Source organism: Silene latifolia, chromosome X (genome assembly GCF_048544455.1).
Source record: "Silene latifolia isolate original U9 population chromosome X, ASM4854445v1, whole genome shotgun sequence".
In the NCBI taxonomy this organism is placed as follows: Eukaryota; Viridiplantae; Streptophyta; class Magnoliopsida; order Caryophyllales; family Caryophyllaceae; genus Silene; species Silene latifolia.
The window spans coordinates 301,756,095-301,828,183 of record NC_133537.1 but is presented as its reverse complement, the minus strand read 5'-3'; the positions used below and the strand labels follow the sequence as shown (position 1 = coordinate 301,828,183).

Genomic DNA, 72,089 nt, shown 5'->3' with positions numbered 1-72,089 from the left:
ATGTTTAAGAGATTGAGAGTAGTAGTCTCGGAGGTTAGAAACCATGGAGCGGAAATGAGGGGCACCTCAAGAGGCATCTGTTGAAGCTCCTTATCACACGTCATATGGACATTGACAAAACCTTGAGCCTGAAACAGAATAATAGTATCACAAATAACAGTCTATGAAATAATGGTTTAAGTACGAGTAGTAGACATATATATTAAGAATACTTACAAGAAATTGTGAGGCTCTAAATAGTGCTTAATAAGTAGCTTGTGCTTGTTGGGAGAAAGGCTAATGAATAGACGAGTGTGATCCCGGTACCAAACCATGTAAGGGTCATAGTAGGTCATTTTATTGTTGTCCTCCACACCACTAAACCTATATATCCTCCTCCTAGCCCACATGTTCACGTAAGGTGCATGTTTTTCCAACCAATTCCTTGTATGGGCACCCCTTTTGTCAACTTTGTGCAACTTAGGTTCAGTGTCAGAAGGTTTGGCGATATCTTGTTTTCACCCAAATTGACGAGCTACCCTATTAGGAAAATGCCACTCAACAATGTCGAAACAAATCATAGGTACCATCACAACCCAATCATCTGAGTCATCATGACATGCCTCAGGTAAAAAAGAAAGAATTTGGTGGGTGTAAGGTTGCCATATAAATTGATCTTGTCACATGGTATCCAAAGCATCCCTATACCCAAGTAGTGTGGTTGTGCCTTGAGATCTTTTATGATTCACATTTACCCACCTACAACCTAATGAGTCAATTCTTAGTAGATGTTGAGTACCTAATGGATTCGGTCCTTGATGAGTGGGTCGGTCTATGGGGCCCGTGACTATAGGTCGACCAACCCTAATCCGCTCCCATGCCCACAATTGCAATAGAATAAGGGGACCTTCAATGTCTCTTGACTTGAGGTGGCTTGCTCTACATAAATTACGATATAAAGTAGCAAGAACGACACTACCCCAAGAATAGTTGTCTATGGTGGTCAAATCCCTTAACAAAGGCAAATAAACAAGTTGTATGTCATTACCACTCTTGTCCGGAAACATGATAGTTGCCATTAAGATAAGCAAATACTCTCTCACATATTGATGTAGCACTTGTTCATTTGCATCTTCCGGAAGACTACTAAACTTATCTAACAACCAACCAATCCTTAAGGAAGCCCCTTTAATGTCATCATCAACTGGTGTTTTACCTAAGAGTTTAATTACCAAGGCTCGCCAATTATAAGCGGTTGTTCCATTAATAATATTCCCTCTAATCCTTAAGCCCAACAACACTTGGACATCTTGCAAGGTCACAGTAGCCTCGCCAATAGTCAAGTGAAAGGTATGGGTCTCCGACCTCCATCTCTCAACCAAAGCGGTTATTAAATATACATTAAGTTTGAAACCTACTATCCTATGAATAAAGAAAAACTGCGACTCCCTAATGAAATCTACTACACGATTACTTACCAAATACCCCTTGTGCGATACTATATGTGACCTACATCGGAGGGAACCCGAGTCCTCCCCTTCCCATATTGCCTTACTTCTGTGAAACTCTTGTTGTGTAAGAAGTTTCGGGTTCACCGGTCCTGGTTGTAGACGATCTTCCATTAGTCCTGCGCATATGAAAGAGTTAGTACATTAACATAGATTATAGAAATAAGTAAAAAAAAAATAAAAAAGACAATTAACATAGATAATAGAAAGAGTAGTAGAATACCCTTGAGAATTGACAACTCTCATGGTGCAAGTTTTTTTATATTGGCCTACACCACGACACAAGCTACATGACACCTTGGTCTTACACTTCTCATCCATTTCATTGGCAAATATTTTACAACTTGGACTACCTTTTGCCCGCCTTTTAAGCTCATCACACATTATTGTAGGCCCATTTTAGCGCCTCCAATAAGCCTCATCTTTCAAAGGTTGAAATTTAGAAGCATATGAAGCCAAGTGTTCTCCGTAGTGTAGTTGATGTCTACGAATTGGCTTGCATTTAAGCATTTTTTTTTTTACAAACGGCATACGCACGTGAACATGGATACTTGTATTTTTGAAACTTGTTAAAAGTACATGTTCTCTTGGATAAATCAACGGTGTGCAAATGGTTGTCATTTGATAAATTTCTTGAACCTCTACGTGTTGTTACTTGGTACACCCCTCAAACATGGTTAAAAGATATAACCTTATGGTATGCTCCTTTTTTACAATTTTCCTCCAACAACTTTGTAATATTCCTACTATAATGAAGTCCCTTTATTAACCGTTTCCTTGTCGACCCACGTCGCTCAACAAAATACGCATTGACTCTATAGAAGACAGATTTCACAAGTACGGTAATTGGTAGAAAACGTGCTCCTTTAAGCACATTATTAAATGCCTCCGCCAAGTTAGTAGTCAATATTCCATACCTATGTCTACCATCATGACAAATTGACCACTTATCTACTCCTATTTCAGCAACATATTCCTTTGCCTCTCTATTCATCTCACCTAGGCGATTAAATCCTATGTCAAACTTCTTCCTTTGAAATTGCATTGTCGTTGACCCAAACATTTCTTTGACTTGTTTATTCCTAAATCTTGTATTAACATTTGAAGCCAAATGGTGAATGAAAATCCTATGAAAAGCATGAAGTTCTTCCCACCCACTACCAATTTTACTCATTGCTTTCATTATCCCGCCGTGTCTATCGGATATGACATACAACCCACTTCTTTTGGCGACTAAAACTCTTATGCAAGCCATAAACCAAGGCAAACTATCGGTATTTTCGCCTTCAACAATAGCAAAAGCAACGGTAAAAATTTGGTTATTGGCATCAATTGGCATAGCTGTCAAAATGGTTCCCTTGAACTTCCCATATAAGTGAGTGTCAATGGTTAAAATTGGACGACAATGTTCAAAGCCTTCTATAGATGGTTTAAATGCCCAAAAAACACGCTTGAATATTTGTCTATTTGGATTTGTTGTTGGTGTGGTTTGCCACTGGACAATTGTGCAAGGATTTGATTCTTTTAAACCTTCCCTGAAACGAGGTAACATCTCATACGATTTATCCAAATCTCCAAATATTTCCCCAATTGCTCTTTGTTTTGCATTCCAAGCTTTGGTGTATGAAATTGTGTAACCAAACTTATCTAAAATGTGAGTAACAATAGATTTCACCTTATATCCTCAATCTCTCTCAACAAGGTTACGAATCTCGTGACTTATGAAACCTCGTTTCAAATTAAAGTGGTCTCGTGGAACCATGTCACCAACACAAGACTCATCATGAGGCCCATTGTATGTGACAATGATAAAAGCTTGAGAATTAAAATCTTTTTTGTGTCGCCCTTAACCGCCAATTGCATGGTGTAGGAAATCGCCAACATTTGAATGTTACGGTATGAGGCTTGGATTCGGCAACTTTGAAAAATTGATTTGCTTTAACACTATATAATGTCACCTCATCGCTAATTGAAGCTTTGTTTGGAAACAATTGTCCAACCGCAAACTCTTTTCCTTGTTCATGTCGAACAATATTCTCCCAAGTTTTCCAACTATTCAATTCCACCTCATCTAATGGATCAAGCTTATTAAACTCAACAATGGGAGCACTAGCAAATACAAGATCATCATCACCATCTTCTTCATTTGCCATTAAATACTCATCAAGTGCCGCCAAATCCTCATCAATCTCATCACCTTCCGAGTTACCCTCAAACTCCCCAACATTTATGTTATTAGTTTCAAGAGATACAAATTGACCAACATCATCTAGCCTAATAGGAATACTTGGTGTAGGATTGACAATATGAATAGTGGAAGTGGAAACTTCAACAAATATGTCCATTGATGGAGCATTTGAATGACGAATACTTGCCCATAATGCTTTAAAGGCTCCCTCATTATTAAGGGGTACAACTTTGAAACATCCGAAACTTGGAAATTTCATCTTCACCCTCAATTGAGTACTCAAATTTTGAATGCCAATTCCCTTATATATCTCTTCAACTAATTCCAAATACGTCATTTTTGAACTAGCTAAAATAAAACATTGATTCCCTCCTCTATAAGAAACACATCCATTTTGCTCCAACACTTCTCCATCCCAATAACACATAAGAGGAAAATCACAAATTTCCATTCTATACAAGAAAATTGAACACATTTAGTATAAATCAATAATTCTAAACTAACTACAACCTAATTTTCCCCAATAAACATATTTAGTACCCATCACCACAAATTCACTAATTTAGGGTTTCAAAATTTGGTGATTTTGGTACAAATACATAAATTAGTATATGAGAGTTACATATAAGCACAAAATCAACCTAATTAACAACAATAAACGCGAAATAAGCTAGATCTAACAACATAACATCCACTAAACTAATAAAAAGAAATTAAATTACCTTGCTAATTAGGGAGGAGTGAGGTGAGACGTCGGAGATACGCCAGAGAGCCGCCAAAAAATAGGGAGGGGTGGGGTGAGTTGAGAGAGGAGAGGTTAAGTGTGGTGATGAGGTGTGTCAGAATTAAAGTTGTTTGTGAGGTGAGATGATAATTTTTAATTGAAAGTGAAATAATGGGGGTGCCGGGGGTGTTTGTAAAAAAAATTGATTTTCAGTAAACACGTCATACGTAGTGGCGTGTCTTATGCTGGAAACACGCCATTCGTATTGGCGGGTTTAGGTGTTAGATTTTTTTTCTGGTTTTTCCAAGTTGTTTTGAAAAAGTTGTTGTATAGACACGTCATTTCTAATGGCGTGTTTCCCTCACAAGACACACTATTCCTCCTGGCGTGTTTCAGTCCAGTAGCTACTTCAAATTGCACTCTCTTAGTCACTATAAACACGCCATTGTAATGGCGTGTTTGGTCTTATTTTTAGGATTTCAGAACCCGAGTCTACGTGGACTCCATTTTGACAATTAGTTTAAAAATCGACCCAAAACGACAAATACTTTATTTTTGAGCATTGTTTTAAAAACGGATCCGTAACTAATATGACAGACTAAAGTCGTATGCCTCAAATTAACAAATTATGTCACTTAAATCCAAATACTAAACAGTAGTAAAGCGGAAATAACTCAAATAAGCGTCGAACCCAAGGGAATCAGATTAACAATTTATGCAAATTATAATGTAGGAAAAGTCGATCTTTAATGTAATTAAAGATCGTAGTAACAAAGGAGGGGAGGTTTGAATTGATTGTCTAAAGAACTAAAACGAATAACTAATGCAAATTAAGTAATAAAGCTAATGACTTGGAGGTGTATCAAATGATTTAAAAGGTCTCGGAGCCAAGCATATACATCCACACTCAATAATAACAATTGATCACTGTCAGACGGTCTCAATTACTAAACTTTATTACTCTATCGTGAATGACAAATTCCAATTCTCCTTACGAAAAGTTAATTAAAACGAATCTCGTTCTTAATCAACCCTAACAGCTAAACAATCTTAACAATCCAGTTCAAGATTTAATTTAACAGCAACAATAAAATATAGAGAACTCGATAGAGAATAAATAATGCATACAATCCAGTTGCACTTTAGATATTTATGTGCATCGCTTCTAATTACTAATATCAACGTATCTCATTCAATATTAATTCCTAGTCATTATTAGCGTAAAGTTAATTAATAAATCATATTCAATTAACAATACTAACGTTAGAATGAAGAAATCGACTACTAGTTGTACACCTAGCAATTATCAATCAACGCCCATAAAATTACTAACCAAACAATTCACAATAATCAAGATAAGAAATTAAAACATTCAAACTCACAATCGTATTAAGAGCGCTTCAAATGCTTGAATCCAAGATAAGGAATTCGTTACACATAGTCTTAAAAATAAAAGTACTAATAATAGGGTTTCTCTAAAGCTGCGTAAGTTCTCCTTTTCTAAAACTCCGCTAATCACTTATATAGTAATAAGGTAAATAACTAAAGTCGGAAATAAAGTACTACTACTAATACTAATAATACTAATAATACTAATAATACTAATAATACTAATAATACTAATAATAATAATAATAATAATAATAATAATAATAATAATAATAATAATAATAATAATAATAATAATAATAATAATAATAATAATAATAATAATAATAATAATAATAATAATAATAATAATAATAATAATAATAATAATAATAATAATAATAATAATAATAATAATAATAATAATAATAATAATAATAATAATAATAATAATAATAATAATAATAATAATAATAATAATAATAATAATAATAATAACAATAAGAATAAGAATAAAATTCATGGGAACAAACCGAGTCAAATAAAGAAACAAAAAAAAAAACGAGTCTTTAATAAACTGAATTACGCAAGGCTAGACGCTAAAACAAGCAGGGTCGCGCTTCAGTCGCACCTGTGTTGAATGCAGGTCGCGAAAGCTGCTGCCGCGTCTTAGTCTTTGTCCCATGCGCGCACGATTAGTGCACCTTAAGCGCACACGTCTCAGGTATCTTCATAGACATCCGGGCCCATCTTTCCTCGGACTTGGACTCCGTTTAAACTTGTTAAACCGGCCCAATAGCTAACCAAAGCTCACTAACAAATAACCTGCAATTAAGCTACATAACACTACTTCAAACCGTCAAAACCATACTAATTCGCTCCAAATAACTACGACTAAATGAGTCGTATCAAATTCCCCATGCTTGAACGTTTACTCGTCCTCGATGTAAAACCAAAGGAAATAATGAAATGTATACCAACACAAGCTCAAACCCAGCACATGGTAGAAAATGACTCACAAAATAATGCTCTCTTCCCTCTTCAACCTCCAAACACCTTCTAGTGTACATCACAACCACCACCTAGTAACACAACAACAAGCAACAGCAACACACAACTAGCAACACAGCAACACACAACATGTATACTGCAACACATAATTGTTTTTCCGCATCTTCAAAATAAAATAAAGCAACATAGGAGGCATGGTGAAAAGAGGTCACCATAATACACCGATACAAAACAATGCTACGCCCCTTATCGCTCCAACCTAAATACATTCATATGGCATTAGAATGTGACATGCCCACAACCAGCAAAACATGTTTTACTACTAAAATCTCCAAGCCAAGAGAATCAAGCTAACCTCCTCTACCTTAGCACAGCAACACAAAGCCAACAATCGCATAAAGAAAGTGCAAACAACAACAACAAAGCACAACGATTCTTCTCACCTTAGCCACTAGTCCTACCCGACCGACCTTCTTTAGCACCCTTCTTATGACACCACACCAAAAAAAGGACAAAACAAATTAGTGTGAAATGGATTTTTTTTTCTATTCCTCTCATTTTGCCTAGAGCGCCCGCCCTTGCGGGTTTTCACTCTAGCTATTTTTCTCACACTACTCTCGTGGCACGCATCTCAATTCTTCATTTTACCCGGAGCGACCTTTCGGGTTTTCACTCCGTCCTCGGCAACTTTTGCCATTTTTGCCTAGGCGCCCGCCCTTGCGGGTTTTCACCTAGCCGGGTATTTCTCTTTTTGTTTTTGTTTTTGTTTTTTTTCATTTTTCATTTTTTTTCTTTTTAAAAGTTTTTTTTAAGTTTTTTTTTCTTTTTTTTAGACAAAATTACAAGTGACGGAATAAAATATGTACAAGAGTGCATATTCCCCTCCCATGCTTGAACTAAACATTGTCCCCAATGTTGTACGGGAACACAAAAGAAAAGGGAAGTGGCATACCACTAGCTAGGAAGGAGGAGACCCGAAGCGACGGGTCTACCGGGCTCTAGCACGAGCCCCTCTGTCAAGAAGTCTCGTAGCCAACTCCGCATAAAAGGTAGCCTCAGGGGGTGTGTAAGAACTCGGGCACATAGCTGTCAACATGTCACTCATGACACGATGAAGTGCCAAACACTCCTTGGTCGCATCATGAACACTCTCTATCTCATCCCGTAATTCCTCTAAATCAAGCTCTACATGGTCTCTTTAGGCAGCATCACCAAACGCCTCTCTACCGCTACTACCTTCACCATCATCAGCCTCCTCTTCGTCATCATGCTCAGGTTCCTCCGAACCATCAGCCTCCGCCATCACTAAATCCTTACTAGAAACTCCATTACTCTTCTTTGAGGCAGCTAGAGCTAGCAGCTCCGGAGGGTCCATGGGAATGAATAGATCGCTGTGACGCGGTCCCACTGGAATCGGCACTCCCTCCGGCCTAGGTAGTCTCAAGTATGGTGTCTTTACAACAGTGCCCAACTGCAAAGCATAGGCCAGCTCCTCACAGTCAAGACGAGCTATCGTCTTCATATGGCAACACATGGAGGCAATATTCAGAGAAGAGACCCCGCGGACCTGATCTCTGGGGTCTAACTCATACCCTAAATTAATTGCAATCAATGTCACCATGCCTCCCATAGCAATCTTACCAGTCGTCACTCCACGAATCTCAATACACATTTGAACAAATTCACTCACCTAATCTGGCCGACCCACTCCTTCCGGCCCCATACCCCACAACATTTGAATCTCACTCCGTGTGATATTTGTAGACTCCCCTTGGCACAAAAATGTCATGACAAGGACACGGTGAATAAAGCGGAATGCCGGGTGAGGGATCCGAGAGCTTTTCTGAGTGCGACGAGTGCGATGCTGATGAGTAAGAGCATACCAAAAGTCATTCGTTGCTGCCCAAGAAGAACCAGCCCAACTCTCCGTATCAGCTCTCGGGGCTACACCAAATATTTCCCTCAAAGTAGGATAGGACAAGACGGTTTCTTTGTTCATTAACTGAAATTTAATGCTAGGAGGGTCACTCTCAGGCACCTGTTCAACGATGGATAAGAACTCCAGCGTTAATCTCCTATATGTCTTAGCCTTTTTATACAAAAACTCACTCAACCCAGCCCTTCTCAACAACACCTCAACCACCTCAAGGACTCCCAACTGACTGAAAGCTTCTCGGTCAAAAAATTTGGTCACCCGAATGGTTCTATTGGGAAGTATATGGGCTCTCCAGTATTTCTTTTGAGCCTCAGCCAGAGTACATCCCATATAATCCACAGCTAGACGGTTGGCACTAGCACGTGAGGTGCTAGTGCTGGCCTTTGGGGTAGTTTTTGTAGCTTTTCGAGGCGGGTTTTTTCGTTTTATGGTCATTTTACGACACTTTCAGCAACCTGCAACAACAACAACACAGCAACCCAAAAGCTTAACAATCTTAACAATCCAGTTCAAGATTTAATTCAACAGCAACAATAAAATATAGAGAACTCGATAGAGAATAAATAATGCATACAATCCAGTTGCACTTAAGATATTTATGTGTGTTCCGGGTTTAATTCCAGAGCAGGTGTTTGTTACCACTCGTAGCTAATAGAATGATGTCCTTGCTTGAATCCTCCTTGCGGTCTCCTGAAACGATGAACAAACTGAGGGCTCGGCTTTGGCCGAGCGTACTCACTCCGACGCTCAAGTCAGTGAACTTAGAGAGAGGTTGTTGTAACCTGGCTAAGAGTGTATTGTAGAGAGATAAGGAAGATATTACCAGATGAATAGTGGTTATTAGGTCAATTTGTGGATCATTTCCTCAATGAAGGTTGAGGAGTATTTATAGGCATTCACCTTTTGTCACGTAGTGGCCTAGTGGCCAAGTGGCTATCAGGTGAAAAGACCGTTGTACCCTCGGCCGATGGACCTGTGGCAGGCTCGCCGAGGGTCTTGGATATGAGTACGCGGATCTGTGTCCCGGCTGGCTAGTTGTCTGGCCGAGACCCAGGTGACAGTAGATGGGCTTCACCGGCTAGACTGTCTAAGTCGTTGACTTTCTTTGTGAATACCCTTGACCTTGCTCAATGTGTTGACTTGGTCAGCGGTGCAGAATATGCCCCATCAATTTGCCCCCAGCGTAGTCTATGCCGTGGTATGGGCTTCGATGTATGTGAACGTATATTCTGCGTAAGTATTTTTGCAAAATTTCTGGTATCGGCTTCTTCTGAAGCATCGGCGTGGTTCTTGTTAGGCCGTACCATATATCCCCCCTCCACATGGATGCGTAAAGGGTATCCGATGTGGGAAATAATATGACGCCGGCCGAGACCAGTGAGAGTCTTGGTCACTTTTGATTGCCCCGGCCGTGCTTCCCGGCTTGGTCGATCATGTGGCCGGCGGAGAGCAGGTGCCTAGGAATTTGTTGAGGGAGATGAACAGGCGAAGAGATGTGAATGGGCGTGTTGAATACGCTTGGTAACTGTAGCATTGATTGACATTCAACTGTTGCGTCGATTGACATTCCGCGGTTGCATGTCTGACACGTGTCCGCTTGCTGATTGGTTGACGCTTCATGGGCTGTGCCCTGATTGGTCCTTCTTCATGGGCTTTTCCCTATAAATAGGGTAGTTACTCCGTGATTTTGGCCATTATTTTCATTTCCTCAAATTTCGAAAATTTTCCCCCAAAATCTTCCTCTTTAAACTTTCAAGGGCTTTCTTTTCTTCCAATCTTCGGTCTTCGATCCGGCGAGTGTATTTCTTCAAGGTAATCAAACAAATTTTCTTTTATTTCGTTTGTAGTTTGTTGTGAACATGTCTTCTCGATCTTTGACCTAGTAAACCCGCGTCATGGGGCCCTAGGTCTCCTTCTCCTGAAGTTGATCCTCAAATTCTTGAGGAATGGGAGGACTCTGATTCCTATGGCGATTTTGGTGATGATTTCGGTGATGAAGAGGAAAGGTCTCGTCCCTAACGAAGGAGGCGATATGTTATGGATCACGCGACGCCCGTAAGGTCCGTTTCCGACCGTGCTTGGGCTCATAAGCTCGCCAGATTGTTCAAAGCGAGGAATTTTTCGAGGGCCATTTTTTCTTCGGTAGGGGATACAAAATTGTTATCCCCGAGGAGGGTCAAAGCCGTCTGTTGCCCTCCACCGGGCCACACCGGCGTGTATATGCGGCATTTGGAGTATGGGCTCCGGTTTCCGTTGAATGAGCACGTTATGGCCATTATTAGAGCTATGAACGTTGCCGTTGCACAACTGCACCCGTTGGCTATGAGGACCATAATCGGCTTTGTCTGGCTCTGTCTCTTCAAGGGAGAGGCCCCAACGGTGAATTTATTCCACGGCTTCACCATCTCAAACCATTTTCTCGCGCGTAGGATGGTACAGTGTGGAGATGGAGCCGGGTTATGTCTCTGTCAACAAACTTTCTTCTTGCAAGGATCGGCAAGGCCAAAGTGGGTGTACGTTAAGGTGCTTGATGACTATCCGCGCCCTTTTTCCAAAGACCGAGTTAACTTGCGGTGTGAGACTCGGGCGAGCACGATAGATGGGTTTCCGGAAGAAGCTCAAAATGGATGCTAGCATGTCTATCTCCGGGACGATGAGAGGCTGGCAATGAGGCTCTTTGAGGTGGACAAGAGTGGGGTGCCGAAAAGATGGATTCCTCCGACGCAGATCATCCTTCAGGATGAGCCGCTCTGCCATGTCGGCCTCATACCGGCCCTAGCACAGGGTGAGTGGGGTCGGTGTGAGGCCCATCGCCGCTCTTAATGCTCTTGCTCCTCGAATTCCGGTTTATTTCCTCTACTTAACTCTTTCTTTGTTTCTTTCGCAGACCACTTTGGAAAGGGCTTGTCTGAGGATCTTCTCCAGAGAATGGGGCTGCACAAAGATGGGACCGTTGCCAACTTGCATCCCAAGGCTCAAACCCACGACCGTAGGAGGTCGCCGGTGATCTTATGGAGCAGTGGGCGAGGGGCTTGAGCGTGGAGGAGGCTCGGGCGAAGGTTATCGGCGGCGTTGTTCGTCGGACGCGAAAACAACGGTGTCTTCGGCGGCGAGGGCGTCGACGTTGGCTCCAACTCCCACCCCCCCTTCTAAAAAGGTGGAGGTTGTTGATATTCCTTCTGAGGGGGATTCCGATGCGGAGGAATCTCCCCTTATCCGAAAGAGGAAGGAGGCAGCCTCTACCGTTGGCAAGGAAGTGCCTCCTCCGGCCAAGAAGGCGAAGCACGGTACCTATTCAGTCCGTGGCCTAAATTTAGCCGAGTCATTGGGTGCTCCTGATGACAGCTTCCCGACATGTCGATATACGTTGATACCGACGTCTTTATTAAATTTTTGTAGGCCACCCGCACGCCTTCTGCTCTCGTTGGGCGGCGGGTGGAGGGGACCTCCGCGCAGTTGGTGATCAAGGCGTCACCGTCAACCCTTCATCCCGAAAGGCTTCCTCCTCCCGGCCCGCAGTTGTTGGGGTCAAATTGTTACCACCGTCCCTTCATCCCAGAGGCTTCGTCTCCCACTTATAGAGGAAGGCACGAAGCTAATTAGGGAGCTTGCAAGGTGGAACGTGGTTACCGCTGCTCGTCTCACGGAGCAGGAGAAGGCCGTGGCTCGAGCTGTTCATGAGCGTAATGCCGCTAAGCAGGTGGCTGCGTCGGCAAAGCTGGGTCTCCTCAATGAGCGGAAGCTTAGGGGAGATCTTTGAGAAGGCGCTCTTGGGCGAGAAAAACTCGGGGAGGACGCCGAAAAAGAGGTCCTTCTTTGAGAGAGCCAAGGCCGAGGTCTGCAGCCGAGGTGCGAAGTCCGCTGGAGAAGTGTAACCATGTTCAAGGGCGTGCCGACCTCTATCTCAAGCAGAGGAACGAATCCGAGGGCCTGTTTAAGGCCCAGGGCGGAGGTGGTTCGGGGCAAAGAGGCCATCATCAAGCAGAAGGAGGCTGACATTGAGATGCTCCAAACTGTCATGCTCCCTAACCTGTGCGCTGAATTTCGGGACTTGGCCGAAGGAGCTGCTAGGGAAGTGATCGAGGAGCTTTTCCCTCTTGATGGTTCCTTTCCGTGGGGTAGATATGACAAGCTGCTTGATGACAAGCTCGAGGCTAAGGAGAACGCCATGGTGGAGAAGGCCAAGGAGGCTGTGAAGGCAAAGATTGATAAAGAGGCGGCCGCGGAGAAAGCGCTCTTCTTTGAGGGCTAAGGTGGCCAAGGAGGAAGTCGAGAAAATGAGGGCGGCCGATGACGCCGAGGCCAAAGCCGAGGTCGCTAGGAAAGCTCTTTGGGTTGCCTATTGAAGAAGATGCGGCTATAGCTACGACGGTGCAAAGACCAGGCATAGGTTGCTTGATGAGGGCAAGCTTACGGTAGATCCGTTGACTCCTCACATACCATCATGTCTTTGCTTGATGAGAACAAGTTTACAAAGAGATCTGCTTTTCACTGTCGGGGCCGATTATTAAGCCCTTCCTCCCCGCCATCCTTTGGTGCTTCAAATGATAATTGTAGTTTTTTGCTTTTCTCCTTGTATTTTGTATCCTTTGGTAGGTTGTGTTATCTTCATTCTTTTCGCCTGCAAACTGTTATTATAAATAAGAGTTCGTTTCTTTTGCCTTCGGTATGGCCGAGGTCTTTGCCTTATTTCTTTTGAGCGTCTCAACGGTATTTAGTGTTTCCACTTTGCCTCTGGCTTGGCCGAGGTCTTTTCTTGTTTTTGTCCGAGTTGTCCTCTTACGTTATTAATTGAGCGTCTCTTTTTGTTTGAGCCTTGGTTTGGCCGAGGCAGTTTAGACTGTGTATCTCAACTGTTTTTTTTTTAACGCTTTTAAGGCATTTTGATTTGTTTATCAACTGCGCTGGCCGCGACTGTCGCGGTGTCTTCTTTTTGATGGAGACTGCCGCTCTTGTCGGTACGACAGTAAGAGTCGGCATCCGGATAGCGTGTTACGCGGCGTCTACCACGTTAAGTGTCTGCCGAAGCGTCTACTATTTGGGGTGACTGCCACAGCACTACATTTCTTCATGGGGGCCACCGCTCTTGTCTATGACAGTGTGAGCTGGCGTCTGGATAGCGTGTTACGCGGCGTCTACCACTTTAAGTGACTGCCGAAGCGCCTACTATTTGGGGTGACTGCCACAGCGCTACATTTCTTCTTTAACGACTGCCGCTCTTGTCGAATCGACAGTATGAGACGGCGTCGGCTTCAATAACGACTGCCGCTCTTGTCGAATCGACAGTATGAGACGGCGTCGCTTTAACGCCGCTCTTGTCGAATCGACGGTATGAGACGCGTCGGCCTTAATAACGATCTACGCTCTTGTCGAATCGACAGATGAGACGGCGTCGCTTTAACGATCGATCTACGCTCTTGTCGAATCGGGTATGAGACGGCGTCGGCTTTTAACGATCGCCGCTCTTGTTTAATCGGGACAGATGAGACGGCGTCGGCTTCATTAACGACGCCGCTCTTGTCGAATCGACAGATGAGACGCGCGGCTTAATAACGATCGCCGCTCTTGTCGAATCGACGGTATGAGACGGCGTCGCTTTTTTAACGATCGCTCTTGTCGAATCGACAGATGAGACAGCGTCGCTTTTAACGATCGCCGCTCTTGTCAAATCGACAGTATGAGACGGCGTCGCTTTTTACTCGTACCAGTGATTTGTGGGGAAAATGGACATCTTCATGGGGGACTTGGTCGATTTTACATTCGATATTAACATGCGTCGGGATGCCCACAGCTGTTTTGGGCACCTCCGGCGCTATACAAGGTCTGTCAGTTTCCTAATGCCTTATCTAGAGGCGCTGTTCCCCCGTCAGCCGTCGGTTGCATCCATAAGGTCGCCCTTCGGTTGTGAGGATGAGCTTTTCCCCTTCTCTGACTGCTTCGCCACTTTGAGGGATTGCATGTTGCATCCTCTGGCAGATATCTGGATGTTGACCACCTCGTCCTTCTCGTCTTTGGAGACGAGCTTATGCGCTTCCCCCCGGTCCGAGACATACATTAGTGTCAGGGCTCGGATGGACATCACTGCGTCGGCATCGCTCAGAGTAACTCGGCCTATTAGGACGTTGTAGGCGGATGAGCCGTTGATGACGACGAACTCGGCTAGGACATTCTTGGCCGCATTCCCCTCGCCGAACATCACCGGTAGTTTGATTGAACCCGGGGTACCGGGCCGGCCCGGAGAAGGCGTATAGTGGATGGGCGCAGGGCTCAAGTCCTTGATTCTCGGTAGCCGAGGTCGCGGAAGCACTCCCTGAACATGATGTTCGTGTAGGCGCCTGTGTCTATCAGACATCTCTTCACTAGGTGGTTGGATATTTCCAAGTTGACTACGAGTGGGTCGCTGTGAGGGGCGATGACTCCCTCGTAGTCCTTCCCTCCAATAGTCATATTGGGAACGCCGGAGGCGGCGGTCGGCCGCGTTGGGCACAAAGTTGATAGCCCGATACGGCTCGTTCAGGTGCCGTTTGTGCCCATGAGCGGACCCACCGTTCTCGTTACCTCCGATTACTACATTGATAACTCCTATCCGTTGAAAAACGGATGTCTTATCTGAGCCGCTGGCGTCAGTCTTCTGGCCTTTGGCCACATACTTGTCGAGCTCCCCTTCCGGATTAGCTCTTCAATGGCATTCTTCGAGATGCTGGCGGTTGTCGATGAGGTGGCCGGCGCAACCGTGGTACTCGCGATCTTGGTTTGAGTCACCGTCTCCTTTTGGCTTGGGAGGCCGTTCCCACTTCGGCCCTCGTTTCGCTCGGGCGAAGACCTTGGCGGCCGATGCGACCCCGAGGGGTTTTGTCATGGTAATGCCTTTGGTAAAACATTCCCGAACTCCCCGGCGCCCGTCGGGCCCTGTTTCTTGGCGGATCTATCAGACCGTGACCTGTTATTGTCACGGCGTTTATCATCGGATCGTGACCCGTTATTGTCACGGCGTTTATCATCGGATCGTGACCTGTTATTGTCACGGCGCCTCTCATCCGGACTATCATCCCGGCGGCTTTTCCTCTCGAGGGCTCGGCCTCGGCGGGCCTACCCGGTCTTGTGGTAATCTTCCACCTTGATGGCCTGGTCGGCCATCTTCCTCGCAGCGTCTAGGCCCAGGCCCCCGTGCTTGATGAGCTCGTCTTTTAAGTTTCCCTTTGGGAGGCCCTTCATCGGTCAAGAAGCCGCCGCCGGGATTGATTTCCCGAATCTGCTGGACCTTGCCGTCGAACCTCTTCATATAGCTTCGTAGAGATTCGTCCTCCTCCTGTTTGATAGTTAGGAGGTCCGACGTCTCCACGACCGTCCTTTTGTTGCAAGAGTCTTGGGCTAAGAAGGCGTCCTTTAGGTCGGCGAAAAAGATATCCGAACCGTCGGGAAGCCCCTTGTACCGCTTTTGAGCCATCCCATGCGAGTCGTTGGGAAGACTCGGCACCGCACCTCATCAGTGCTCCCATACCGACATGTAAGACTCGAAAGCCTCGGCGTGGTCGGTCGGGTCGTTGTCTCCTTTATATGTGAAGGCCGGCAACTTCACTTGGTTGGCACGGCGGTGTCTAGGACATAATCACTGAGGGGCTGTTTGACCACGTGTCGGATGACACGCGGCGACCGACTTCTCGCGTTCCTAGTCCGGCTTCTCTCCTCGTAGCGGGAAGGACTTCTTCTCCGGCTCGGGCTTCTTCTCCGGCTCTCCGAGCCGGGCTTCGCTAGTTCCCCGGTGTGCCTCGTCGGTGTTGCGGCGGCGATGTCCTCTCCCGAGTGCGCGAAGGACTTACGTTTACCACGACCACTTTGGGTTCCTCCGTCTTGGTAGGGTCCGCTTCTCCCGTGCTCCGTTCAAGTTTCTTGGAGTCACGTTCGGGCCCCGGCCTCTGGACGGCTTCCGCCGCTCGTGTCGGCGTGCCTATGTGAGCCGGTGTACTCCCAATTAGGTCCGGGAGTGTCTTCGATTTTGCTACGTCAACCACCTGTCCCATGATGGTGACCTGGTTGGCGGACGGCGTTGTGTCCGGTATTATCGGCATTCCGAATTCCGGTTGGACTACTCCGCCGGTGGAGGGTTGCACTACTCCAGAATGGTGAAATGTATCATCTTGGTGTAGCTCGGTTTCGTCGGTCACGACTACTTGTTGTTTCGACATCTTAGCTTTTTGGGTGGGTTTTTTGTGTTTTTGTTTTTGTTGTTTGGGAATGAATGTGACTAGCTTCTAGTTTGCCTTCCCCACAGACGGCGCCAATTGTTCCGGGTTTAATTCCGGAAGCGGTGTGTTTGTTACCACTCGTAGCTAGTAGAATGATGTCCTTGCTTGAATCCTCCTCGCGGTCTCCCGAAACGATGAACAAACGAGGGCTCGGCTTTGGCGAGCGTACTCACTCCGACGCTCAAGTCGGAACTTAGAGAGAGGTTGTTGTAACCTGGCTAAGAGTGTATTGTAGAGAGATAAGGAAGATATTACCAGATGAATAGTGGTTATTAGGTCAATTTGTGGATCCTTTCCTCAATGAAGGTTGAGGAGTATTTATAGGCATTCACCTTTTGTCACGTAGTGGCCTAGTGGCCAAGTGGCTATCAGGTGAAAAGACCGTTGTACCCTCGGCCGATGGACCTGTGGCAGGCTCGCCGAGGGTCTTGGATATGAGTACGCGGATCTGTGTCCCGCCAGGTTGTCCGGCCGAGACCAGTGACAGTAGATGGGCTTCACCGCTAGACCGTCTAAGTCGTTGACTTTGCTGTGAATACCCTTGACCTTGCTCAATGTGTTGACTTGGTCAGCGGTGCAGAATATGCCCCCATCAATGTGAATCGCTTCTAAGTACTATTATCAACGTATCCTGTTCAATATTAATTCCTACTCGTTACTAGCGTATAGTTAATTAATAAATCCTATTCAATTAACAATACTAACGTTAGAATGAAGAAGTCGACTAATAGTTGTACACGTAGCAATTATCAATCAACACCCATAAAATTAATAACCAAACAATTCACAATAATCAAGATAAGAAATTAAAACATTCAAACTCACAATCGTATTAAGAGCGCTTCAATTGCTTGAATCCAAGATAAGGAATTAGTTACACATAGTCTTGAAAATAACAGTAATAATAATAGGGTTTCTCTAAAGCTGCGTAAGTTCTCCTTTTATAAAACTCCGCTAATCACTTATATAGTAATAAGGTAAATAACTAAAGTAGAAAATAATAATAATAATAATAATAATAATAATAATAATAATAATAATAATAATAATAATAATAATAATAGTAATAATAATAGTAATAATAATAGTAATAATAATAGTAATAATAATAGTAATAATAATAGTAATAATAATAGTAATAATAATAGTAATAATAATAGTAATAGTAATAATAATAGTAATAATAGTAATAATAGTAATAATAGTAATAATAGTAATAATAGTAATAATAGTAATAATAATAATAATAATAATAATAATAATAATAATAATAATAATAATAATAATAATAATAAATAATAATAATAATAATAATAATAATAATAATAATAATAATAATAATAATAATAATAATAATAATAATAATAATAATAATAATAATAATAATAATAATCGATTTAGGTTGCCACTGCTCAACGTTCACTGCCGCCCTATTCTTCACCACCGGGACTGCCGCCTCTCGCCGGCCTTTCTTGACGTCGGCCTTAGGTATCACGGTGTGCCTTTAGGGTTGCGGTTTTGCGTCAGATTGGAGGCGTTTTTCTTCTAGGGCATCAGTGCGTTTTTCTTCTAGGGCATCGGTTTTCCTGTGCTTTTCCGCCGTTGACTGCTGCCAACCACCCCACAACGACCATTTAGACCTCACGTCGCCGTTCAGAGGAAGGTGTTGTGGTTGTTTCAGCGGTGGTTTTCCTGGGTTGCGGGGGATTTTATCATACAGCGGTCTTTTCAGGCGGCGTCTTTAGAGGTTCACTGTCGCCTATCTGCGATCGGTGTACACCTGCGCCACCATCCTCTGGCCTTTAGACCTCAAGTCGCCGGTCAGTGTTGTGGTGGATGACGGTCGGGCCAGCTGTTGCCCTCCGGTGAGTCCTCTGCCTGTTTTGTTTTGCTTTTCTTGTTCTTTTTTCTTCTTCTCGCTTTAGGGTTCCGGTTGCTGTTGTTTTGCGGCTGGTCGTAGCCTTGTTGTTTCTTGGTGCGATGACCAACCCTTTGCTGCCGGCCTGCCCTTGTTGGGGCTGGGTGTTGTGGTGGGTTATACGGTTTGCTTGTGCCGGGTGCATAGGGTTGCGGTTTGTGGTTGATTGGTGTCGGTGGTCAACATGACCTGGAGTGCCTCTTGTTGCTCGCGCGGTTGCCTGTGTGGTGGTTTTCGTGCGGGTGTTGGTTTGGTGGCTATATTGGTTTTTGTACAGGTAGGGTGTGGGGTTTCGCTGCTTCCTTCATGCCCGAGCTTGTGCGGTACCATTGTCCTTTTTCGAGTCTTCATGCTTGTCGGGATGGTTTTGGTAAGGGCCTTACTAAGGCAGCTTGGCAGAAACATTTTCAAGACCGACATTGCCTTCATGGTGCGCTGGAACTTACGCGTCAAACTCTTACTGATAGTTTGACTGTTTATTCCAATACCGAGAGTGTTTTAAGACGGATGGGGCTCTGGTTGTGTGGGGTGTGTTTTATGACCCGTACCACTCGTTCTAGATGTCGACATAGTCGGGGTGATATTGTGCTGTCTCCGGAGCGTGTTGATGGCCTCTACAGTTTTCATATTTATGGTATTCCAAGACCTTTGGCTCCCTCTACTTCGGTTTCTTCTGATGATGGTGTTGAGCTTGTTCAGTGGTCTATATCTTCCCTTGATCGTTTATTGTCTTTGGGCCTCCGCACCGTAAAATTTATTCCTCCTAAGTGCCGTCTTGGGTTTGCTCGGGCTTTGAAAGGAGCTCTGGATGATGTGGTTGATTCCCTTAGTGATCTCTCCCGCTGGGTTCGGTTACCTGTTTTACCGCTGTGTCTGCTTAAGACTTTCGCTCCTCGGAGTAATGTTGAGTGTAGGACGGCTATTCGACGCCAGCGTCAGGAGGAGAGTATTGCTAGGGCTATCCTTGCTTGGGGGGTACCTGGGAGGGTTTGCAGCTGTTGCAGGAGTGTTTTGATGAGGGTCCTTCTTTGTTTACTGTGGAGGAGGACCTGGATTTGGGTGAGCATAACCTCCGTCAATGCCGGCGGAATATTTCGGATGGTCACTATACTGCTGCTGTTCGGGTGCTTTCTTCCTCTGGGGTCACCCCCTACTCCGATGCCACTCTTGTGGCCTTGAGTGAGAAGCATCCTGTCGCCCCACCTCCTTCTTTGCCTCCTTTATCTGGGGATCATCATCCTCTGGTTGCCTCTGAGTCAGTGGTTTTGGATATGATTCGGAGCTTCCCTCGTGGTATGTCTTGTGGGAGGGATGGTTTTCGTGCCCAGCACCTTATGGATTGTTTGAGTGGCGCCGTTGTGACTATTTCTGATGAGTTGATCACTTCTATTACTAGGGTGGTTAATCTTTTTCTTGAGGGTCGGTGCCCTCTTGCTTTGGGAGAGTACATTGCCAGCGCCCCTCTCACGCCGCTTGTTAAACCAGGTGGTGGGGTCCGTCCTATTGCTGTTGGCACTGTCTGGAGACGGCTTGTCTCTAAGGTGGGTGCTTTTATGGTGGGTCCTTCTTTGTCGTCTTATTTCTTTGGTTTACTGATTTGGGGTGGGTGTGTCCGGTGGAGGAGAGGCTATCTTACATGCCTTGAACCGGCTCATTGAGGCTCGAGGTGCTGAGGTGGGACTTTCCATGTTACTGGTTGATTTCCAGAATGCTTTCAACCTTGTTGATAGTACGACCATGTTTCAGGAAGTCCGCCGACGTTGCCCGGTTCTCTCCCGTTGGGTGGAGTTTTGTTATTCCAGCCCTGCCCGTCTTTTTTATGGGGAGCATTGCTTGTGGTCTTGTCAGGGAGTCCAGCAGGGTGATCCTTTGGGTCCGTTGCTTTTCGCTTTGGTTTTGCATCCCTTAGTATGCAAAATCCGGGACACTTTTGACCTCTCTATGCAGGCATGGTACTTGGATGATGGCACCATTGTGGAGGATACTTTGGAGGTGGGGAAGGTCTTGGATTTGATTATGGCGGATGGCCCCCGTTTTGGACTACACCTTAATGTCTCCAAGACGGAGGTCTTTTGGCTTTGCCTGAGGATCCTCGAGTCGGCTCCCTAGGGTTCCCCCCCCCCTCCATTGCTCGGCCCGCGAGGGGTGTTACAGTTTTGGGTGGACCTGTCAGTACTTGCCCTGGTCTAGCAATGAGGTTGTGGCGAGGAGAGTAACTAAGACCATTGAGCTAATGGACTTGGTTGCGAGGATTGAGGACCCGCAATGCGAGTTGCTTCTACTTCGAGCTTGTACTGGTATTTCTAAGCTCTATTTCTCCCTTCGTACTTGCTCCCCTAGTGTTTTTGGTTCCGTCCATCTTCCTTTTGATGCTGCTCTTCGTTCCAGCTTGGAACGTATCGTCACCGCGTTTGGCCCGGGTTTTGGGGATTGGCAATATAACAACCCGACTCACCACTGTCGTAACACAACCCAATAAGATGGGTGTGCACTTTTGGGCCAGTTATTTGTCCTCACTTAAGCCCAAAAGCACAAGGCCTTGTTACTAAGTGGTGGGTGGAATCCCTTATAAACATATCGCAACCTCCTCAATTCCCCGATGTGGGACAACTTTACTCTCAATAACTTGGGGTGTTACAATCTCCCCTACTTAAATAACACAACGTCCTCGTTGTGCCTCCAACTTGACCGCAGCCAAGCCCAAAATCCTCCCCCGCTAGGTGTGTGACCCGGGTACTCCCGACCACGGGCTCACCACACGGTCGCAGGGTCGCTCTAATACCATTTATAACAACCCGACCCACCACTGTTGTAACACAACCCAATAAGATGGGTGTGCACTTTTGGGCCAGTTATTTGTCCTCACTTAAGCCCAAAAGCACAAGGCCTTGTTACTAAGTGGTGGGTGGAATCCCTTATAAACATATCGCAACCTCCTCAATTCCCCGATGTGGGACAACTTTACTCTCAATAACTTGAGGTGTTACAGGCAGTGGCGCCTTGCTACTTTCCCTTTTCATCTTGGTGGTCTTGGTGTCTATGCGGCGGGGGATGTTTTACATTATGCTTTTATTGCGTCCCGTTTGCAGTCTGCTGATTTGCAGGCTAAGCTCCTCGGACCCTCTGGTATTGTAGCTGCTGGCCCTGCTTTTGATGATGCCGCGCGAGGTTTTACTGCGACTACAGGCTCTGGTATCTTAGGTAACCCTAATGAAATTGTTGCCCCAAACTTATGAAGAAATTGGCAGACATTTATTTCGCGACGGTTCTTTCTTTCCTCGTGTCTGTTTTCTCTTTGACACCTCGCCACTTGCTTTGTGGCGATCTCGGCGGGTTCCCACTCCTCCGATTGGTTGCGTGCGGTTCCTATCTCGGGGTTGGGTCAGACTATGAACGGGAGGACGTACCGTAGTGTGCTTGGGTATCGTCCTGGTGTTCCGTTATTCACGGTCTCTCGCCTGTCCGACTTGCTCTCGGGATTTTCTTGATGATGTTTTTTGGGGACCACGCTGTTTCTTGACTTTTGGTATCGTGGGCGTTAAACATCGGCATAACCTCGTCCGTGACACTCTTTTCGACATCTGCTATAGATCCGGTATTTCTGCGGGAAAGGAGGTTGATGTTGGTTTGGTTGACGGGCATGGGGTTCTCTTCGTCTTGGGATTTGCCGCTTTATTCTTGGGACAGGAGGCGTGATGTGTGCGTTGACTTGACCGGGTCTTCTCCTTTGACTCGACTGGGATGACGAATTTTGTGCCTGGCGGGTTGTTCTTGATGTCTTTCGGGAAGTGTGCTAAGTATGGGGATTTGTGTGCGGCAGCGGGTTATGGTTTCCTTCCATTCTCTTTCTCATCACTTGGGGAGTTGGGTTCGGATGCTGTTGCCTTGCTCAAACAGATCCAGAAATTCTCGGCATTTCAGGATGCGGGGGCTCGGGTGGCCGCTTACATTTTTACTAGACTTAGCTTTGCTGTTGCTAAGGGTGTGAGAGCCCAGCTTGTTTCTCGGCTCCCCACCAATTTCATGTAAACTTTTGTTTTTCATTTAATGAAAGTCACACAGCATCCTTTTATAATAATAATAATAATAATAATAATAATAATAATAATAATAATAATAATAATAATAATAATAATAATAATAATAATAATAATAATAATAATAATAATAATAATAATTGTTCCGGGCGTAATTCCAGAGCAGATGTTCGTTACCACTCGTAGCTAGTAGAGTGATGTCCTTGCTAGAATCCTCCTTGCGGTCTCCTGAAACGATGAACAAACTGAGGGCTCGGCTTTGGCCGAGCGTACTCACTCCGACGCTCAAGTCAGTGAACTTAGAGAGAAGTTGTTGTAACTTGGCTAAGAGTATATTGTAGAGAGATAAGGAAGATATTACCAGATGAATAGTGGTTATTAGGTTAATTTGTGGATCGCTGTGAGGAGCGACGACTCCTTCGTAGTCCTTCTTCCCGATGGTCATATCGGGGATGTCGGAAGCGGGGGTTGCTAAGTTGGGCACAAAGTTGATGGCCTGATATAGTTCATTCAGGTGCCGTTTGTACCCACGAGCGGACTCGCCGTTCTCATTACATTGCCCGATGACGACATTGATTACTCCTTTCCGTTCTAAGACGGGTTTCTTATTTGATCCGTCGGCATCTGTTCTTCGGCCTCCGGCAATATATTTGCCTAGGCTCCCCTTCCGGATCAGTTCCTCAATGGCATTTTTCAGATGTCGGCAATCGTTTGTTAAGTGGCCGGTGTAGCCGTGGTACTCGCAGATTGGCTTGTGTCACCGTCGCCCCTCGGCTTAGGGGCCTTTCCCACTTCGACCTTCGTTTTGCTCGGGCGAAGACTTCGCGCGGATACAACCAGGGGGTGTGATCATCGTCGCTTTCGGTAGTAAGGTGCCGAACTCCCCGCGCCCGCCGAGTTCTCGTTTCTGGCGGACTTATCGGACCGTGACCTATTGTCGCCACGGCGCCTTTCATCCGGCCGTCCTCCGGCGCTCTTCTTTCGAGGGCTCGATCTCGCTGGGGCCTACCTGTCTTGTGGTAGTCTTCTACTTTGATGGCCGATCGGTCATCTTCCGGCGGCGTCCGTGCCCAAACCTCCGTGCTTGATGAGCTCGTCTTTTAAGTTTCCCTTTGGGAGGCCCTTCATCGCTCGAAGCCGCCGATTCGGGGTTGATTTCCCGAATCTGCTGACCTTGCCGTCGAACCTCTTCATATAGCTTCGAGAGACTCGCCTCCTCCTGCTTGATAGTTAGGAGGTCCGACGTCTCCACGACCGTCCTTTTGTTACAAGAGTACTGGGCTAAGAAGGCGTCCTTTAGGTCGGCAAAACAGTATACCGAACCGTTGGGAAGCCCCTTGTACCAGTTTTGAGCCATCCCACCTAATAACCACTATTCATCTGGTAATATCTTCCTTATCTCTCTACAATATACTCTTAGCCAAGTTACAACAACTTCTCTCTAAGTTCACTGACTTGAGCGTCGGAGTGAGTACGCTCGGCCAAAGCCGAGCCCTCAGTTTGTTCATCGTTTCAGGAGACCGCAAGGAGGATTCTAGCAAGGACATCACTCTACTAGCTACGAGTGGTAACGAACATCTGCTCTGGAATTACGCCCGGAACAATAATAATAATAATAATAATAATAATAATAATAATAATAAAATTCATTGGAACAAACCGAGTCAAATAAAGAAACAAAAAAAAAAAACGAGTCTTTAATAAATTGAATTACGCAAGGCTGGACGCTGAAACAAGCAGGCTCGCGCCTCGGTCGCGCTTCAGTCGCACCTGTGTTGAATGCAGGTCGTGAAAACTGCTGCCGCGTCTTAGTCTTTGTCCCATGCGCGCACGATTAGTGCACCTTAAGCGCACACGTCTCAGGTATCTTCATAGGTATCCGGGCCCATCTTTCCTCAGACTTGGACTCTGTTTTAAACTTGTAAAACCGGCCCAATAGCTAACCAAAGCTCACTAACAAATAACCTGCAATTAAGCTCCATAACACTACTTCAAACCGTCAAAACCATACTAATTCGCTCCAAATAACTACGACTAAATGAGTCGTATCATAATACTATGCTTAATACAAGCTCACCCGTACAAATACAATATCCAGAAATTAATACTAGCGCATACACATTACTTAGGGAGTACAAAATTCAAATCTTCCGTGAATTGAATATAAAAATAGTTTGGCGCACTCAAAATATCAGAAAATCCAAAGTTAGAAAGAGAAAAAAAGAGTAGAAGCTAGAGAGAGAAAGCACAAGTTGCTCTAACATGGCGGGAGAAGACGATCAACAGATTCAACACTACTCGATTCTCGAGAGGTTGAATTCGTGCTCTATATTTACATCTTTTAACGTTTAGTTTGACACAATCGTTGATCTTAATTGATGAAAATGAACATTAAAGCTTAATTTGACGGAATCGTTGCTCTAAATTTGATTAAAAACAACATATTTGAAGTTACGTTTCTGCTACTGTTACTTGAAAGTCCTAATTAGGATACATAAGTGAGAAATTAATGCTGATGTACTGCCGTACTGTCACTGATGATTTATGAAGTTACATTTCTGCTACTGTTGCTTGAAAATGATGATTTATGTTAGTTGATGATCATATATGTATATCGGATGATTAAGAGAGGGAGTTAATGTTGATTATTAAGACCTAATTGACTTTTGGTTGAATTATTGAAATTCAGATGGATTTCGCTCTCTTTCTCCATGTTACTAGTGTAAAGAATATGATACTTGATAATTACAATGCTAATTACAATTACAATTTATAGTGCTAAATGCTAGTATGAACATATAATATAGTTACTCTAATTACAAATATACATAGCATGATTTTAGGAGTGAATATTGTGATTGATTGAGTGTATAATATCTTCTAATTGAAGATATTATTTGGTAGGAGTATTGTTAGTCTTGATACGCTCCCGCAAGATGGACGGTCGTAGTGTTAGTCCGATCTTGGAAGTGAGTAGTGCAAACCGTGGCTTGGGGAGAGGTTTGGTAAGTGAGTCTGCGAGTTGGTCGTCTCCGTTGATATGTTGCACACGTATAGTACCGAGATTGACTTGTTCGCGAACGAAGTGAAAGGCAAGCGCGAGGTGTTTCATTCTCGAGTGAAAGATAGGATTGGCTGAGTAGTTGGTGGCGCTTAGGTTGTCACAAAAAATCACGGGAGAGTTGTTGGGACAAATGTTGAGCTCGGACAGTAGAGATTTTAACCAGAGAACTTCAGCAGTGGTGTCGGCTATAGCTCGAAATTCGGCTTCGGTTGAGGAACGAGATAGGGCGCGCTGTTTCTTTGAGGACCAGGCTATTGGGTTTTGACCAATGAACACAAGGTAACCAGTAGTCGATACATAGTCATCTTGGTCACCAGCTAAGTCGGCGTCACAATAAGCATGAAGATTGAGAGGAGTGTCTTTTAGCAGCTGAATGCCGAGGTGTAGAGTTCCAGCAAGATAACGGAGTAGCTTTTTGAGGGCAATCCAGTGAGCAGCCGTGGGATGAGTCAGAAATTGGGCTAACTTGTTGACGGAGAATGCAATGTCGGGGCGTGTCAGGGATAAGTATTGCAGGCTCCCGACTATGGCGCGGTAGGTCGTGGCATCTTCGATAAGGTGATCAGTGAGACGGAGCAATGGCGGGTGATGAAGCATAGGCGTGGTGGATGGACGACATTCAAGCATGTTGTGACGGGTCAGTAAGTCGGACAAATACTTCGTTTGATTGAGGTGGAGTCCTTTTGATGTGGGCGTGACTTCCATGCCTAGGAAGTAAGAGAGTGGGCCAAGATCTTTAAGCGAGAATCGAGCGGCGATGTCGGAAATGAACCTGCTTATGGCGTTTGGTGATGAACCTGTTACAATTATGTCATCAACATAGACTAGAGCATAAAGTTGAGTGTTAGTGTTATTAAAAATAAAAAGAGAGGAATCAGATATGGAATTTCGAAACCCATAGGAAATAAAATACGTCTTTAGTTCCGTATACCAAGCACGGGGCGCTTGCTTTAGACCATAGATCGCTTTTCGTAGTTTGCAAACATAATTGGGTGTGGCAGGGTCGGAGAAACCGGGTGGTTGAGTCATGTAAACCGTGTCAGTGAGAGTTCCTTGCAAAAAGGCATTATTAATGTCTAATTGACGAAGGGGCCAACCATTGGTAATAGCGAGAGATAGCATAAGACGAATGGTAGTGGGTTTAATTACGGGGCTAAAGGTTTCCAAATAGTCAATTCCGGGTCTTTGGTGGAAGCCTTTGGCAACTAGACGTGCTTTGTGTTGCTTTAGGCTACCGTCGGGATTGTATTTGATGCGAAATACCCATTTACATCCAATTACGTTATGGGTAGAGTCGGGTGGTATCAATGTCCATGTATTGTTACGAGAAAGGGCGTCATACTCGGATTGCATCGCTGCTCTCCAAAGAGGGTCAACGAGTGCTTGTTTTATAGTTGTTGGGGTGACATAGGTGGTGGGTACAGTGGCAAGTTTCGCATATTTCGGATTGGGCTTTCGGATATTATTTGAGAGTCGGGTGTTATGGGGAGGGGGTGGTGGTGGTGGAGGGGGTATTGTTGCTGGGGAGGGAGGGGCGGGAATCGATGGGGCAGGGGAGGACGGGTTGGTAGGGGTCGGGGAAGAGGGAGTGGAGGCAGTGGGGTGGGTCGTGGTGGGTGTAGGTGTGGTAGAGTGTTCGAATGAGGGGGATGGAGGGGGTACGGGTTCACTGGTGGATGGGGCATGATCAGTGGATGGTGGCGGTGTGGGCATGGTGAAGGTGCACCAGTCAGACGGGGTAAGGGAGGTAGTTGAAACAGGGGTGTCGATGAGAGTTGCATATGGGAAGGTGTCATCAACAAAGCGAACATGACGGGACGTATAGATACGGGATGTAATGGGGTCTAAGCAGAGATAAGCACTTTGCGTTGGTGAGTATCCGATAAAAACGCATTGAAGGGAGCGATTTTGTAGCTTGTGGGTAATGTATGGTCGGAGCCATGGGAAACATAGACAGCCGAAGTTGTGTAGCTTGTGTATGTTCGGTTCTTGTTTGAAAAGTGTGAAGTAAGGGGATTGATTGTTGAGGGTCGGGGTCGGGAGACGATTAATTAAATAGGAGGCTGTCGAAAAAGCATGAGGCCATAGATGGAAGGGTAATTTGGCGTGAGTGAGTAATGAGAGTCCGGTTTCGACGATATGTCGATGTCGTCTTTCTGCAAATCCATTGTGTTCGGGGGTATGTGGTGGAGAGGTGAGATGATTTATACCATTGAGATGAAGATGAGAGGTGAGTTTTTGAAATTCACCACCATTGTCGGAGTAGAATTGTTTGATTGGTTTATTAAAGAACTTTTCGACGATGGCGCGAAATTTTATAAACGTGGGGGCTGTGTCGGATTTGCGTTTGAGCGGGTAGAGCCATATATAGTGCGTGTAGTGATCGACGAATATTACATAATATTTATAAGATTCATGAGATGTAATTGGGGAGGTCCATAAGTCTGAAAAAATTAGGTCGAGAGGTGCTTGAGAGGAAAGAGTTGATTGGCCAAATGCAAGTTTATGGCTTTTATTCAATAGGTAGGAAATACAATTATCAGATAAAGGAATGCGTAAATTAAATTTCGAATTGAAAACACGGATGATTTTATTGGACGGATGGCCAAGTCGGTGGTGCCATGAAGCTTGACCCGGAGAGACGGTGAGGAGAGCTTTGGGCGGATGAGGAGTCCAAGTGTATGAGCCGTCAATGAGTGGTCCTTGGATGAGAACCGCTCCCGTTGGAAGTGCCTTTATACAAAAAGAAGTGGGTGAGAATATAGCTATAGCATTATTGTCACTACAAAACTGTGAAACGGATAGAAGTTTTCGAGAAATAGACGGAACAACTAAAACATTATTAAATTTAAGTAAAGAAGAGGAGGATGAGAGTGTGAATGAACCAGTATGTGTGATGTTCAAGGAGGAACCGTCACCAATAACAAGGTCATCGGGTCCATCATAAGCATGGTGAAGGGACAAGGTATTGAGGTCATCGGTTATGTGGTGCGAGGCACCACTGTCCACGGTCCAAGATTGAGGAGTTTGAGCGGATGGGTGATTGGCAGTGTGAGCGTGAGGAGGGGGACCTCGTGGTTGGCGTGTAGGGAAAACGATGTTGGGATATTGGGTTTGGAGGTCACGGCAATCGGAAGCGACATGCCCAACACGATCACAGAAATGGCAGCGGCCTTTGTAGGGCTTGGAATAGGTAGGTTGGTTCGTATTTGGGGTCGTTGATTTGGGTGGATAGGTGTTGTTGCGGGACTGATAGGGTGGGCGGTTATTGTTATTGTAGCGGGTATTAGCGGCATGAGCAGATGGAGTGAATGTCGGGGTAGGAGGGTTAGGTGTGTGTTTCAGGCGTAGTTCTTGTTGAATGAGTTTTTCGTGTAAAGCTTCAAACAATATGGAGGTATCCCGTGCACGAACAGCTTCGATGACGGAACCATATTTCTCATATTTGAGACCACTGAGTATTTTGGCAGTGAGGTCATCGACATCCATGGGATGTTCGAGTTGAGCGAGATCGTCGGCACACGCTTTGATGGATGTCATGTATTCGGGGATAGACATGTCATCAGTGTGTGTGATGTTATCGAGTCGATCTTTGATTTGAAGACGGTGACCACGGGAGGAGTTGGCAAATGTGCGGATTAGGGTTGTCCATGCCTCGTGTGAGGTCATGTCGTTGACAATGAGGGCTGCAATGGGGGAGGATAGGGTACCGGTTAGCGATCCGAGGATGAGTTGATCTTGCCTATACCATGTGGAATAGGCCGGATTTGGAGTGATGACGGGTTTGGTGTCGGGTGGGGTCGGGTCTTTGGTGATGGTTTTGGGTGGCGGAGGATGACTGCCGTCAAGGAAGGAGAAAAGGGCGAGGCCGTTCATGATGGCTCGCACTTGGAATCTCCATTGACGGAAACTGATTGTATCCTTGAGTTGGATACAATTGGCAAAGTTGACAAGGGTGAGGGGATGTGCGAGTTCATCGGAATTGGCGAGTTGAAGTTGGTTCGACATGGTGATGGGGTCGTTTGCAAAGGACGAAAAGCGAGTGTTTGATCGAGTATCGGGAACTGAAAATTTGACGGAGATTGATTTGTGTGATCGTGAGGATCGAGTGGCTTAAGATACCATGTAAAGAATATGATACTTGATAATTACAATGCTAATTACAATTACAATTTATAGTGCTAAATGCTAGTATGAACATATAATATAGTTACTCTAATTACAAATATACATAGCATGATTTTAGGAGTGAATATTGTGATTGATTGAGTGTATAATATCTTCTAATTGAAGATATTATTTGGTAGGAGTATTGTTAGTCTTGATAACTAGTACGCTGCTGAAGAATACGGAGTACTCCGTATTATTCTAGTTATTTAACTAGTTTTAGTTGAAGATTTGTATAATTGATGATGTGTTCATCAGTTTAGTTTTGCTAATTGACTAGTTTAAATCTAGTTGATGAAGGTAATTAATTAATTGCTAGTTTAGTTGATGAAGTACACGTTGTTTGGAGTTTGTTTGGTGATGATTATCAATTTATCATGCATTTGCGTGCTAATTGACATTATGTGAAATAAGTTGATTGACTAATCTAGCTCTTTCGTAGACGTTTGAATGTTTGAAATCGAGGTGTCAATCTTTCTCCGTTTTCAATTAAGCTCTAAGATGTTGCTTGGAGTTTACTAGTTGATCAGAAATGTATTTATTTCTGCTGATGCATTAGCACTATACTATGTGATGCATCATGCATCAGCTAAATGTGTTTGACAATAATTAGCACAAAAATCGTAAGTTGGATAACATACTTTATGAGGTGTTGCTCAATCTTTCTCGGTGTTTGAGGTAGTTGATAATGTGTTTAGCTTACTTAGTTTAGTTAATCAACTAGTTTTGTATATTAAGCAACTATTCACAAATATCCATTTTCGTGTTTCGCCAGAAATAAGCTCTCTGCAGAATACAAATGCTTGAAAAAAAGTGAACATAATTGGACCTTTCCTCTTATCTGATAATTTGCACTACCACACTAGAGTCCAATTGAATGGGCAATATACTGAAATACCTTGATTTTTACTATGACCAAGCCAAGCCTTAATGCCATTAGCTCCGCTCTAGCGAGTAGCGACAGAAAAACCTTGTGAATCCCCAAGGACACCCTGTGCTTGCCTGCGCTGGGGCTCTGGATTCCTGATTTACATTAGGGACATAACCACCTTGAAGGTGGAAGTGTCCATATTATTGTAATTTCATTTGTGCTTTGCATATGCTCGTCACAGGATCTACAATCTTTCTCTATGGCTTCTTTCAGCTATGATATTCTCTTGGGAGTTAAACAGCGTAACTAACCATGTAACGATCCAGTAGTTTATCTGTTAAAATAATTTCTCTCCTAATTTAATTGATGCTATGCATTATGCATTTTTGATATCTAGGAGACATTTTAATGGACTAGTTTGGTTCTATAAGATTTATTTCCATATCAGAGCTAATGGACCACGTTGATGTTTCTGTTCAATCAGTAATGACAGGAAGGCTGAGGAGAAATATTACGCAACACTACTGAACAACGCAATCATGTTGCCTCGAAAGTTGCTTCTGGAGGAGATGAATAGTAGCATGGATGGTTATGAAGTGACTGTGTCTCACTACACCTCCTCTGAGGTCTTTGATGATATGAAGAGTGATCATACTGTGGATGTGAACTTGGAGGGCCTGATAAATGAAGCTCGCAGTCTGAAACCGAGATTGAAGAAGAAATCTGATCGTGGATTCCGTGTCCCTAAGAAACCTCTGGTTCAACGTCTAATCCCTTATATCTACAACAGCACTAAAGTCTACAGGATTGCTGCAACCAGGAAGTGGAAAGTCTCTGCAGCTAAAATTTGCCGAAGGCTATACGTCATTGCAATAGGGCTCAAGTACATGATCAAATCAAGCTCCCCAATTCTCCGTAAGCGTGCTGCACAACTGACCAAAATTGTAGTCGACGATGAAGAGGACTACATGCTTGCCGTGGAAGCCAAGAATGCAGGTTTTACAGGAACCCTCGTACTCACCAACCAGCTGAGCGTGTCTCAATCAGAAGAGATAGAAGAAGATGCGATTGCTAAAGGCTTCAAGATCCATGTTATGTACACACTCGCAGAAAAGAGGAAGGCGAAAGAAGATGCTGCTCCTGGGTCCCAAGAGAAGAAAGCAAAAATCTGATTCACCGCTACATCATTCGCTCAAGTTGAAATTCTTCTTTGTCATATGATGGATGACCACTCTCCCATACTACAGTAGACCACTAGACGACAGTAATCGTATGTGCAGGTAAATAATAGGCTAATAGACAATGTTTTGGGTAATTGCTTAATACGGATACTGCAAACTACATACATAGTGTGCTTGTGTACATATATGTCATGTCATCCCAGACGTGTCTCCATTTTGGCATGCGTACGTACATCAAAAAATTTGTAGGCTCGGACTTGGTGTTTGTTAGCTAAAGCTGTTTGTAATTGAATGTTGCGTTTTAGCATGTCAGGTTCATCTCGGGATTTATGCTCATGGCCTATCTGCTATGAATGTATTGACATGTGTGACAACGTATGTGTTACATTGTCACTAGCTATTATGAGCAACAGGTTTTGCTTCCGTGGTGCTAACTCGTTTGTATATCCTAATACCTGCAATTATTCTCGAATCCTCGTCTTATACTCCGTATGATAGTAATCAAGTAAATTGCGTTACTCTTACTATGTTAGAAATATCAGAAACGAGTGCATCTTCAGGTGTAATATTTACATTGTCTTTGATATATGGCTGCTGCTATTTCATATTAATTACTACTGCTACAGTGCTACTATTCGGTGGTCCTGCTGCTATTAATTCCTACTCGTGGAAAGGCTCGTCTTGGCTGGTGCTTATGAGCATGCTAGTGTACTAGTCTTGGTCGTCTTGTATTGCTAGTGCATTAAGTTGGGAGGATGACAATATAACTCAAAATCAACTTCAACGAAGTGGATTGTTATGGTAATTGGTAAGTAGCACACCCAAGTGTGATGTCTGGTTTTTATTTGCTCTTGATTTCTGGGTTTTCAGGCCAATTTACGCTACCAGAAAGCACACCCAAGTGTTTGTCGCGCACTCTCAAAGTGGTTGAGATCAATGATTATTGTGGGTATATTGAAAGATGCTGCGGTGTTGAAGGTCATGAAGATTTATACAGTTCAGGATCACTCAGAATCTGAAATGGACGGATTAGTGCAGCTGTTATGGTTTGCAGGGCTTCAAGATTAGGTTTTTAGATGGAATGGAATATGTATGTATATAGCCCTACGATTCCCGTTATTGTTCAAGGGTCCTGAGTCACCAACTCACCATAGATTCATACTTTTGTTTATCCAATGTCTCGGTTACAGTTGCATCGGAAATTGCATTTTCTTAAATAGTTCTTTTGACATAGTCGCACGGCAATTAGGCCTGCCCTACTTTACGGCTCCGAGTGTTGGGCCGTGAAACATTGTCACATTCAAAAGATGAGTGTGGCGGAGATGCGCATGTTGAGGTGGATGTGCGGACATACAAGGAAAGATCGGTTAAGGAATGAGGTGATTAGGGAAAAGGTTAAAGTGGCGCCAATAGAGGACAAGATGATGGAAAACCGACTAAGATGGTTTGGCCATGTGAGAAGGAGACCTATGGACGCACCTTGTGGAGTTAGGAGGGGAGACTTGGAGAATGAAAAAAAGTCCCTAGAGGCAGAGGAAGACCGAGACAGACATGGTTGAGAGTGATAGAGCATGATATGAGAGTTCTGGGGCTTGAGGAGAGTATGGTGACGGAGAGGGCACAATGGAGGGAAAGGATACATGTGGATTTTTAGTATTTGATGTTTTTTTGACAGATTTAGTGCTTTTATTTATTTATTTAATTTAAAGAAATTAATTTATTTATTTATTTTTCTCCCCTTTATTACACACTTTTTCAACAACCACTTTCTTATAGATTTTATCTGGTTCATTCCGGATCCTTAACTCTATTTCGGTTTTTAAAAATCATTTTAATCTTTTCTCTCGATTTAAATTTTAAGTTTTTATAAAAGAAAGACGGAATCCGATTTTAAAACCCCTAAGTTCACCTTGACTTTCCATTACATTTTCGTTCTCCCTTTTGTTTTTTATCTTCCCTTTTTTATTCGCATTTTGAGGCGTGCGTGCACCCATGGACGGTTCGAAAGGATGATTCATGTCAGCCGACCCCAAATCATTTTGGGATTAAGGCTCTGATGTTGTTGTTGTTGTAGTTCTTTTGACATAGTCGGTTACGGTAGCTTAATGTAGCAAAGAGGAAGTTAAATAAAAATAGGAGCAAATGCTAAACAAAATCATAAAAAACACAGAAATTTCATTCAATTAAAATTCCAAACAATTCCTGTTCGAGTGTTTTTACAAACCACAAGAAGTGGTCATATTTTAATAAAATCTATACGATTAGTACAAAGAATGTATAGGATCTACAAAAAAAGTACAATCCATTCTGGACTGTATGTGAATCAATAACTTTATCATTACTACTCTATAATACAGTTATTAAAAAAACTCGCAAAAGGGAAAAAAATATATATGCGGTTATGCCGTGTGGTTTAAGTAATTTCCGACTTGATCAGACGGATATTGTACATTGTTCCTGCTATATTTTCTTTGCCTGAAATTTAAACAAAAACTTCTATGAACACAATATATAGTTGTAAGGACTCCGTTTAACTTCAACAATCAGAAGAGTCGAATTCTCTTACAGTCTTACTCAAGAACTTTTATCCAATCCCAAAAAATGAAACAAGAAAAGGAGAAATAATGTAGAAAAAGTTACCTGTTGTTTTAAATACTTTTTATGTAGTTTCATTGCATTAACACAAGCTTTCTTGGCATCTAAATCTCCAGCTATATCATTCAAAATCTGAAGAATATATTTCGAGTTAAAGATACATAAGAATAATATATTGCAAATTGAAGTTTTTTTTTTTTTTGTGTTGTGTGTGTAAAGGGAGCTACAACAATTGTTTCAAGTTTCTAATAACCCGTCTTGAGTACCACCAAACCATAGTATCAAATTTCAGTTGCGGTCGGGGCCTTATTTTGTAAATGCGGCGAATAGTCTTAAAATACAGTCGAGGAATCTTCAAAAACTATGCAAATAGGATTTCAAACTTTCAATATTGAGGGCTTAATTGATGCCAAGAGCTAAACTAGATGACATATCTTATATCTAACACGCCAGTGTAGGGTTAGGATAAAGTTAGCAAGACTGCATAATATATCATTCTTGCCACTCAGGCAGTCCCATGTCATCGTTAGAGTTGTACTACGCCACTACGGTTAACCAACAAATGCAGGGTTAGGGTTAGGGTGAGCCCAGTTGACCCAGCTCATTGGCCATTTCTACTTCGTGCAGTAAATGCATCACACAGGTAAACTATCCTATATGGGATAAAAAGAAACTGTCCAGAAAGAGAAGACGAACCTTGACTACATCGTCCAGGCCACGAGCTTCTTTCAGGAGTTTGGGGCTCTTTTCTTTCAAAACACTGACGACAAGGAAAACGGAAATAGGAAGAGGAGCATCTTCTTTTACTCCACTTTTCATATTTTCCCTTTCAAACTTCCCATAATGGCGCATTGATTTCGTACGTCCTTTAGATCCATCGGGATTATCACTAGCAGAATCGGAATCTTCATACACAAAGTAAAGGTCTGGATCATATTCTAAAGCCCACATCATCTGCAATCCGGAACAGAGAATGATCAGTTGTATACTTGTATCTTCATTCAAAACAATGCAAACCAAATGAAAAGTGAAAAAACAATTAAGGCATACATGTTAAAACTCGTTTTCTATTTAATTCACAGAAATCATAAATTTCTTCAGTAGACTTGTATTCAAGAGAAGAGCAAGTGTAACAGACTAAAAGTGTGTTTTGCTGTACTGTTTCATCCGTAGATGATCTTTCTTCATACTAGTACATGTTTGCGTCAGGCGGATATCTAGTTAATCTGGCTTATGCCATGGGTTCTTTTCATGAATGAACAGTTCATCCCTTTGCATACATAGCTTTTGTGAACAGAGAAGACCCCTTATACTTGTTTTTATTTTTTTCCTCGTAAGAATATCTCCATAATTTTTCTCACACACTGAGGAATATCAAAGACTATAGGTGCATTGCAAAATGTGAGAACAAGCATTATCCCTTTTCAAAATGGCAAGACTAATTAGCCACCATACGATAAGATCAAACAAACAAGAATGCAAACATCTAATTTCTAGATCAAAAGCAACAATTTCATACCTCCCACAGGTACAGGGAATCGCCAAACGAGAATTCTCGGCGAAACAGTACCATGAGCATTCGAATGGCAAATAGATAATCACCTCCTCCAAGTGTCTCTGTTATCCAACATCAAAAGGCAAATTCATATACTCATAAATGAAAGCAACTGCATCAACACTCAACAACAACAACAACAACAAAAGAGATTTGATCCTAGAATGACGTGGGACTGGCTGACATGAATCACCCATTCACACACTATTTATGTAAAGATACCAATTTGTTTGTTTCGTCTTTCCTTTTCTTCCGTTCACACAGTGTATTTGTGATGACCTTAATTTTTCCATGTGTTCTCGCTGCGTTTTTCATTTCATCTTTTTTCATAGTTTTAGCTCAAATCGATGGTTCAATGGGTGAATGATGTTAGCAAGGCCAAATCATTTCTGGACTATGGAGTTGTTTATCAGTTAATTTATTTAACAAGCAGAAACATATTAAATGCAAGATACACAGCTCAACAGAGGATAAAGTAAAATACAAGCGGAAGAAAGGAGTAAATTTGAACAAGCTGAATGCAACTTAAAAAGTAAATCATATTCAGTGAAAATTACTCCGCACATCTGAAGAAAGGAACCATCCTCGCTCAGAGAAAAGAACCAATGTTGATCATACCTAGATGCTGATGAAGTTTGGGATCAACTATTTGAGTAATCGCTGCTAGATTACTAAGTTGTGCCTCTACTCCAACAGATCTGCCAGTAGATCTGAAATTTCCTCGCTTTAAAAATTCAAATGAAAAATATTTAGTAAAACATTGTACCAAAGCATCAATATACTTTAGATGAAAAGACAGCTCCCCAACTGAGCTTCCTCCCCTCTTCTACCAAGCGGTTAGGGGAAGATAAACCAGAAGTGCTTAAATAAGACCGCACCCACAAGGGTGAGGCTGTTCTAATCAGATACACGTGGACCATACCAAGCAGTGTGAAATATTAAAAAAATAAAAATAAAAATAATGTACCAATCGGCGCATAAGACGTTCAAAGCACCAAAAGGCGTCTGCTTCATTTTCCAGGAGAATTATCATGGGGGAGCATAGATCACTCATTCCTGCACGTTTTGAAAAAAGAACTTCAGACCTAACGTATCTTAAGTTACAGGTGACAACCACACAATAAGATGCTAGAGTAAGTTTAGTTCAACTAGGCTACAAGCAAACACAAATCATCATATGAGACAGGCTTATGATAAGATTATCATGACGGCTGACCCATATAATAGGGTAGTTATTCCATGATTTTGACTTTTAGTGGGTTACTGAGTAAACGATTAGTGCTTTCCTTCATCACATTATATTAATACGAAGCTGTCAATTGGCAAGCAAATGCGAGAAAAACCAATGACTGACCTTGGCAATAACCGACATCTTCATCTATCCAGGCATAAACAGATAAAATATCCCAAAGTTTAGCAAGATTTTCTTGCTTCTCGAAGAACACGAGTGCCCTGTCAGTACGTTTCACATCGAGACCTGTTATAAATATTGCCAGGCATCATGAAAATAAGATTGGTAAGGAAGTATCAAGCATAAACTTCAATTATAGATTAGAACAAATTTGTCTTGATGCCAACCTATTTGATGTAAATGAAGCTTCCACTGAATTTCTTTCTGGGACATAGGACCAGTATCCTTCTGCAGATTCTCTAATGTCGAAGCATCTAAAGCTCCATCCGTACCAGGTTCATTTCCCATATTTGCTTCGAGTAGTACCAATGGATCTAGAATTGGTTCTCCTTTCTCATTGATTATAGGAGCTGTAATAAACCTACCACTGCCAATCAAGGGAAACATCAAACGGCAAGTGTCCTTCCAATTAGCATACTGTACCCTGCAATTCCGAACATATGACTGATATTAGCAACTGTATAGACGAATTTGTACTATGGGTAGAAAGAGTGAAAGACTAAAAGACTGAAATACTGCTAGTAATATCTACGCATAACATGAGTGATGAGTCATAATAACATGTACTTAGACATTTACTTTGACTGTCTGTTGCGTGTCCCCTCTCGGGCCTTCCAACACTTAATGTTACTCCATTACGTAGATGATAAATCCCAAATCCATTGTATAAAGTAACCGGGATTTCCATAAAAACTAAAAAAAAACATAACCTTTTAATAATCTAAAGAATGTCAGATCCCTGACTATAAAAAAGGAATTCTACACTGATCAGATGCACACAAAAACAACTCGGGCCATATAACCGTAAGTCCGTAATTGCATCCCATCTTTCGTACTACCAAAGCCTCCAAATTTAAAGCTGAACAATTCAACCATAGAACACAGACATGCTCACTAGTTTAGTAGTTTCCACGAAAACAAAACACAAGGTATGAGCAACATAATAGTATAGTAGAGGATTCTCCAAACTCCAATGCCCCAACCACATGGAAAAATACCAGTAATCCTGATGAACACAAGGTTATGTCGATAATGCCACATGGTGCAATGAAATGACCCACACGAAATATAGAAGCGTGACAGGTTTGTGAGTGTTGACAACTCACTTGTGAACCAAATTAGCCAACTTCATTCAGGCCCAGCAGTTTTCTTGAAGACTAAATAGATTCAAATCCCTATGACCTTGGAATCCTAAAGTTAAGATTTCAGACGACTGATTCGACAACAGTGGCAGGTAACATCAAATAACTTTGCATGATAATTAGAATATATGAACTGATGAAAGAGAAAAAAAACATAGATTTTTTTTTTTTATTTAATGAATAACACGAGGAAGTTCACAATCTTCACATGAACATCTCAGTCTCCAGTGTCTAGATCATGCAATAGAGCTACAGCGATTAGCTTCTTTGTTAAACAATCAGGCATTACTCAAATCTGAAGTTAAGTAAATATAAGGATATGATCTAGAGACTACCTTCTTTGCTCCCGTATTTGTGATCGCTCTTCATACGTGCTGTTTGGATCAAAACATCCTAACAAAAATTCCCACACCTCTCCCCTAATTGATGGATGTATCCCCTGATTAACGAATATACATTAACAATGGAAACACTTTCAAAGGTGAAGAAAGAAGACATTTAGACAATGATGAATCTGACACAGAGACATAGTAGATAGCTTGCATCTACTATTGGATGCAAACTACCTTATATTTTCACATATTAAAAAATAAAAACGCTGATTGATTTTTAATGTTAATAGAATTTAGCGTTCAACTTGAACTACATCAAACACTTCCTCGGATAAATAAAGCTGAAAAAAGTTTCCTGTGAAACTTACCCCTCGATGAATCCTGCTCAGTGTTTTGGTAAAATCGACTTGGCCTTCTGGAGAAAATGAAGCTTGCCATTTTCTTACACTTAAGGTTTTACCTGCCTGCAAATGATGATAAAAAGAAATAATTAATACTCCGTATATAGTATCATGAAACAGCAAGAAAAAAACATTTTGTAATGTTACGTCATTGTGCTTCTTTAATTAATCAATCGCCAATGCTGCAGAGTGCAGACATAGTTCTTCCCAGTTCAAATATCCAACAAAGAGTTATTCACATCGGTTATAATGACAGACCGCAAAGCAATGAAAAAAGATGGATACAATATAAGATAGTCAACAAATATCTGCCATCAAAACCATTCCTGCAATACAATGTCCAACTAACAAATAAAGAGCAGCTGAAAAAATACACCCCTTCATAAAGGGAAAAAAGAAATTTGAAGAAGAGCATCCTACATCTTCGCAGCATAATCAGCTGTTCTAATAATACTTTCTAATTAAGGACTGCCTAATTCTAGAGAGTAATAATATAAAATGCACATAAAACAAGAATATTGGTTACAATAGTCACTCAATGGGCATCCCGCTAAGGCGCTAATGTCAGCTAGCTGGTAAAGTTATTGTGTGGCGGTAATCATAATCTAGGTTTTATACTTGTCAACATACAGTCTTGTGGCTCCTATTACATCGATAAGAAAAATCTTGACCACCTAGGCATCGCCATATCTTTGACAAAACAAAATTTGGAGCCGAAAAACAATTTGTGAGCTAAACATTCAACCTAATGAAAACAGAAGCTTTTCATACCCAAACATTCTACACCATTTCCACAATTAAAATCTCAGCAACCATTGTGATAACAAGTATCATGATCATGCCAATACAAAATCATGACCTATTCTAATGTGCATTCACAGGATATGGGTACCAGCGGCGGTGTGCACCCGTTGTTTGTGGAAAACGAAAATTAAGAACGGGGTGTTAATATTTGAAGGTTTAAACTGCAACCCGAGAATTTAAATCCCAGGTTCGCCACTGATGGGTACACACTATTACCTGAATCAATGGATCATTATATTCTAGCAACATATAAGCACATTACCAACTACCATGCATGATACTCAAATGAAATAATGGTCATTTCCAAAATTTAAAAACATAATGGACCAAATCAAATAAAGTTGGGATTAAATTAAAAAAAAAAAAAAAAAAAAAAAAAAAAAAAAAAAAAAAGTCACAAACCTTGATCCTGAACTTGGACTTAGGAGCATCAGTGATCTCAGGTCTAACTTCATAATATGAATCTGCAGGTTGTCCAGGGTCTAACCACATCATCTTGAAAAACTTCTTAAATTACAAAGTTTGCTCCTTTACATCAAAATTTAATCAAAATCTTCTTTTTATTAGCACAAAATTGCATTTAACAAAATATCCATCAAGCTAAAATCCCTCCAAAAAAAAGAAATATCACATAAATTGACTCAAAATTCTTGAAAAAAATTAGATAAATGGGAAAAATAAGAGGAACCCTGATCACAATGTAAGTTAAAGGACAAGTCCAGGAGACAAATTCAATGACCCAACAACATTATTAATTTTTCAATTTGGGAAAATGAAATGCTATTTTTATCATTTTTTTTATATATTTTTATTTTAGGGGTGTTTTTTGATAATCTGTAATGGTGTTCTTCTGGTTAAAGGGACATTATTTTGTCAAAGAAATGGAGGGATGCCCTGAAGTGAAGTGCTTCTCCATTGTATATCTGCCTGTCAATTATCATTAAGCTTTTAATAATCTTATTGATATTACAAAATTAGCATTGAATGTTTCATAACCATGATAAACTTATGGCTAATTGTTTTTGTTGGTGGGAGATTGTTTACTAATTTTGCTTTGAATCCATTGGATGTTGGATAATGAGTAATTGAAGTAGTATAAATGTATAATATTAGCATCAGATCCTTGATAAACCATTTTTACAGGGATTGAGACTTTGAGAGTAGAAATGCCAAAGCCAAACCCATTATAAAAAGGTGGGGTTAGTTTGGATTCGCGTTAACTTGGATTCGGGTTAGTTTGTTTTTTTTATGCTTAGGGTTAGGCTAAATTAAACGGAGTGTTTGTCGATTTCATGGTTTTTAGCATAATTGATAAGCTCGGTAGCCCGATTAAAGGTCGTTTTTAAAACCAGTTAATTAGGCTTTAGATTTGACCTTATGAATTACGAAATATAAATTACCTAACTTGAGGTAAATCAATAGCTTATATAAAATATAAATCGGAATTGTCCAACCTAAGTTTTGTACTAATCTCGCTTTAAGGTGCACATTATCTAATAATGACAATTTAGAAACCGTACTAATTGGAATCAGTCTATCAGCTTGACATTCAATTTTGTAACTCTAACTTAACATCAGATTAGACATTACAAAAACTTAACATTTGTTTAGTTATCAAATTGTTGGAACCAATTTTGATGTGTTTGTCCTGAACTTGTAATGGCTCTTGATGCTTTCGTATGTGGTTGGAGTATATTTGCTACTTCTTTTATGTCAACTTAGTGTGATTGTTAATTACTTAATATTCTTGCTCCCGAATTATTATTTCGAGTCAATATGTGGTACTTTTGCGAACATCACACTTCATATATCCCTAAATTATAACTACATAGCAATTTAAAGTATACGATCGCATTCACTCTAACACAAATATATATGCAAGAAGATATGCACCTTAATAGATATCCATTGGAGTATTTGACCATTCTAACTAAAATATTCTGAAGATATATAAATTTGTTTATAAGCTTGTTTTGCTAAATGTCCAATAACAAATCAAATTTTAAGAATCAAGTCCAATAACTCTGAATTACTCACATCAATAAATGAGGATGAAATAATCAAAGACTTTTCATTAAATTTGGAATGAATCGGACGGTTATCTCATCCCAAGGAGTGACAAAAGGAGGAAGAGCGTTTCTATGTCTATTTTATATTTTGCTTTATATATCCTTCTCTGGTCCATTGAATTCTATATGTTTGCTTTTTGGGCACTATTCATAAGTGAGGAAAATCTTCACTACAACTTCTAATATGTAACATCGCAAATTCTTGTTTATAACGGTTGTAAACACAACAATATTGAAACGGACTCGGATATTGGTTATTTAAATATGATTAGCAACTAATATGGGTTGGATAGAATTAGTCATGTGATTTAATTAATAACAGTTTCCACGTAATCAGCCACTAAATAATACACTTACCCTAATTAAAATATTTTCAATTAGTCTCCCAGGTTAAACAAATACACAGACACATCGGTTTTACCAATGTTACTCATATCAATTAGTGTTCATCTCCTACCTCTGCCAATCAATAAGCACATGTCCAACGATTCTTGATCCACAATGAGCAATTAGCGAAGGGGCGTAGGCAAAGAAAGAAAAACGGGATACAAAGAAGAAAGTTAAAGCGTTCCTCTAAAACAAAAACAAATGAGGTCGAGCTCCCATATACTCCCATTCCTAGGCTCTTAAGCAAAACATGCTCTTTTATCTTCTAGTTGAAAGACTGCGGATTTGTCGTTGAACTTTATCTTTTAAGGCTACTAGTCATTATGGTCACAAAATTAATTTTCTGAATTACATGTTACAGATAGTTGGTTACAAAGTCAATTTTCTTAGTCATAAATGGTTTCATGATATGCTGCTTTATAGTAAACTTGTTACCAGCTACAAATTGTGGACATATGGCTACAAAACTATTTGACTAAGAAAATAAACAAGGCGTAACATTGTCTTTAAAGAAATAATTGTTCACTATCTATCTAATGTAGAAGTCTGATAATTTTGTGACCAAATAAACATGATATTCTTTATTTTGTGACCAACTCTGATTATGTTGTGACCGAATCTAGTAAACTTGTTACTAGCTCCAAATTGTATATATTTGGCCATACAATTATTTGACTAAGAAAACAAAGAAGGCCTAATATTGTCTACAAAGGAGTAGTTGGTCACTATCACTATCTATCTAAGGTAGAAGTTTGATAACTTTGTGACCAAATAACATGCACAAATTCTCATTGAAGACGGGCACTATCCGTCACAAGCTTGTGACGGATGGTATCCCCCTCACAATATGCAAGTGGCACTATCCATTGGGTGCTCCATTTTCCCCTCACTTGCCCTTCCACTTGCCTATTGTGAGAAGGGCACTATCCGTCACAAGCTTGTGACAGATAGTGTCCGTCACAAGCAAGACGCTTTGAATAACATGATATCTCTTATTTTGTGACCAACTTTGATGATGTTGTGACCACATCTAGTAAACTTATTACTAGCTCCAAATTTTATATATTTGGCCACAAAAATGTTTAAGAAAATAAAGAAGGCATGTACTTGTTCAATTCACAATCCGAACTAGAAAATGACCAAAAAGGATGCGTTCAATACTTAGTCGTTCACTAGAAAGCAATAACGGTTTTAAATCAATTACCAAATCCAAATAAAAATAAAAATATTTGAAAGTTTGCTAAAAATAAAAACCTCTCTCTCTAAAAAAACCCTCTCTAAAAACCTAGCCTCCATTATTATTCGGGGGCTTCCATCGATCATCCATCGATGGTAAGCCCCTCAAAAGCTTTCTTAAACAACTAATTTTATACAGATCTATCTTATTTTCAATAATAGTCTCCCTTTTGGTGAGATCTGTTGTTCCGTCCCTTCTTTCGGGGTTTTTCCATTTTTTCGTGGGATTGTTATCAATAAAATAAGTTTTAATCGACGGGGAGATTATCAGATTTGTTTCGTGGATGAATACATCAAGACGGCTACACTGTTTCCCTCCATCAAGAAGGATGCAAAGACATCGATTATTCATAGATTCAAGAAATTTATGATTTTGGAGCGGCAGCGCCATTACCAGTATTTAGATAGTTATTTTGAATGTATTTTTTACGCTAGCAATCTTGATTTTCCTTTGTCTATTTGTTATCTTCATTGTAACCTACGCTTGGTTGATTATTAATGAGATGACAATTTCAAAAAAAAATCCAAATAAAAATAGCATTGTACTTGAGGTGCGCAAAACCTCCTTCCCACGGTTACAAGGTAACATAAATGTGGCGTATACATCATCTCTCGTTAAAACAAAGTACCGCTCCTTATCAATCAAGAACATCGTGGAGTCTGGGTCATAACGCGCCATCAACCAATCCCCCCCAAACCAATCTCTTCAACACTTTTCTTCTGTTTTTCCGTCATCTTCTTGATCAGCTTAAATAAGCCACCCGGGAACCCGTATGCATCATCAATCTTTTTAGAAGTCCTGTCAAACATAAAAAATAAAAAAATAAAGATGAAACTTGACTACTAACTAGTTATACATGGTCAAAATATTTGACCTACCTATTCAAATAAAAAAATTAATGAGTACTTACAAAATATAACAAAATTACGAACAATATTTTTAGCGACAAATATCACGACAATGGTATTAACTAACAAAATACAATTAGGTCTCGTTTGGTTTCCCGTTGGAATACAACTCCACCGGAATATCGAATTCATGAGAATTAATCTCCCACATGAAATTCATGTGAATTAGCTAAATCCGTTTGGTTGCCGATGTAGGAGTTCATTGACACCGAAGTTTGAAATTACCTAGGGGGACCTAGGTAATTCAACTCCTTCATTATGAAGGAGTTGGAAACTCCTTGGAAAATTAAATTCATACATTATGGCAAAAAGTAGGCAACCAAACAAGTCCCAATTTTGTAATTCATGGAATTTTGCAACTTCCATGATTTACAAGGGCCAACCAAACGAGACCTTAGTCACCTGTATAACAGACGTATCTGTTATACCTATAAAACGGATCAAGTAATTACCATATAGGATGAAATGGTAGGATATAATTTAAAAAGATAAAATTATTTAAAAAAGGAAAGTTAAACAACTTAACCGTCTAATGGGTGTAATTATATTGCTGCCTATATTCATGCCTTATTTCTTTCTAAAAATCTTGTAGAAGATTTTTCTTCCATTCCCATATTTTGTCTTTCACGCTTCTCCACAACCCTCTTCTACCTCCGTTTTCGTTCAGATTCTACCTACCGTCTTCTTCCTCATTTTTTGTTTAGTTTCAACTTAATTGTAGGTACTTTTTAATTATTATAATTTCGGATCTAAATTTAGCATAGTACCGTTTTTTGCAATTAATTTGTTGTTTGTATTTCAGTTTTTTGAAAATGACGAGAAAGCAAGCAGTAAGAAGGGGTTTGGTTGAAGCCACTTCAAGTGGTATTGAAGGTATGATTTAGTAATAGTACTGATTTCACTATTTTTTACATAAATAATTTCATTGTTGTTACTTTTTTAGGCCGATTCTTTGTTTTAATGATTTAGTAATAGTACTGATTTCATTATTTTTTCTTTTTGTAAGATGATCAACCATCCCATTTGTGTGGAAGACGATGATGATACCATATTTAAACCCCATAATGAGGATATGGTAAGTCCAACTTTAAATGAAGATGATAATCACGTCGAAGGGGATGTCGAAGACGATGTTGGTTCCATTATTTTGAACGATGGATCAATTCGTTCTCTTAAATAAGGTAATGAACGTTTTCTTTAACCCTAATGTCGTCACATATAATTTGTATCCACCATCGTACTCATTGTCGCCATTATTGGTTACTATGTTACCACATAACATTTTTTCTAATGATAGACGGAGAAGTGGTATTAATGAGGTAGTCAATTGGCGGCGCCATTGCACTAATATAACACCCCCCATCTACCAAGGAGCCTTACCAAGGTCTACCTTAGCAAATGGAAGCATTACCATCTCGGTTGCTCGAGGTACTTCATATCAAATAGACAATAAAAGAACAAACTAAATAACTTTATTAACTTCTTTATAAGATACTGATTACATCTAGATACAAAACCGACTACCTAACAGCGGAAGAGTACAAACTAATAAAACTAACTGTCATTTGAACTAAGTGAACTCAGCGGTGACTCGCTCCCTCCAAGGATCCCAGCCAAAGCTCAGCAATCAACAACACCTAATAAGACTACCTGCTCACCATTTGCCGACAATATCAAATGGATCACCGCAGACACATAAGAGAAAACAAAGAACACACAGCACCACACACAGTTAGTAACAGAATATGATAGTACAAAGAACAACATAAGTAAACACAACAACATTGATCACCATCAACACCCAAATTCCAAGTAACGAGTGTTCGAACCGAAGCCCGGACACGACTACACACCGCAATGAGTAGTCCTGCCAGGTTACCCATCGCAACAGGTAACCCACCTCAGCCAGTGGTAGATCGTAGCCTTGTCACCTAAAGCCCCGCTAATCGCAACGAGCGAACCCAGATCATTAATGTGCACATCCCCCTTGTGACGGGAGCCACAAGAGGCGAACATGGGGGTGAAACTAGACCTGGAAAAAGTAACCCGACCCGAAAAGGCTGACCCGAACTACATCACCCGAATGTGACCCGAAAACCTGAATTGACCCAACCCAAACCGAACATGATCTGAGCTTTCTTGACCAAGAATTGACCCGAACCGAAAATGACCCGACAAAATATAACTCTAATTTAATCGAAAAGACTTGAAATGGCTATTTCTCTATTATTCATTAACCCGAAAATGACTCGACCCGAAACAACCCGACCCGCTTAACCCGAAACAACCCTGACCAACAAACCCGAAACCCGACATGACCCGTCCCGACACGAATTAACCCAAAATCAATGGGAAATATGAACTGACCTGACCCGAATTGGCCTGACCCGAACCCGACCCGTTGACCCCTTTTGCCAGTTCTAGGTGAAACCATCTCCCGACATGGCTCACGATTGTCATCTCATCACCACTAATATCCACAATCACTATCACCACCACAACACAATCACAATGAAAATGATCACAACAAGGCAAACAATCATAAATTGTACTGAGTATGGAAACCCTACATTTTCGCAATACAAGCACACACAAGTAATCGCAATAGAAATCCTCCATGAAACTGTCACCTACAAATAATAATCACATACAATCACTACTACCTCTCAATAATCAATCTAGTATGCTCAATTACCAATTCCCCCAATTCTCCCCAAATTAAGGTTAAGTCAACTATAAAATGAAATAAAGATGAGACCAATACTTACAATCTGATCGACACACGGGAATGATGAAATCCGACGAACAAAAGCCAAATCCTTGCTTGGTAAATGATTAGGGTGATTAGGAAGTGATTAGAGAAATGTTTTTAGGTTATAAAAAGATTAACGAAACTGATTAAAGTATTATATACTCCCTAATCATCCTAATCAAAACCGCGCAGAAAACCGTTCACGGACCGGGCACTCGGTCGAGTGTCAAACATACTCGACCGAGTACACACTACTCGACCGAGTGTAACCCTAACTCGGTCGAGTACCACTATGTCAGAAGCGTGACCAAACACATCCGACATGCACACTCGGTCGAGTGCAGCCTACTCGACCGAGTACTCTGTGCCCATAAGTGAGTAGTATTACAGTCTTCCCTTCTTAAAAGCGAACTTCGTCCTCGAAGTTCACACTCATACTTACATAGCATGTACAGATATGATAAGTCCATTTTATATATAGTTTAACCCCCTATTTTAACTCGGTTTATTTGATTATTGCACTTCTATTAGTGTGTTTGTGAGCTAATTCCGTGTTCTAGGTGTTTTTGCTCGTATTTATTGCATTTTGTAGGAAATGAAGCCGTCAATAGCTTTTTCCCGTCAAATTAGCAATTATCCAAGTTCACGAGGCTAATAACAGCAAGTTTTGACCATACAAGGGCGTTCCGGGAAGTATAGGGGCATTTTGGGAAGAATTGGAAAATCCCGAGCACAAAACTAACTTGATAGGGTTATTTTCAGTCGTTGGCCTATCAAAATAAATCCTAAATTACTACTAACTGGTAGCTAGTGGCAAGAAAGGGTCGAATCCACAGGGAGGCGAGTTAATTAATCTAGTTTGTTTATATTTAAGTTCGTCTTAAAGGTAACAATTTTATGGGGTTTTGATTGGTTTTCTAAAAACTAATTGCGATGTAAATAAAGACAAATTCAAATATATTAAAAGAGTCTAGGGGTTAGGTTCACTAGGTAGTTATACGGGGTATTATTTAATTCATTGATAGAGCTAATTATGTTGGTTAAGGTTATATGATCGGTCGATTCAATATCCCTTTAGATCTAATTTAACATGCAGTCGCTACCATTAAATTATCTCTATTCAGTTATCGCAGCCTATATTGATTCTAACTCAGTCGGTGAAAGTCTCAATTCGCTATACTAGTCAATTAACCCTGACCAGTAAATAACTAACTAGATGAAGAACAATAAACTGAACAACAACGAATAAACAATTTTAACTATCAATTCATTAATTAATTCCCCTTCTAACAACCTAGATCCCCACACCCTAGATTATAAGTTTAGCTACGCATACTATAGGGAATAACAATAAAAATATGAATGAAAGACATAATTGCAAACATAAAAGATGAACAATAACAATTAAATAAATATTGAAGAAAGATTAATACCGTAATAGAGGAATGCTTAATTAGATCCGAAAGTAAGAATAATAAACTAAACTAAACTAAGAGTTTTAGAGAGTTTTCTAGGGTAATTGTACGTAGCTAGGTAAAATAAAGCGTAAATAAAACTAGGGTACGATTTGGGTATTTATAATAAAACATAATCGACTTAAAGAAATTTGCGGAAAATATGGAAATTAAGGGCTCCTCGATCGAGCCCCTACGTACTCGATCGAGTACATGCTTCCTCGATCGAGCCCACACAAGATTGATCGAGGCACCACTCTGTTTCTGCTCTTTTCTTCGTGTTGTCTTCTTAACTTCTCTTCCTTCATTCTTATGGATTCCCGTGTCATGCTTCGTGTATTCCTCCATGCCCACTCTGCGATGCCCATTTCATTCATTTGCTCTTCAAATGCATCATTCATGCTAGACCTGTCAAACGGGTCGGGTCCTGGGTCGGGTCATACGGGTTGGGTCAGAATACGGGTCGGGTCATACGGGTCACGGGTCGGGTTAGGGTCAGAATACGGGTCAAGAAATAATTTTTAACGTCTTTTTTTAAAAAAAAAAATAATTTAATTTTTTTTTTAAAAAGTAAAATATATTTAAAATTATTATTTTAATCATATTCATCATATACAATAATTATATTGATATAATTATTAAAATAAAGTTTTTTAATAATTATTTTATTATTAAATATTATAAAAGTTATATAAAATTGACTTTTTGGTTGAATTTTTAATTTTAAGTAATAAAAAAATAATTTTTTAACTATATTTTCAAATATAATATATAAATATTAATATTTTTAATAAAATTCATGATTTTTCCTTGACCCAACGGGTCGACCCGTTCGGGTCGGGTCTCGACCCTAAAATAACGGGTCATTTCGGGTTCGGGTCAAACGGGTCGCGGGTTGAAAAAACCGGGTTTGTAACCCTAAAAAAACGGGTTGGGCGAGTCGGATTTTCGGGTCGGGTCGAATTTTTACAGGTCTAATTCCTGCATTAAACATCAAATAGCGGAAGTATCGACATTCTAACATAAAAGGCATGTAAATAATATAATTTAGCACGAAACCGTATCAGAAGTAATTAAGGGGAGGCATAAATATGCATATAATTATGACTTATCTCACTCCCCCCAAACCATCTCTTTGCTTGTCCTCAAGCAAAGCACCACAAAATTACAAAAGGCAATCATATAAATGGCGAATAAACAACTCAGAGCTAATGTTGATGCACATACAAATCACAAGCTATCTATATCTGCAACAAAGAAATGACCAAAGTGTACCAATAAAACAAATTCAAAAGTACGGAAAAGAGAAAACGCAGCTCAAGTCTCATGTCACCATATTATAGACAAATGCCAAATACCTTTCGATCTTGCAAGACAAATTAGTCGGATTCTCGCGGATTCACTCATGCACTCATAGGTATGTAAGGGTGAGTTATATGTGAAGATAGAAAGAAGTAGAAACACTCACTCAACTTATGAAACATGCATTTAATCTAATGTGAGAGAGATTTCCCAAACTAATATGCATCCAATATGTAAACAAAAGTACATGTAACAAGGACAATAAGGGTGACAAATGGGTTAAAGGGATAGAAATGGTTTCTGCCAAAGCACGTTATGGATATGTGGAGCTAAGACGGTAGTCGCAACGCTAAACCAAAACCAATTCTAGACAAAATTAAACATGAATACAACCTGTAATACTACGGTTTTCTATGTCTATGGGTACTCTATCGAGTGGGGCTTACTCTGTCGAGTAAGTATGTTTTTACGCAAAACAGTAGCTGATTTGATGGGTACTCGATCGAGTACGTGTGGCACTCGATCGAGTAAGGGGCACTCGATCGAGTAAGTCACTTACTCGATCGAGTAAGTGTGTTTTTACGGGTTATTTGCCGGGTTTTGATAGCAACGCGAGAAGGTTATAAAAACATATTTCGTCATTTCTTTTTCACTCTTACCTCATTATAAGTTTCACAAAAGAGAAAACAAGGTTACGTAGTTCTCCTCTCTCACATTCCTATCAAATCCTAAGGGCTAGAGTCGTCGGATCGTTGAGTTCTTTACGCCATTGAGACCGTCGCATTGTGGGTAAGATCCTAGTATAGTTTTTATATCGTTTCATTGATTTTAGTTGAAACCCTAATTGGGTAATTTGGGGGTTTTGGGGAGTATTGTTGATGTTAGATTGTGATTGTATGATTGTGTGTTTATAGGAGGTGATTTCGTTGAAAAACGATTATGCTTAGCTGATTGTGACGATCTTGGTGATTGCTTTCCAGGTAGGGTTTCCCTACTCAGTATTGATTACATAATGTTGTTGATGGTTGATAATTGTTGTTGGTTTGTATCGTATTGGAATTGATAATTGGTGATTGTGTTGTATATTTTGATTGGTTGTGATTGTTTGTCTGTGGTTCTCGAGGTGCGTCCTCGGCTGAGTGGAGTCACTTGCGGGAGTGGCTTCACGCCCTTGATTCGCCTTCTGTGGAACCCGCCACAGAAGGGATTTGCACATTAATGAACATAGGTTTATCGCTCGGATGAGATGAGCGGGGCTTAGTGGGAACGGCTGCGGTCCCCCACTGGCGGTGTAGAATACCTGTTGCAATGAGTATTCTGGTAGGGCTACACACTTTAGTGTGTAGTCAGGCGTGTGGAGATGTAATAGAGTTTGGGCTAATTGAATTGGTTGTGGTATTGTTTTATTGCAGCTGTTTGTTTTGTGTAATCAATACTGACCCCGTTTAAATGTTTTAAAAACTGTGGTGATCCATTCGGGGGTGGTGAGCAGTTGTCTAGCAGGTATACTATGGATGCGCGCGGGATTAGATGGGGATATAGTTGCCACGAGTCTGATAGTAGTCTTCCGCTGTGTTGTCTTTATACTTTTGTTACTTCAGTTGTAGTTTGGTTGTAGAACAGTTGTACTTTACTTTACAGTTTGTTTTGTTATGTAATCACTTAAAGTTATTTATTAAAGTATGTTTCTTTATTATCTATTTGATATACATTGCCTCGGGTAACCGAGATGGTAGCATTTCCATGCCTTAAGTGGTCCTGGTAAGGCACTTGGAGTATGGGGGTGTTGCACAACCCATCTAGAGTAATCATCTCAACTTTACAACACATGAGAGCGTATGAGATACTCTCCAAATATACATTAGACTCTAACGACCATCCTTCCGATCCTTGACAAAACCAAATGAAGCAATCAAACTTTTCTTCTTCAATTCTTTTTCTCGATTTTTTCTTTCCTTTTTTTTTCTTTTTTTTTTCTTTTTCTTTTTGCTTCATATTTTTTCTTTTTCCAATACAACACAATTGTTAAATAATTCTACTACACCCACAATTGACAATAATCATCCAAATCCCAAACATAGTAGTAAAATAGACATGATAAACAAGCAATTGCGACTATCCCGATAAGGTAGGCAAATTCTTGGATTGTAGCTTAAAGGATGTAATTTAAAGTTGGCTACAAGGGTTCAAACAGTCTAAATAAAAGGTAATGTAAGGCTTATTTGAACGGTAAGAACCGCCTATCCACATGTACTTAGTCAAATGAAAGCAATAAAAGTATCAATAAATCAATGTCACACTTATGCAGTTTGATATTACACATTCCACAAGGAGAAACCACACTCAAACCTATTTGACAAATGAGACCAGTTTATTGATGTTCCTGACCTAGGAAGCTTTATAGACCTTAGAATTTAAGTAGTTTACAAACATAATTGTGTCAAATCTAATTAGCATAAGGCATGTCAATATGGTTAAGACTCGAGTTATGAGCTATGTTTTCATGAATAGCGGGTCATTTTTTTATTTTTTTATTTTTTTTTGCCAAATCATTTGCAAACATCATTCCTTCATCAAACATTCAATTTTTGGCCCTTTTCTTGAATTTTTGATGGATGGAAGAGTCCCCCGTATACATACTAGCTTGGGGGGGGGGGGAGGGGAGGGGGGGGGGGGGAGGGCTAGCTAGTCTAGTGAGTTTTCTTTGCTTTGCACTTTAGTTTATTTTCTCGCAACCCATTAAATATAACCCCTTATCCTTCTTGTTTATGTGCTTTGAGCCATTTTTATGGTTTAGTTGAGTGATTTACATGTTGACACATTGAGGACAATGTTGTGTTTAGCTTGAGAGGAGATTGCATTTGCATTGTAGTGTAGTTTGCATGTAGAAATTAAAATTTGAAAATTTTGAGAGAAATTGTGTGTTTTTGCTTGCTTTTGGCCTACTTTCCCTCTTGTTTATCCTAATGATAGCTTATAGCTAATAATTTATTCTTATTTGATGGATATTTGCTACATGGGGATGTCTTGACATAGTAGGTGGGAGATGGAAAATGAACCGAATATGCTTGATCTTGACTATTGGCGAGCTACAAAATGGTAAGGTAGAACCTCCTTAGACCGATGCATCCATATCCGGTCTCTCTTAGGTAAGTGTAGGTCTCCTATGGTGTGTGTTTCATCAAAATGCACAAGTATGGTCTTCGTTTCATATCTTTATAAGCATGCATTCATATGTCGTTAGCATTTTGGAGCCATTCACATGATTAAATTTGTCTTTTTGAAGCCCTTCACAAAAATGATCCCTAGCTACATATAAAATTGTCTACCTTGTTGAGCTAGTAGCTTTGATTAGTTGTGTTTGGATGCTTATTTGGGATTTGTTTTATCTTGAAATATCATTGTGAGCTTGGTCTTAATGCTCTTGAAGAAGAAGTGAGAAAAGAGAAAAAAAAATGAAAATGAAAGAAGAAAAAAAATGAAAAATGATGAAAAGAAAGAAAATAAAAAAAGCATGAAAAAAAACATAGTTTGAATTGGAAAAAAGAAGAAGAAGTTGATGCAAGAAATTCTCATATTTTATTATCATCTTTTGGAGAATTTTCTTATGGTTTGCATTACAATATTTGGTTAGTTTCGGGATTGAGCATCCTTACATTTTGGATAGTTGCTAGCTTAACTTAAGCTCCACATTTCCATAATTCATTTGTTCCCCTTTCTACCCATGTCTTTTATCCTTCTTACCCATTAGGCTTCTTTTTCATGCTTGCATATGATTGTTTTTGGCTTGTAGTTATGAAATGATTACCATATTAGATTGGGGGCACATTCTCATGAGTCGAGGATAGATGAGTGTTATTCACACAAATGTCCTTTCACATACAAATGAGTTTGAGTGCATCGTGAGAGTCCATTAGTCAAAAGATCGTGCAAGAGCTTAAAGGTCTGTTCAAAGTTTTCCATGCTATGCCATCATATAAATCTCATCCATGTCTTTACATTATTCCTTATGCCCATGTTGTCTCGGTTTTTAAAATCATTATGCTTAGCTTGTTTTGGGATTTTGCAATTGATGGGATATGGTTTTTGCTTGGGGACAAGCAAGAGTTTATCTTGGGGGAGTTTGATAAGTGCATATTTTATACTATTTATCCCCTTATTTTAGCTCTATTTTACATGCTATTTTGCACTTATCTTAGTGTTTTATGAGCTAATATCGTATTCTAGTTGCTTTTGCATGGATTGTCGCATTTTGTAGGTATTCGAGTTTTTAGGAGCTTATTTATACTAAATTTTCAAGCACTATAATATATGGCTAAGTATGAAAGCTAAATGGACCAAGGAAGAAATTACAAGGCCAAGCATGAAGAAATGTGAAATGTAAAATGCTGATTAAATCACAAAATGAAGCCCACATTACAAGTCCACAAAATTCTACATAAGATGCTCAACTTTGGATGCTTATGAGATGCTAAATTGTATGATTAACCGGAGGCTTAAATATGGGATTAATGGCTCACATTGGATCCCCTTGGCAATTACTCAAGAATTGAAGGAAAATTAAGAGTGTGCTTAGGATGCTATTTTGGATTCCTTTGCAAATTTTACTCCCTTATTCTTATATAAAGGGTGTTGATCAACACACCTTTACACACCATTTTTCTTAGTATTTTCTACACTACTTTCATGTTCTTAGTTTAGTTCTTAGTTTAGTTTAGATTAGATTTACTAAAAATAATTTCCTTTAAGCATTTCAATTTATATTCCAATTTCCATTTCAAGTTATATTCAAGTTATTTATATTTGCATTTTTCTTTAATTCCATTTCCATTTATATTTCAAGGTAATTCTATTCCTATTTTCATTATGTTTATCATTTCAATTGTCATTAATTTAGTTTACATTTACATTATGCTAGAGTAGTCTGTCTTGTCTAGGGAATGAAGGGAGTCATGCATAAAAAGTATTTGTAACATGATAAACTAGGATGTTATAATATCGTTTCATTGTTTCTATCACATGTGTGTACTGCCACGTTTAATCTTTGTTTAAAGGCCTTATTCATTGATTAAGTTTGTTAATTCGTTCTATAAGTCGAGAGGCACGAAATTTGATTAGACTAAACATGTGTAGTAGGATGGCCTAGTCATAAACGAGAGTTTCTCTAGGACCCGGTCTATGGTTGACACTAATATCGAGAGGTGGGTGTCTCTAAGCTTAAACAATTAACGATTCATCAACTTCTATGTTTAATTTAAGCATTTATGTAATTTGCATGTGTGACCCGACCTCCCTAGACTATTTCTTTATCATTATTGTTTTTTTCCATTATCCAACTAACCAATCATACGATAACCGACCTTGATAAAACTCACTCCATAACAACTAATTAACAACTATCGTCTCTCTGTGAATTCGACCCCTACGTACTACATTCATTTGTGTCTAAGGTATTTATTTTTGCATAGGTGTGCGATAGCCTATCAAATTTTGGCGCCGTTGCCGGAGAGACTATTTTGTTTGTTATTAGTTGTTGAATTTTATCTTGTTTTATTTGATAGCCTATCAATTTTTTTTTTCAGAAAAAGTTACGTCCATGATCGGGGTTGACCAAGTTTAGCCAACCCCTGAGAAAAAAGACAAAAAAAAACGGAAAAAAAAAACAGAGAATTGTTGCCTCCCCGGCAACGGCGCCAAATTTGATAGAGTTATTTTCAGTCGTTGGCCTATTAAAATAAATTCTAAATTACTACTAACTGGTAGCTAGTGGCAAGAAAGGGTCGAATCCACAGGGAGGCGAGTTAATTAATCTAGTTTGTTTATATTTAAGTTCGTTTTAAAGGTAACAATTTTATGAGGTTTTGATTGGTTTGCTAAAAACTAATTGCGATGTAAATAAAGACAAATTCAAATATATTAAAAGAGTCTAGGGATTAGGTTCACTAGGTAGTTATACGGGGTATGATTTAATTCATTGATAGAGCTAATTATGTTGTTTAAGGTTATATGATTGGTCGATTCAATATCCCTTTAGATCTAATTTAACATGCAGTCGCTATAATTAAATTATCTCTATTCAGTTATCGCAACCTATATTGATTCTAACTCAATCAGTGAAAATCTCAATTCGATATACTAGTCAATTAACCCTGGCTAGTAATTAACTAACTAGATGAAGAACAATAAACTGAACAACAACGAATAATCAATTTTAACTATCAATTAATTAATTAATTCCCCTTCTAACAACGTAGATCCCCATTCACCCTAGATTATAAGTTTAGCTACACATACTATAGGGAATAAAAATAACAATATGAATGAAAGACATAATTTGCAAACATAAAAGATGAACAATAACAATTAAATAAATATTGAAGAAAGATTAATACCGTAATAGAGGAATGCTTAGATCCGAAAGTAAGAATAATAAACTAAACTAAACTAAGAGTTTTAGAGAGTTTTATAGGGTAATTGTACGTAGCTAGGTTATATAAAGCGTAAATAAAACTAGGGTGCGATTTGGGTATTTATAATAAAACATAGCCGACTTAAGGAAATTTGCGGAAAATATGGAAATTAAGGGTTCCTCGATCGAGCCCCTACGTACTCGATCGAGTACATGCTTCCTCGATCGAGCCCACACAAGATTGATCGAGGCACCACTCTCTTTCTGCTCTTTTCTTCGTGTTTTCTTCTTAACTTCTCTTCCTTCATTCTTATGGATTCCCGTTCCATGCTTCGTGTATTCCTCCATGCCCACTCCGCGATGCCCATTTTATTCCTTTGCTCCTCAAATGCATCATTCATGCATTAAACATCAAATAGCAGAAGTATCGACATTCTAACATAAAAGGCATGTAAATAATATAATTTAGCACGGAACCATATCAAAAGTAATTAAGGGGAGGCATAAATATGCATATAATTATGGCTCATCACTTGGGTTGATGTACAAGTAAAGAAATGAAATAAAAACCCAAGTAAAGTCCAAATGATCAAGTGAAAGATGAAGCTTAGGATTCCTAATTATGCTTTTAGACAGAGGAATTAAGAGGCATTAAGACATAACATTGGATTCCCTATGCCAATTAAGACGGAATTAAGAGAAAAACTGAAGTTCCCACGACCCCGACAGGGGTGGGGTGACCCCGATCGGGGTTGCCTCTCTTTATGTCATTTACGTTTCATCCCCTTATTCCTATATAAGGGGTGTCGAATCCGTCATTTGGGACAACTACTACACCACTTTTACATGTTTTTCATACACTATTTCAAGTTCTTAATTAGTATAGTTTAGATTAACTTTCCCTTTAACATTTCCTTTATGTTATAAACAATTTCATTCAAGTTATATACAATTACATTTCAAGTTATTTCCATTTGCTCTATCTTGTTCTTCATTTCCAAGTCCATTTCCAATTGTTAAGGTAATCTTATTTCTTGTATTATTTTGTTATTCATTTGTCATTTACTTTACTAGTGAGCATGTTCATCTTTATTATATCATTTGTCATTAGTTTAGTTTTCATTATGCATGAGTAATTCACTAGTCTAGGGATTAAGGGAGCCATGCATGAATAGTATTTGCAATTGTTGAAATAAGATGTTTTAATATCAATTCATTGTTTCTTTAACATGCTTGCATTATTTTGTTAGTCTTTGATTATTGGCCATAATCCTTGATTAAATTTGTTAATTCACTTTTATAAGTCGAGAGACACGAAAATGAATTAGACTAAGCATGTTTTAGTAGACCGACCTAGCCACAGCGAGAGCTCGTTAGGCCCGTTCAATGGTCGACAATAAGGCCGATAGGTGGTTGTCATAAGACCTAAACAATTATCTTTATTAAGCATTTCTAGTTTGACATAACCATTTACATATTTGCATGTGTGACCTGACCTCCCTAAAATCTTTCTTTATCATTGTTTTACAAACTCAATCAAACATTCATACGATAACCGACCTTGATAGAATTCACTCCATGACAACTTGTTTAGCAACTCTCGTCTCCTTGTGTTGGACCCCTATTACTACATTCATTTGTGTCTAGGGTATTTATCTTTGATTAAGTTGCGACATCCTATCAACATACCACACCCCAAACATTTCATTCAAACTATCAACAAATAATTTAATCAACAAATCGAAAGTAACAACTAGTTCTAATATCAATAACAAATTAAACAATTGAAAACCCTTTGACTTGATCCATGAATCGAAAAACGGTAAACTAATCGACGTAAAACAAATCGATTTAAAAAAAAAATCAAAACGATGAATTATTAATTGTGACAAGGTAACTAATCGACGTAAAACGAATCAATTTTTTTTTTTAAAAAAAAAATCGGATGTCCAAAACCCACGTCCAGACCTAGGTTTGGACGTGGAACATTCTGGACGTGTATGTTCTATGTCAAAACCTAGGTTTAGACGTTGCTTTTGCACATCCTTGCCTTTATTTTCAAATGGAAAAAAAAATCGATTCGTTTTATGTCAATTAGCTACCTTGTCACGATTAGTAATTCGTTGATTCGCTTTACGTCGATTACTTCCACGTTGTTTCACTTTGATTTTAGAAAAATCTATTATCATTCCCGTGATAGTCATTCAAAGCGGCAACTAATAGATTCAATCGCTTTGTTCATTTACGTTAATTAGTCGTTACGATTTGTTTGATCAGTAGGTCTCCTGAGAGACCGTCGTTTGATTATGTTGTCGGAATGATGAAAATCTTTTTTGTTTTTTTAAATTTCTTTGTTAAATGCATGTAGAAAAAGATTAGAGAGAAAGTTGAGTGAAATTATGAAAGGACAAAATAGAAAAGTTCATTAAATTTTTTTGACGATTTGAAATAACATGACGATCTTTTGCAGCATAGATAGTCAAGTTGGCACTCGGCAGAAAATGATCCGGAGATTAATCTAGACGTTATTACTGACGGTCCTACATTGGAATCTTGGATTTTGGCAGCAGAATCTTGGATAAACTACTACAGTACTTGTGATTTGGAGTTGTGGGGTCTAATTAAAAATTTTGTACACAAACCATTAGCTACTTGACACATGGCAAATTATAGTTAGTTAGGTTAGATTAATTTAGGTTAGATTAGTCATTTTGTAAATGGAGTTAACTAATTTATGATTAGTTTTTTTTATGGATAGTTTTTTATGGTTAGTTTTTTTTTTTATATATTTCATTTATTAAAGGAATTTAGGAATTACTTTGTTTTTTCTGATTTAGTAATTTTTTTTATAATTGATTTATTTTTCGAAAAAAACGTAATTATTTGAACTCTAATTTTATTCGAATAATCAATTCCTAATTGAATTCTGTTAATAATTAATAAAATTGATGAATCCTTATACAAATAATCAAAATCGTTCAACATTTAGTAAGCCAAAATTGATGAATCCTTATACAAATAATAAAATTGACGAATCCTTATACAAATAATCAATTCCTAATTGAATGCTATTAATAAAATTGATGAACCATAATTCAATTAATTAATCTGCAAATCGTTCAATCAATTGATGATGAACCCTAATTCAATTCCTGAAATTGGTTTGATCTAGTATTTAATTCGATTTTTTTAATCATTAATTAATGATGAACCCAAATTCGTCAATAGAGGCCTAATTTATCCCTCTCATTTCCTCTATCTTTTTTTTTTTTTTGCTAAATCCGCATCTCTCTCCTTCTCATCTAAATTACACATTCAAATTGTCATTTCTTCTCTCTGCAATTCATCTCCACTCTAATCTATCCTACATAAAAAAAATTAACAACATTGTAAAGTTGTAACATAATCTAAAATTTCAATGATTTGCCTGGTTAATCGTAGTCAAATGGCAACACTTATCCAAGTGCCATAAGTTTCATCTTATAAGTCCATTATTTATTGCACAATTTTCAATCAAACCTAGTAATTGTGCATTTTAATTGAAGAATTACTCTTGTAGATGGCAACAAGTTGCATATGAAGAACCCATGGCGAATAGGCTACAACTAGAAATTGAATTTCGTGAACCTAAAAATTGGGGCTAATTAGTTGAATATCAATTGTGTTTCATTCTATTGCAACTTTTAATAACGAATGTTTAATCAATATTTTCTAATGATGAATTAAAAACTTGTTACAAAACAATCTAATCTCACATTTTCTTTGTAGTTTATTTTGTTTGATTAAGCTGAGAGGCAGTATGGTAAAAAAATTGAGAGAATTAGATTAGAGTTTTTTTTTGTCTTGAGGGTATACTAATGGAAATATTTGTGCAAAAAGTATTATAATGAGTAAAATTTGTACTGCGAAAATAAATTACGATAATAATTCTATTTTAAGTAATTGACTAAATTTAAATGGAAGCAAAATAAATCAAATAAGGAAATAAAACTAATCATAAATTAATTAACTATAAATGCAAAATGACTAACCCAACCTTAAATTAGTCTAACATATCTAACTATGGTTTGCCACGTGTCACGTAGCTATTGGTTTGTGTGCAAAAATTTTGTGCACAATGTGTATGTGTAGCCTTTTTGCTAATTATACCCCTCAAGAGCATCCACAACAACAATAAAATTTTGTTGTTTTTTGTGGGCCCTCAACTTATCCACCTCATTTTATCCTAAAATGAAATTTTTTTCCAAAAACTTTATACGCCAACAATAAGCAAACTCCATGTCACTTGGACCAATAAGACAATAAAAGACAACCATTCTCTCATTGTAAACACCTACAACAACAAAAAAAAATATTTTTAAAGTTGATATTTTCATATTAATCTCCCCACAACAATAAAAAACTTTTATCATAAAATAAGTTTTTGTGAAACCCATCCAAATATGATGAGTCTCACAAAAAGTCATTTTATGATAAAATTTTTTTGTTAGGGGGGGGGGGGGTTTGTTAATGTGAAAATATCAACTTTAGATTGAGATCTTTTTGTTGTTCTGGGTGGTCTAAGAGCATCCACATACCACAATGAAGAATAGGTAATCTTTCTCTCTTTGATTTTTTTTCTAATTTTCTCACTAGACAGTAGACACAACAATTTCTTTTACTCTACCCCACATTCTACTTATTTCATTCTCTTCCTCTTTTTTTTCTCCATATCAAAGAGAATCCTTACTTCCTCTCTATTTTCACCTTTTAAATAGTACCTATCACCCATTTTCTCTCTTGTATGACACTTGGGCAAGGACATCCTCCATTTATAGAGGATGTCTTTCTCTTCCTCTTCAAAGAGGATATCCTCTTAACACCCTCTCTTATCTAAGAGAATGGTAAATCCTCTTTAATGTGTATACTCTAAGAGGAGGCTAAATCCTCTCTATTGTAAATGCTCTAATTCCCAACCAGGTGATTTATCTGATTTCGGCATCTGCCCTTAATTTTGGCTTTATCGCCCTTTTTTTTTGTTTTTTTTGATAAGGTAAGAAAACTAGGTTGATCCTCTAGGATATGATCAACCTATCTCATCATTTCGAATGAGGGAGGTAAGTTGAAGCCACCGGCTATCAAACCACCTCGAAAGAGTTGGACATGAATGTCCAATAGAAGTCATGAAGTCAGCAACCTTGTTGGCTTCACGAAAGCAATGTTTAATTATCACTTCATCGAAAAAATGAAGGTCTAATTTCACATCCTTAATAATACTAAAAATTTCCCAAGGAATTTGCCAAGTACCTCTAATCGAGTTAATCACACATAAATTATCACCCTCCACAATTAACTTTGAGATTCCTAAATATTTAGCTGCTAAAATGCCTTCTTTTAAAGCGAGAGCTTCCGCAACAAGAATACTATTGGAACCGCACTTTTTTGCTCCTAACAAAACGACTTTACCATTGTGATCTCTTATTGAATATCCTAAGGCAGCTTTACTACCTTCTATTCTCGATCCGTCAAAATTTAGTTTTAGGAAACCGTTCCTAGGTTTTTCCCACCAAATTTCTTCCTTACTAGAGTTGTTTCTAGCCGACTCTTCTATCTCGGGATTGTCGAGGTCCTTAAATCTCGTCACATTCTAGGTCTTAATGCTATTATTACATAAAGTAATAAGTTTGCTGATACTTATGTTAACATTATTAAAGATAATGTCATTTCTATGAAACCATGCATTCCACCAAATAAAAATAATCTTAGTGAAATCATCTTTTAAAATTAAATCTTTGAGAAAATTAAGTTTCGTTAGAAAACTTTGACTTGTAATATTATCATATTTTGATACAAACTCATTGAAACTAATAAAGTTCAGGTCTTGGATGACATATCCAATCAAGGGACATTCGTAAAAGAAATGATTTTTGCTTTCAATAGGATTGTTGCATAGAACACAATGAGGTGGGACATCAATATGACTCTTAAGAAGTCTACTTTTTGTTGGGAGACCGTCAACACAGACTTTCCAAAGAAAAAATTTCAATTTTGGAGGAATATTCAATTTCCAAATCCATTGAAATTCACATTTGTCAAGAGCTTGATCGAACAAACCTTGCGCTAACCAAGTTGCTGTCTTGGTAGAGAAAGTTCCGTCTACGGACAACTCCCAAATGAGGGTATCTGGAATATCATTATGTGGTATTGGAATGTTAAGAATTTGATTAACTATATCGTTATTCACTAAACTGGATAATTTACAGACATCTCATTGTTTGTCTGAGGTTATGAAATATTTTACCAAAAGATTAGGGTCACGGTTACTATCGTCATCAATCATAATGCTTGTAATTGGGTGTGTAAAAACCCAATTATCAGACCAAAACTTAATGTTGCTACCATCACCTACTTGCCATCTTAGTCCTTTTCTAAAGAGATTTCGAAGACTCATAAGCTTACGCCATTGCCAAGAGGATACTGAGTTTGGCTTATGGTAAAAAAGTGAACAATTTCTCAAGTATTTTTTAGTTATCACTTTGACCCATATATTTTCCTTGTCCACAAGAATTTTCCATAATAGTTTCATTTGGAGAGCTTTGTTGGCTGCTTCAGACGTTTTAATTCCTAATCCACCCAAAGATTTCGGTAAACAGACTTTTTGCCAACCAATCAAATTAGGGGATCGTTGAGAAGGATTCTTGTTCCAGAGAAAATCTCTATTAATCTTTGTCCAATCTTTTATGGATCGATGAGGGAAGCAAGAAGTTTTGCATTTGAAAAGTTCCTTTCGATGCTAAATTTGCATTAATTAGAACTAGTCTACTTGCTTGTGATAAAGAGTTCGCTTTCCATTTTGATAATTGATTATGAGAAGAGAGAATAATGCTGTCGAAAGTGTTTTTAGTAACTCTACTATCAATGATGGGACAACCTAAGTACTTACCTAGGTGAGCTTCCTCGTTCATATGAAGAATACCTCTAAAGGATTCTCGAAGAGGCCGGTCAATATTTCTAGTGCATTGAAAGGTGGATTTGTCAAAATTGATAAATTGTCCTGATATCGTGCAAAAGTTATTTAAAATAGACTTAATGGTTCTACAGCTCTGATTAGATGCTTTAGCGAAAATGATAGTATCATCCGCAAAAGTAAGAAAAGGGATTTCCTCCACCCCAGATCCAATTCTAATACCAATATCACTAGAACTAAGATCACTATTTTTTTGTAGAGATCTTGCTAGAATCTCGGCGCACATAATGAATATATATGGCGAGAGTGGGTCTCCCTGTCTAATGCCTCTAGTGGGTGTAAAAACATCACCCGGTGTTCCATTTACTAACATAGAGAATGAGACAATTTTTATACATTCCATGATCCATGAAATCCAAATATTATTGAAACCCATTTGTCTAAAAGTTTCCTCAATAAAGTTCCATTCTAGTCGATCATATGCTTTCTTCATATCAAGTTTAATGGCAATCCAGCCACCTTTACCTTTTTTACGCTTAAACGAGTTGAAAATTTCGTGGGCAAGAAGGATATTATCTTGAATAAAACGATTAGGTGTAAAAGCATCTTGAAAAGGGTGGATAATCTTATGCAAGACACTACGAAGACGAGTGGCCAAGATTTTCGAAATAATTTTATAGATTGTTTAGCAAAGACTAATAGGCGAAAATGGTTTGCTGTTTGAGGATTATCAATTTTAGGAATTAAGGCTATGAAAGTATGATTTATTTCTTTTAATAATTTACCCGAATGGTAAAAAGCTAGAACTGCTTTAGTTACAGAATTTCCTACAATATCCCAATATTTTTGAAAGAATTCTGTAGGGAAACCATCCGGACCTGGACATTTATTTGCGGCTAAATTAAAAACCGTTTGTTTAACCTCTTCCATACTAACATTACTTGTAAGAAATTCGTTATCTTCGTCAGTAATTAATCCCCTAATTGACTTAAAGTCCTCAATTTTGTCGAAAAGACAAATATTATTTCTTGTGAACCTAAATTTAAATTCGTCAAATATTTCTTGTTTAATGAGTTCTCGGTCAGTAATACAAGCACCGTTCCTATTTATGAACTGCTTAATTCCATTCCTACTACGTCTAATAGTGGCATGGTTTTGAAAATACTTGGTATTATTATCTCCAAACTTAGCTTTATCTATACGAGTTTTCTGTTGCCAATAAATGCGTTTATAGTCAAGTAGGACATCTCGTTTTTTCAGCCATTTCAACTGCGCAACTTCTAAAACCGTAGCATGGGAAGAACCAAGTTGGTTCTGAATATTCTCTAACTTTTTTTCAGCAATTGAAAGTTGTCTAAAAATATTTCCAAAGGTAGATTGATTCCATTTCTTAGCCTTTTCACTACTACAGATACAGGCTATAACAACGGTCAAAAACCGTTGTTATATAAAAAAGCGGACGTTGTTAAAGCGTCCGTTGTAGAAGGTTTTAACAACGGTTGGTTTACTTAAGGAAACCGTTGTTAAAACTATTAACCACGGTTTTATGTATAAAAACCCGTTGTGGAAAGTGTGACTCAATTTTGGGGGGAAAGTTATAACAACGGGTTGTAATATACAAAACCGTTGTTATAACTAAAGACAACGGGTTGTTTTAAAATAACCGTTGTTGTTTGTTCTTAAAAAAAAAAAAAAAAATAAAATAAATATTACTAGATGCATGCATAATTACGGCCTGTTAGAATTCCAATGCATGCATTATTACTGACATTCACTGTACATATGAACGGATAATATGGAATGAGAAGGGTTAGTAATAGGATTTGAAGCAGCATTATTGAGAAAGATGATGATGATTATGGCACAACTTCCTAACATATATATTAATTAAAAAGCAATTAACTCAACCCACACATTGCTTAGTATAAATACATTGCATATCTCAACTAACATTTCCATTATCTCATATATTCATCTCCAAACTCTAACTGTTAAAACAAACTCTACTTAATCTTTCAAATCAAACTCAAAAAACTCTAAGAAAATGAATGATTTCATCCTAAAGACTCTTACCATGATCGAGAACAACAACAACTTCATCCGCTGGTTCCTCCATATTGAGGAAAGTTTCAGGAGCTACCTTGCGGATGCTCGATCCGCACCGAAGCACGCCAAAGAAGATGGCTTGACGGAGCGAAAGCGATTTGCGGCTATATGACGATATAGCAATTGCTGAACGGAACCTCCAAATAGCCAAGGAGGAGAGGATGGATACGATAGAGCACAATAAGATCCTCCATGAAAATATAAGAATTGCATTTTTACATATGTAATTTTTTTTTTTTTTAATTTATGTATTTATAAATATATATATATATATATTAATTATGTTTATCTTACTTCTTCATCTTGCTTCTTCATTGTTTTAGTAACTAATTATGCGAACAATACTTAAACAAATAACATAATGGTCGATAAAAACACATATATGCAAAAGAAATAAATAGAAAAAGAAAATAATGACGATGACAAAGTGGCGAGATTTACCGATAAATACGAACGTAATAGACGATGAAATCACAATGACGGCGAGAAGATAAAGCGACGATGAGAAAGAGAGAAATAGAGAAAGAGAGAAAGAGAGTGTGTATGTGTTTTGTGTTTGTTTGTCTGCTGTGTTTGTGTTTGTGTATTAAGGGTTGTGTTTTGTGGCTGCAGCAGACTTCTGTTTGTGTGGTTTATAGTATGGAAGGTATTGACAACGGTTATTAAACAACAACCGTTGTGAAATATGTTTTAACAACGGTTGTAAAAAACACCCGTTGTCAAATATGTTTTAACAACGGGTTTCAAAAGTAACCGTTGTGATTACTTTTCACTAACTTTGCGCCAATTTTGCGCCAAATTATTAACAACGGTTCCGCATGTGTGACCCGTTGTTAAAAATAATAACAACGGTTTTTATAACTATACCCGTTGTAATTGATTTTAGTAAAATTCGCGCCATACATTCTACAACGTCTATTGTGATTTTCGTGAATAATCGTTGTTAAAGGGGCGTTGTAGTTGCCTAAATTTGTAGTAGTGTTTGCTTTAGTAACTTGCATTTTTGAGAAAGACATAACATATAAGATCCACGAAATTGGTATTGCCAACTACTTTTAACCATCTTAGTGAAGTCATTTTGAAGGGTCCACATGAGTTCAAACCGAAACGGAGGCGCTTTTGTATGAGTTTGCTCATGAAATTTCACGGAGATAGGACAATGGTCGGAGCTAGTGAAAGCATGGTGCATAAATTGTAAGTTTGGATAACTATTAATCCAATTTGGAGAGGCTACAGCTCTATCAAGAATTTCAAAAACATTATCAGAGCCAGTTTTCTTTTTTCTCCAAGTAAAAAAATTACAAGAAAAGGGAAGGTCTACACAATTTGTACTGTTTAGGAAATTATTTAGTCTCACACACCGCGCATTGGTAACTTTAGCACCACCTTCTTTTTCACTAGGACTTTTAATCTCGTTGAGATCTCCTAGTAATAAGAAAGGCAACTCAAGATTTAGGACAAAATTTTCCAACTCACTCCAAAAATCCGCCTTTTCAGATGGTTGAGCTGGAGCATACATGAAGATAAGGCAAAAAAACCAAGTTATTTTGTAAGTCACAAATTTCACATGCAATAAATCTAATTGACTTCAAAAGGATCTTTAACGAAAAAGTCATGGAAATATACTTTTTCCAAAATAACCAAATACCACCCGATAGCCCAATACTCGGAATAAAATCGCAGGGGAAAATACTTTATAAATACTTGGTTTTCACTTAAAAAAAAAAAGGCTCATCTGAGGCCTTCAAATGGGATAGGTAGTCTAAAATGAGAATTAGTGATTAGAAACACCAACTCTTAAACAAGACCGTCTTAAACTGCATTAGAAATGGATGGACTACCAGAAAACCATTTCGTTGTGCTTCAGTAAACTTCATGCATTATTATTTGTCATTGTCATCGCCAATGATACCGAGGGGAAAATTTGATGAACATTAATGTTGCAACATCATTTTTGTGCTTCGAAAGATTTCGCATATGACAAGGTAACAAAACGATGGATTCTAACCAATTTATGACATGACATTCTAACCATTTCATAAATTACATTGATCATAAGTTCAAAAAGATCGTTCTACTTGCTTGACAGGTCTGTATAATGAATCTCTAATAAGGTGGGGAAAAGATCATCTAATGTTTCATTCACTTCTTTTACCATTGCCGGCATACTTGTACAGTCATCTCTACAGCTCACTTCCAACATCACGGGCATGTGGAAAGTCGTGCACCTCCAACACTATATCACTACCGCTGTAAACTCCTCAGAAAAAGAAAAGGAAAAAAAAAACATGCCTCAGCTGTGTCAAAAATTCTTCCCCAACTCAACTTTCTTCACCAGCCGCATAGTATTGTGCAGAATTGAGTCCAATATCCCGGCTACCTGGAGTAACATGCAATAGTAGAATAGTTGAGATCATTTTCTGAATAATGTTTTAATAATTAAAAAAAAAAGTATAGTTTCGGTTGGGAATGGAACTTGTTTGTCAAAATGGTGTCCACGTAGAATTGAAAAAATCCAAACATAGAACAAATAATATTATAATAGACATGCCATTAATAATGGCATGTTTACTGCAACTCTAAAAAAAAAATAAAAAATAAAAATTTATCCCAGCGTAAACACGCCATTAGTAATGGCGTGTCTTTCATCAATCCGAAATAAAATGTCAAGAGGAGAGGCAAGCAGGTAGTCGAGGAGGCTCAAAATCAAATAAAAAAATAATTATCCGACATCAAACAAAAATATTTTGCAACTCCATGACAACAAACATGCATCCAGCGAAATGAAATCATGATCGCCTCCAAGAATATCATAACCAATAGCAAATATAGGATCCAGAATAGTTGTGAACTCTATTGATTGGTGATGGTTCGAAAAGGGTGATAGGGATGATTTATGGTTGTCAATGGGTGATTGATGTAGGGTTTGGTGGTGCGGCAGAAATGGCAGAGGAGTGCTGCTCGTCGTGGTGTGAAGCGAGGCACGGTATGCTAGAAGTGGGTGATTTATGGGCAGGGCCATGGTGGTTATCATTGGAAGAAGGGGATGGACTGAACGAATAGAGGTGGTGTCGATGGTGGTTGGATCACAAGTTGGGCAGAGGAGAAGCGGCTTCGATGGTGGTGAATTGTTGATCTGAGGCTAGATGATGATTTGCTCACGGCGGTTCATTATGATGGGAGAAGAATCGATGGCAAGCTCGGGTCTAGTGGGTCTTGAGGTGGAACAGGTGGTAGTGCGAGAATGGTGATTGATTTGATGGTCTGAAGGATAGAAATTACTGGGTTTGCTGGGCATATATGGCTGTTGAAAGACACGCCATTACTAACAGCATGTCTACGACATGCCATTGGTAATGGTGTGTTTACATCAAAATGATTTTTTCCTTCCATTTCAGACTCACAGTAAAGTAGTAAACATGTCATTGACTGTCCCGTGTCTTAGGGTTGGATTTCCCAATCCTACGTGGACACCATTTTGACAGATACTTTTGATTCCGACCCAAAACGATAGTTATTTTAATTTTAAGAATTATTTTTTTTTAAAACTAAATCAACTGTTGAAGGAAAATTGCAACATGAAGAGTTGAAGAGCATCCAATGCAAAAAAGAAAAAAGAAAAAGAAAAGGATTGAGAGAACAAACCGTGAAAACACCTCCAATAATGGCACAAAAATTCGTAATGAAGTGCGAGAATGATCGGGGATTTTCCATTACCAGCACCTGGCAACAAAAGGTAGGCGTTAGAGAGTTAGAGATGACAGATGCATGACATATACATATACGTACCACATGCATTGCGTTGGATGTAGACTTGACAAATGGGTCATTCAGATCGCGTACAAGTTGAGTCAGTTTAGCTACGGATCCTTTTCTGAATGTTTGCAACCTTTGCATTCGGTTTGACCTTGGTCATTATGGGTGTTTTATTATTGTGACATTAAGAGGTAAAGGTCAGTTCAAGGCAATCAAATTCAAACTGGATCAGGTCAATTTGGGGGTTTGGGTCATATTCAAGTTGTCTATTTAGATTTTAGAACGTGTCAGGTCAATTCAGGTCGCAACATCTGTGTTAGATCAATTTGCCACGTTTATTGGAATGTTAAAGATAAACTATTTGTAAGACCTGCATAGGAGAGAGCTCAAAGTGAAATTTTGCAACCGGGATGTCAGGACTGTGAACCAAGCTACTATGCGCAGTATATTCATGCTCCTCGACCAATGTATGGCCACTTGATGTTCTGACTTCTGTTTTCACAACTTGTAGATAATGCTCAATCTGCATTTTGTTAAATGGATTAAATATGCGATTGAAAGAGCTACAAAGGGAAACAGCAAGCAATCATTCAACCGACAATAAGTGTGGATATTCAGCTCCAAATTTAGTCTACCCTCTACACTACAGCAAAACAAGAATAAATCAGACTCTGTAATAATCAGATGCAGTCATACAAAAAACACTGTGCATTGTAATTTCACTTTCTGAATCATCAATTCCAGGAGCTCAATGTTTATCTTACTTTAGGATATCATCCAGCCTCAGTCAAGCAAACTCGAGTCTTCCTTCAGTTCCCCATTGTTTGAGGAGGGATTTGGAGGGAAAAGAAGCGAGATAATTTCCCTTGTTTGTATCGTAAGTTGAATTGGAAGAGAGGAAAATGAATTGTTCCACTACCCCTCCCTTTTCCTCCACTCCCTACATGTGTATCCAAAAAGCCTTTTTTTGTCATGGAGGGCTAATCCACTATGGATATAAACACCACAACCATAATACAGTAGTTCAATTGTGCTCAATTTTGCGCATTTGGACTTCTTAAACCTATTTTCATTTCTGATGAACATATTTATGTTCTAAAAATAATTTGTGCTTCTATAGTCGTGAAGTAGCGATAGTTGACACCATTCCCAAATCACAACCCAAGTTTAGCTAGTCATTCAAAAATGGCCTCTTTTTATTTCAACACGTGACTGACATGAGTAAGGTGGCATCCATAGACTGAAGCAATGATGTTGAACTCCTTAAACTTGTAAAGCCATAATGCAAGACTCCAGAAGATTCATGTCATGTTGCAGGAAAATGAACTTTGGTCGCTATCAATAATTTTAAAAACGAAAGGAACATAATTTTCTTAAAACGAAGAGGTTAATAAACAAAAATAGTCTGCTAAAAACTCACCGTAACATTTGCATCTGAATCCTGATCTTGGGTAATATAAGATTGACCACTCAATCTTTCATGACTGGCACCAAGATAAGGTTCGATCCTCTTCAGATCACTCAACATCCTAGGTGAAAGTCTCATTCCGAATGATAGTTCAGTGATGAAATGTGACACATTCATCTTAGATGCATCAAATGAATGTGATCCAGAACGAGCAGAAACAACAAGGTTGCCTGGGACCTGTAAGGTACAGAGGAAATAACAGCTTAACATCTCGACATATAACAGAAGAAATGTAGCTTGACAAAATATATAGCTATATATGTCAGAATAACGATCCTAACAAACTAAAACAAGGTAGAAAATATTGTCAAAATTTACATGGTACGCTTCTATAATCCATGTTGCAAAAACACCATATGCAGAACTGCTGAGCAGATGAAACTTGAAGTGAGTAGGTCAGTTTCACTTGCCTTCTTAACACGGACAAATCCTTCAATTCTACAGCCACCTGAAGGTGGTGCTGGTCTCTTTATGGTCTGAGTCTTATTATCAGACTTATCCTCGAGAGCTGGATGTTGGTTCTCCAATGGAATTGATGTGAGCAGCGATTCAAAAAACTACAAACCGGAGAAGATCCCAGGAACTCACACAGTGAGAATGATATTGAGGTACTTATATATATATGAAGCAGAATGTGAAAAGCTTCCAGTATGTTTACAAAAAGCTTGTTACCTTAACAAGACTTTCGGTGTCACGATCCCCATAATAAGATTCATGTTCATGGTGCCCATGGTCATCTCTGGTTGAATAGCCAAATAGAAAAGAAAATAAGAGCCTAAACTGATGCAGATAACATATTCACTCAAAGTACATGAAGTGCTTACTATAGATGCATGGATATGTAGGATTGTAGGTTA

General features: G+C 39.4%; 3 protein-coding genes across 4 annotated transcripts in view; 1 reads left to right on the top strand and 2 right to left on the bottom strand.

Moving 5' to 3' along the window:
- Positions 1 to 25,138: 25,138 nt before the first annotated feature.
- On the top strand, positions 25,139 to 32,299 carry LOC141617211 (uncharacterized). The gene is made up of 2 exons (XM_074434395.1): positions 25,139 to 25,227; positions 31,502 to 32,299. The coding sequence occupies exons 1-2, from the start codon at positions 25,178 to 25,180 to the stop codon at positions 32,187 to 32,189; spliced, it is 738 nt and encodes a 245-aa protein (XP_074290496.1). The 5' UTR covers positions 25,139 to 25,177; the 3' UTR covers positions 32,190 to 32,299.
- Positions 32,300 to 34,355: 2,056 nt separating this feature from the next.
- Positions 34,356 to 41,586, bottom strand: LOC141617209 (uncharacterized). The gene is made up of 11 exons (XM_074434394.1): positions 40,841 to 41,586; positions 39,602 to 39,697; positions 39,237 to 39,340; positions 37,927 to 38,183; positions 37,703 to 37,825; positions 37,316 to 37,404; positions 36,967 to 37,072; positions 36,313 to 36,410; positions 35,490 to 35,747; positions 34,839 to 34,925; positions 34,356 to 34,673 (listed from the first exon to the last, which is right to left on the bottom strand). The coding sequence occupies exons 1-11, from the start codon at positions 40,931 to 40,933 to the stop codon at positions 34,659 to 34,661; spliced, it is 1,326 nt and encodes a 441-aa protein (XP_074290495.1). The 5' UTR covers positions 40,934 to 41,586; the 3' UTR covers positions 34,356 to 34,658.
- Positions 41,587 to 67,919: 26,333 nt separating this feature from the next.
- Positions 67,920 to 72,089, bottom strand: part of LOC141617205 (protein disulfide isomerase-like 5-4) — a 13,453-nt gene continuing 9,283 nt past the window's right edge. For both annotated transcript variants that reach the window (XM_074434388.1, XM_074434389.1), the window contains 6 exons: positions 71,905 to 71,971; positions 71,643 to 71,789; positions 71,185 to 71,409; positions 70,135 to 70,287; positions 69,654 to 69,731; positions 67,920 to 68,388 (listed from right to left, as the gene is read on the bottom strand). In XM_074434388.1, coding sequence (XP_074290489.1) covers positions 68,311 to 68,388; positions 69,654 to 69,731; positions 70,135 to 70,287; positions 71,185 to 71,409; positions 71,643 to 71,789; positions 71,905 to 71,971 — 748 coding nt within the window. In that variant the 3' untranslated portion in view covers positions 67,920 to 68,310. The remainder of the gene's footprint in view (positions 68,389 to 69,653; positions 69,732 to 70,134; positions 70,288 to 71,184; positions 71,410 to 71,642; positions 71,790 to 71,904; positions 71,972 to 72,089) is intronic.

Excerpts from the sequence above, each read along its gene's own strand:
- LOC141617211 (XM_074434395.1), top strand. The coding sequence starts at position 25,178 with ATGGCGGGAGAAGACGATCAACAGATTCAACACTACTCGATTCTCGAG. Across the intron at positions 25,228-31,501 it reads CACTACTCGATTCTCGAGAG|TAATGACAGGAAGGCTGAGG; the intron begins GTTGAATTCGTG and ends CTGTTCAATCAG.
- LOC141617209 (XM_074434394.1), bottom strand. The coding sequence starts at position 40,933 with ATGATGTGGTTAGACCCTGGACAACCTGCAGATTCATATTATGAAGTT. Across the intron at positions 39,341-39,601 it reads TGAGCAGGATTCATCGAGGG|GGGATACATCCATCAATTAG; the intron begins GTAAGTTTCACA and ends TTCGTTAATCAG. Across the intron at positions 37,405-37,702 it reads AGATGTCGGTTATTGCCAAG|GAATGAGTGATCTATGCTCC; the intron begins GTCAGTCATTGG and ends CAAAACGTGCAG.